This window comes from Homarus americanus, unplaced genomic scaffold, assembly GCF_018991925.1.
Source record: "Homarus americanus isolate GMGI-L3 unplaced genomic scaffold, GMGI_Hamer_2.0 scaffold46583, whole genome shotgun sequence".
NCBI classification, from domain to species: Eukaryota; Metazoa; Arthropoda; class Malacostraca; order Decapoda; family Nephropidae; genus Homarus; species Homarus americanus.
The window spans coordinates 591,406-663,494 of record NW_024731675.1 but is presented as its reverse complement, the minus strand read 5'-3'; the positions used below and the strand labels follow the sequence as shown (position 1 = coordinate 663,494).

The following is a 72,089-nucleotide window of genomic DNA, read 5'->3' as shown; positions in this document are numbered from 1 at the left end:
TAAGCCAAACTGGTCTTTTAGGTTGTTATAAATCAGTATGCAACTCATGTTCGACTGTCATGATGAGAGAGAGAGAGGAACAAGCTGTACAGGGTTGGGTTAAAGTGGCAACTGCGCGTGTGCAAAAGAGCGGCTCTGATTGGTTATAGTGGAGGCGGGACCGAACCTACTGGTGGGGAGGGTGATGGAGGAGCGGCGTGTCTTGAGGGAGGGACCGGCGGGGAGGAGCAGGGGTGGGGGGTGGTGCTCGGGGTGAGAGGTGCGGCCGCTCACTATTCACTGTAACATTTTCAGTTGCTGTCTAGTCGCCTTCGAGAGAGGTTGTGTTAGCAGTTCACCGGTAAATATCTCTCCCTCTCTCTCTCTCTCTATTATATACCATGAATGGGTCTTGACGTGTGCTCTAAGGAAAGATAAGAGTGACAATAGGTGAACTAGTCTTATTTCTAGTTATCTTTTGAGAGAGTTTTGTGTTTGATGATCACCCCCACCCGCCTGGCATCATTATTTTATATATACAACAATATACTTCGTCTTTAAGTATGTTGAGGAAAGAAAGGTTTAATATAGTGAATGGGCGAGTGTGTTGGTTTGGACATGAAGTGTATTAATGTTTAACGAAGGATATTTAACTTTTTTTGAAGTAAGTATAAAAGTGAAGTTGGCTTATGTTCGATTTTTTTTTTAAATGTTCGTCAGAAAGTCATAAACGGGACTGAAATTTGCGTATTTGTATAATTATGTGATTTTAAGGTATTGTCACGTGATAAAACCCTTAACAGACGAATTACATGTTAATTTAAACGGGAGGAATTTATACCCTCTTGTAGACAACTTGTATAGGTGTAGGGAAACGGAAGATGATGAAGTAAAGGTTTGTATTAAATGAACTAGGTAACAGGTGATGGGTGTGGTACCCTCGCCAGAAGTAGGGAGGGAAACAGCGAGTGGAAAGTTACCAAGCGGGGGCCCATGGCGTGACAGCCCGCGCGTGTGTGTGTGTGTGTGTGTCTGGCGCCGGCACGCCCTTAGGCTAGGAATTCAACTCTTAGGCCTAATAACATCGTCTGTTAATATATCTAATGATTTGTCTGTTTTCCCGTCTACAAAATGTCCTTAAATGTCAGTCTCGAGAGGTTTTTCAGAAGCGGTATTTGGTGGTTAGTTAGGGGGGCAGCAGTGAGACAGAATTAGCCTGAAGAAATATCCTGTTAATAATGGTAAAGGCTCGATGGTTGAGGCCCAGGGGTGAGTAATGGCCAGGCGGGGTGATAGGGTGTTATACCCTCAGCGGCAGCCTTGTGTGTGTTTGTTTGTTTGTGTGTAATTGATTCCTTGTAATAAACCAGATTTTATAACTTTAACGAACTAGGAAATGTGTTTTTTGTTTTAACTTATTTTCTGTTTTGTTTTACCTGGGTTAAAGTTACATTCGCGGCCACATAACCTTTTAAAAATGGCAATATATGTTAAAATGTTTACCAATGCAACTGAAAATTCACAGCAGAACGTTTGATATATATTTATTGTATGTAGCTGAATAACGTTGTAACCTAACCTAGATTTAACCAAGTGAGGTTTTGCAATGTTAAACCACTTTCACCACAGCATTGAAGATTAGTTTTATTTTCTTGTGTAAAGGCGATACTAAACATTTATTGAAGCATGTGTTAATCTTGTATGCTTGTACTGTGTGTCACTACGGTATATAAACGTACTTAACATACTAATTGTACACATTATGGCATTTTACGTTAGTTTAATTCTACTTGTATCGATAAAAGACAAACACGTAGTTTAAACGTTAACTAAAAAATTTTTGCTAAAAGTTGAGAAGATAACCGAGTATTCCTTCTTGTTAAATTTGTTAAGTATAAGAAATTAAATTGTTCTTGGTGCGCATTAACACTGATATAATTCGAAATTTGTAAAGAAAATTCAGCCAACAGTCTATATAATCTGTCTTAAGCGGCAGTAGTGGTACACACGTTAATAATGCTTCAGTGTGGTATGTGGGTGACAGAAACCTTACACACACACACCTGTTAGCATTCAAATGTCTAACTCTACGGGATTACGACGCCTTACCCCAGCTCTATTCCATCTCTATTCTTATATTTTGAATTTATAACTTAATTCTACAACTATTAGTATTATATTAAACTATCTAGATGTTATTAAAATATTATCGTATTGACTATATCACTATACTATATTAAGATAAGCTTTTTTCTTCATATATTCTGCGCAATATAGATTACAAACAGCTTAAAAAAATTAACTTGGGGAAATAGAATACCAAGTTACCACATTTTCTTGCGATCGATGATGGAAGGAAGGAGAGAGTGAGGGAGAGTGTGAGAGAGAGAGTGAGAGAGATACCAGCATCGATTATTTGCTCCCAGCTAAAGCTTCTCCCTCCCCCCCCACCCCCACCCCCACCCCCACCCCCACCCCCCAGTCACAAGCTAGGATGGTTCTAGAACATACAACCTCGGTACACGTTCGGAAATGTGTTTGTCATTTTATTTAATTTTTTTTTTAATCGATATCTGGATAATGAAAGCGGATGTTAGGTTTTATTAAGTTTATTATTAACTAGATATTTTTTTTTTCTGGTTTGTTGTGACGGAGAAACTCAGTTGGACTCTCTCTCTCTCTCTCTCTATCTCTATCTCTATCTCTATCTCTATCTCTCTCTCCTTGAACCTGTGATGCGAGAGTTTGTGGTTGTAATCTTATCCCACATAAACCAACGTGGTGTAATGGTTGGTCTGTGTTTGGGAATTGAGATGGCCGTATGCAGTTACCCTCCCATTCCTCTTATCAACTAGGAAATATTAGAACTTATCGTTATGAAAGCCTTTATGAGAGTTGATTTTGGTTTAGTTAAGTAATGCGTATATTAGGCTCTTATGAATATACAATATATTCTTAATGATTCCCACACGAGGTTATTAACGCCTGTAATTGGGTGATTTAAGCAACATTAGTAACATACCGAATTGATAATCTTATTACGTAGTAGTATAATGAGCTGATAACATTATAACGTAGGAACACAACGAACTGATAACCTTAGCAGTAACATAACAAGGTGACACTTCATAACGTGACGTCTGAACACTATTAGGTGATAACATTTGCACATATAAGCTTTCTATATCCGCATTCTAAGCCCCAAAGCTTATGGGGGGTGGGGGGGGGATGTATGATTCTTGTTATTGGTTATATTTAAGTTAATTTTAGTGGCTTTATCATTCCTGTGGTGCTTTCGGGTTTCAAGGTTACTTAATAGCGTTATATTATCATAGTGCGTATTAATTATTATCAACGTCTTGTGTTTTAAGTAATTCAGTTGTCAGGATCTGAAGTTATTAATTGTTTGTGAAGTAAAACAGACCATATACATGACAGTACAGGTCTACAAAAACAGAATCATTATTTAAATTTATGTAGTTAACTATTTTCAAGCCTTGGGGACGTAAATTTATTTTAATGAACATAATCTTCCACTTGCTACTTAACCAAGCTTAACGGGGTGGAAAAATGACTCGGGGGATTTGTGAAGGAGATGAGGGCATTTAAATAGCTTGGTTTAACGGGATAGTTGCACGTTTAGCCTTGAAGACATAAGATTGGTTTATCATTGAGGATGTTAAACCAAATCCTTCCTTAACATAACGGGATTGTAGACACGGTAGGATAAATGATTAGATGTGAATGTCATCCCTAATCCTAGTGCCTAATCCACAAGTCCTACCTAATCTTACCAGCCTAATGGGATTATTTAGAACTGGGAACTTTTTAATATTGGTTTAATTTCTTCATCATAAATTTTTTGGTTGTGAAAGTAAATGGTTGGTTAGACGTAAAGAATAGCAATTATTAGCCAGCCATTGTTGGTTACACGAATTACATGATTTTTCTAATTGATTTTTTTTTTGTAATCGTTTCAATGTTTGGCTTCCATTACACCATTATTTATTTTTATCTATTTTTTATATCATTTTTAGCGGTATTGTTTTAATTCGGTTTTCAATGGTTGTTTTTATTATTGTATTTAATAACCCCCCCCCTCTCCCTCCTGTCAACCACCCAATACCTTAATATATTTCAACCTAATCTAATTCTAATATAAACTAACACAAATCTCAGGTTGCATTAGAGTGTTTAGTCATCAGGTAGAATAAACTAAGCTGGGGTGTCTAATCTTCAGGTGATACGAGTGTGTGTCTGTGTACAGTATGTGTTTAGCCTGAGTTAAAGGTTTAAAACGCCCCCTTAATAACCTGTTTAGTATAATATTGTACAACAACTTAGGTTTTATTTAGGAATTGAAGGTCAGGACATGGCGGGCATTGTATTGTGTGGCATTTGTCATCATATTGGAAATGCCACAGGGTTTCTTAGAATGCCGACTGGTTCCTTTGATGCCAGTTTACATAGCCATACATAGATATACATGGTCTAAATCAGCAAGGGAAGCAGTTTAACCACTATACATAGATATACATGGTCTAAATCAGCAAGGGAAGCAGTTTAACCACTATACATAGATATACATGGTCTAAATCAACATAGGAAGCAGTTTAACCACTACACATAGATATACATGGTCTAAATCAACATGGGAAGCAGTTTAGCCACTATACATAGATATACATGGTCTAAATCAGCAAGGGAAGCAGTTTAACCACTATACATAGATATACATGGTCTAAATCAACATGGGAAGCAGTTTAACCACTACACATAGATATACATGGTCTAAATCAACATGGTGCTTGAAATAGCCACTATATATACATACATGGTCTAAATCAACAAGGGAAGCAGTTTAGACATCACTTGTATACAGATATACATGGTCTAAATCAACATGGGCTACTACTATAGATAGATATACATATCAAAATCAATATGGGAAGCAGTTTAGACACTACACATAGATATTCATGGTCTAAATCAATATGTGGGAAGCAGTTTAAATACTATACAGATATACATGGTCTAAATCAACATGGAAGCAGTTTAACCACTATACATAGATATACATGGTCTAAATCAACAAGGGCAGTTTAGCCACTATACAGATATACATGGTCTAAATCAACAAGGGAAGCAGTTTAATACTATACACAGATATACATGGTCAAAATCAATATGGGAAGCAGTTTAGGCCACTATACATAGATATACATGGTCTAAATCAACAAGGGAAGCAGTTTAACCACTACACATAGATATACATGGTCTAAATCAACATAGCTAGTTTTAGCCACTATACATAGACATGGGCCCAAATCAACATGGGGAAGCAGTTTAGCCACTCACACACATAGATATACATGGTCTAAATCAGCAAGGGAAGCAGTTTAACCACTATACATAGATATACATGGTCTAAATCAACATGGGAAGCAGTTTAACCACTACACATAGATATACATGGTCTAAATCAACATGGGAAGCAGTTTAGCCACTATACATAGATATACATGGTCTAAATCAACATGGGAAGCAGTTTAGCCACTATACATAGATATACATGGTCTAAATCAACATGGGAAGCAGTTTAGCCACTATACATAGATATACATGGTCTAAATCAACAAGGGAAGCAGTTTAGCCACTATACATAGATATACATGGTCTAAATCAACATGGGAAGCAGTTTAGCCACTATACATAGATATACATGGTCTAAATCAACAAGGGAAGCAATGAAGCCACTCACATAGATATACATGTATTCAAATCAACATGGGAAGCAGTTTAACCACTATACATAGATATACATGGTCTAAATCAACATGGGAAGCAGTTTAGCCACTATACATAGATATACATGGTCTAAATCAACAAGGGAAGCAGTTTAGACACTATACATAGATATACATGGTCTAAATCAACATGGGAAGCAGTTTAACCACTATACATAGATAAACATGGTCTAAATCAACAAGGGAAGCAGTTTAACCACTATACATAGATATACATGGTCTAAATCAACATGGGAAGCAGTTTAGCCACTATACATAGATATACATGGTCTAAATCAACAAGGGAAGCAGTTTAACCACTATACATAGATAAACATGGTCTAAATCAACATGGGAAGCAGTTTAGCCACTATACATAGATATTCATGGTCTAAATCAACATGGGAAGCAGTTTAGCCACTATACATAGATATACATGGTCTAAATCAACATGGGAAGCAGTTTAACCACTATACATAGATAAACATGGTCTAAATCAACAAGGGAAGCAGTTTAACCACTATACATAGATATTCATGGTCTAAATCAACAAGGGAAGCAGTTTAACCACTATACATAGATATACATGGTCTAAATCAACAAGGGAAGCAGTTTAGCCACTATACATAGATATAAATGGTCTAAATCAACAAGGGAAGCAGTTTAGACAGTATAATCTAGAATTTGACAATAAAAATTTGACATTTTTATTTAAAGTCTGTTAGATGTATTGATGTTATATTGTAGTACAGTATTGCATTAAGCTATTGTATATAACGTAAAACAAATAAATATGTCATTCTTTTACAAACTTGTTAATAATTTTAGACACCCTAGTTTATTTCACCTGAAGATTAGACACCCTAGCTTATTTCACCTTATATTTGACCACCCTTATGCTGACCTAATCTAACCCCAGGTAGTGCTAGGGTGTCTAATCATCAGGTAAAACAAACTAGGGTGTCTAAACTATAGGTAATCCACTCAAATCAACAGAAAAATACACTTAAACTATACTTGACATAACTAATAGAATATAATGTGTAAATAATATGTATGTAAGGGTATATGGCATTAATAATGAGTCCTCAAATGAAAGGGTGTGTGTGTGTGTGTGAGTGTGTGTGTGTGTGTGTGTGTGTGTGTGTGTGTGTGTGTTCTACCGGTATTGTTAAAGGACGTCTGATAGCCTTCACCTGCAACTTCTGGCTGTCAGGTTTTTTTCCCCATGTTAAAAGGTCAATGTGGTTTGTGGGGACCCTGTAGGTGTTGGAAGGTCGACTGTGGTATTTTTTTTTTTTTAATTTTACTATATAAAACGTTTTGCGTTGTGGGTTTTATATATTTTTTTTATTTGTTGAGAATATATGAAAGTATATACAGATATTAATGTATATAAAGTCATTTGTACTTATTAGAAATATCTTAAATTACTAGATACAAAAATACTTCATGTCAGATCACCTGGAGATTAGACTCCCAAGCTTATTTTACCTAGCACATCTAACAGAAATATAGTAGTCTCTTAAATAAGGTTTCCATATCTATCCTAATCCTCCCATTTCCCTCTCAATAAACTAAACTATTATATTTAATTAATACTAACACTAGTCATCATTTCTTCACCACAGGGTCTAGCGTGTCGAGTCGAGTCCTACCCATCCATCCAGCTGCCTGCATCTAATTATGTCTTGCGGAATGGTCCAAACTGATAACTACTTCACTTCTAGGTACGTGAGCGAGGTGATTGTGTTGTAACGAGACAGGTAATATAGTATTGGAAGTTGTCTATATACATGTTGAACTGTATACCTGCATTGTCTATACACATGCTAAATTAATAATCACTTTTAAGAGGATTTTATTTATGAATTACAATACTGTATATATCTATTGGGTATTTATTATCAAGAGATGTCAACACACACACACATGCAATACAGTATTCTAAAGATGTCCCCCCCACAGTAGTTGGGTGTCTAGGAGCGAAAGTAACGAGTCCTTGTCACGACTTGACCTGATGAATCACGAGTATCCTGCCCAAGTTGCCGAGCCCATGATGACTCTTGAAGACCTGCGCTCTCAGTTCAATTCCTGCTACACGTAAGATTGCTTATTTTTTACCATTATTGACTTGACCTAACCTAATGTAAGCTAGCTGAACCTAACCTAACCTAACCAAACCTAACCTGACCTATTGCTGCTAAAAGTAAGAATTTATGCTGTTATTGATCTGACTTAACCCAGTTTTTGTTTATAAACTGTATTATATCAAGGTTAAGTTAAGTTAGGTTAAGTTTTTATCATAACCTGGTATTGAGTTAGACCATTTCATAAAGGAGGTCATGTGAAGATTAGCCACCCCTGATTAATCGACCTCTTGATTAAATCCCTGATTACATGTACTTACCTAACCTAACCCTCCCTCCCCCCCCTCTCTCCTTCCTTCCCTCTCCTTCCATCCTCCTCCTTCCTTCCTCCCCTCCTTCCCACCCTCTCCTTCCTCCTTCCTTCCTCCTTCCATCCCTCCCCCCCCCTCCCTCCTTTTTCTCCCTCCAGTTCAGCATCAAGGTTTTGGATCCTCAGGTGAAATAAGCTTGGATTCTAAGCTTCTAGTCTTAATAACATACAAAGATAATGATTGTAATAATAAGCTTGACGAATGATTTTGACAATAGCTAATTCTCCTAAAAAATAATAGTAATAAAGTCTTTTGTGATTGATGTTAACAATAGAAATTAATAGATCCCATAATACGAACTTTTTACGAGTGAAGTAACAATAGAATAATTTATTTGTTTACAGTTGCGGAGTTAGTTGGAGCGATAACCACGTTTCTCTTGACTGCCGGGAGTGTGGGGGTTATTCCTTAGAGCGACCTTGTCCTCTCTGTGATGGCAAGTGTCACACGCTCTGGCGAAGGGATATTTCAATGGTGAGTTACCCGGTGCGGTTCTTTGGCACGATGTTTTGTAATGTTTGTTAATTCGGCTGATGTACGTTCGTTCCAAATTGTATCCTTGCGATTTTTTGAGACAATATGACTCGGCAGATGAAGGATTTTGAGTTACCGAGACAACAGGAGTCGAGGTTTTTATTTTGGAATTCATTGGAACTTAATGTAGAGATACTTGTTGGAACGAGTGTACAGGAAGCTCTGTTAAATGTTCATATTATAGGAACTTATAAAACTTAAGTTCAAATTGAGTATTTATTCATCTTTCAGTTAAACTTCATTTAGTATATTAATTTTAGTCTTTATTTAGTATTATAAACATTTTATTATGATTTATTAACACTCTTGTGTATGGAGTCTCTCTGAGCCGAGTAGAATCATCTCACAGCACCAGATAAAACATTAAAAGTGACGTCCCCGTAGTGAAGGGGTTAAATAACTTGTACTGTATGTGGAAGTGAATGTTTCCTGTTAATGTGGTTCATGTTTACTTCCAGTCACATAGTGTGGGCAAAGCACATTGGGAAGGAGAATGTGGACTGTCTAGCGAAGAGCGACCAGCCGTGCCCTCCTTCCTTGCCGAGGATGTTTTGGTACAAGGACTTGAGGATCTCTCCACTTCCTCATGAGTCCTTGGCCACAGAGGTTCCTCCAATAGAATCTCTATAGGGACGACACTACTATAACAGCCCGGCAGGTCAGGTACAATATTACCTGCTGCATTACTTGCCTGTATGTTTAGATACATGATAATGATAATCCTGCCATCTTGTTTCAGTTTTTTGTCAGTGTAATTTATTAATCATTGATCCCTGATGATAACTGAAGTGTTTTGTTCTCAATGTCTGCTGAGTTTTGGTATATTCAGTATGAAGATTGCAGGAAGTCTCGTCAAGTGGAAATTGATCGCTCTATTATCGGTTGCAATAGTAGCTTGTTTTTAAGAGGCGTAAACCAGTTAATTTTGTCATGAGGCGTCACTGTCAGAGCTGATAGGAACATTAATTTGAACTACAACACAAAGGATGTATTAGTATTAGGAGAAGAATATAGCCTCTGTGTGTGTGTAGTGGACTATCATTGTCATGTTTCTAGGGGTTTCCTGTTCCCAGTCGGTGCAATGTTGTGTTGCCAGACCTCGCAAAAGTGTCAGGAGAAACTACCAATGGTGTTGTATGAGTTGCAGCAAAGCTCAAGTGCGTTAAACAGGTGCAGCGGTGTTAGAAATATATTATGAGACCATCTGAATTAACTCAAAACCACAACATGGATTACAAACTTCACACACAAGATGAAGTATTTAAAAACTCTTGAATTTGTGATATATTCTTGTGATATTAGCCAGTACAAAAGTTCAAGAATTTTTTTTTTTAATGAAGTGATATATAATAATGACCAGTCTGTTTGAGGACAGCGGTTGTTGAAGGTGATGTCTCCCTGTTGAGTGGCTGAGGTTGGAAACGAGGCACTGGTCTTGAGTGCCACAGGATGTTAATGCCCTGTTGTATTTTCATTTCTTGGTGGTAAGGATAGTGTCATGCCCTGTACAGTGAGTTACCTCCTTACTGTGTGGTGGTAAGGATAGTGTCATGCCCTGTACAGTGAGTTACCTCCTTACTGTGTGGTGGTAAGGATAGTGTCATGCCCTGTACAGTAAGTTACCTCCTTACTGTGTGGTGGTAAGGATAGTGTCATGCCCTGTACAGTAAGTTACCTCCTTACTGTGTGGTGGTAAGGATAGTGTCATGCCCTGTACAGTAAGTTACCTCCTTACTGTGTGGTGGTAAGGATAGTGTCATGCCCTGTACAGTGAGTTACCTCCTTACTGTGTGGTGGTAAGGATAGTGTCATGCCCTGTACAGTGAGTTACCTCCTTACTGTGTGGTGGTAAGGATAGTGTCATGCCCTGTACAGTGAGTTACCTCCTTACTGTGTGGTGGTAAGGATAGTGCCATGCCATGTACAGTGAGTTACCTCCTTACTGTGTGGTGGTAAGGATAGTGTCATGCCCTGTACAGTCAGTTACCTCCTTACTGTGTGGTGGTGGTAGTAAGGATAGTGTGTACCCTGTGCAGTGAGTTACCTCCTTACTGTACAGTGAGTTACTGCTGTGTGGTGGTAGAATGATGTCATGCCCTGTACAGTGAGTTACCTCCTTACTGTGTGGTGGTAGAGATAGTGTCATGCCTGTGCAGTGAGGTTACTCCTTACTGTAGTGGTAGAGATAGTGTCATGCCTGCTTTGATGGTGCCTCTCACTGCTGTGTGAGGATAGTGTCATGCCCTGTGTGATGAGTTACCTCCTTACTGTGTGTGGTGGTAGGGAATAATTAATGTGCCCTCCTTACTGTGTGGTGGTGGGGCAAAAAATTATTAGCACTTTGATGAGTTACCTCCTTACATGTGGTGGTGGGGATAGTGTCATGCCCTGTACAGTGAGTTACCTCCTGCTGTGTGAGTAGTAGAGACCAGTGTCATGCCTGTACAGTGAGTTTACCTCCTTACTGTGTGGTGGTAAGGATAGTGTCATGCCCTGTACAGTAAGTTACCTCCTTACTGTGTGGTGGTAAGGATAGTGTCATGCCCTGTACAGTAAGTTACCTCCTTACTGTGTGGTGGTAAGGATAGTGTCATGCCCTGTACAGTGAGTTACCTCCTTACTGTGTGGTGGTAAGGATAGTGTCATGCCCTGTACAGTGAGTTACCTCCTTACTGTGTGGTGGTAAGGATAGTGTCATGCCCTGTACAGTGAGTTACCTCCTTACTGTGTGGTGGTAAGGATAGTGTCATGCCCTGTACAGTAAGTTACCTCCTTACTGTGTGGTGGTAAGGATAGTGTCATGCCCTGTACAGTGAGCTACCTCCTTACTGTATGGTGGTATGGTGTGTGATGACAGTAATGATCACGTCAGCATGACATCTAGTAAATACTGTCCAGGATGCAAAAAAAATGCTGCACCTGTTTGATAGGAATTTCTATTATGTATCCAAACCTGACCTGAAGAAGGAACAGTTTCTTTCTAGCCCATAAGACAAAAAACCTGTATTAATTATGAAGTAAATGTAAGAATTGAACACAAAATTGTTTATCTTTTAATTCCATGTGACAACTTTTATGTATGGTTTTTTTTTTTACAAAGAGGTAATCTGCTTTTATTATATGACTTATTAAAACTCTATGGGCTAGTTGGTTAACATAGCAAACCAGTGGCTGTTACATAGTTAGTTAAAACAGACTATTTTAGATGTATATTTTAAATTTGACTTACCAGTAGGTACGTATCTGCTTTCTGGAAAAATTTGTGAACTTTTTGTTTTATATTCACTACAGTGTCTAAACCAGAGACCTCTTTTGATGTTGTCAGTAATTCTCTCTCTCTCTCTCTCTCTCTCTCTCTTTTTTTTTTCTCCTTTACTGTTGCTGTTTTAAATAGATCATTTTAAAATTTCGCTCACGTCTAAAGCTTAAGTCGCGCGTAATACCGTATTAAAAGTTCCGTTCTTAACAATTACCACAAAGATAAATTTACCGCACTAGTTCGCTGTAGGGTAACGTGCACCATTCAGAATCTTAGTCAGATTTTTAGCATAATGTACAGTGCTTTGACTTTTGTAATGGTATTTGGAGCCGTGTTATTTGCAGTTATAAATGTACGGGCCTTAGTAGCTTCTGTCTATATAACGTGGTCGGTAATCTATGCCAAGTGTCCAGCTATCGAGAAAAACTATCTATCACTCTTTAAAGACGTGTTGTTGCCTGCATGTGAGGACGATACATTAACCTCGTCCTCTTCGCATATATTATCGGGATCTTTATCAAACTTAAGTGGATCCATTTACTAAGACCGTAAGTAGATATTTTAACGTGGCAGCCGCTTGACTCTATGCAGAACTACAAAGTATTAACATAACAAAACCACTGTGTGACTTTTCGTAATATTTAGCTTGGTCATAGAACTGAGAGGCTTATGTCCGAGATATAAAATGCCCGGAGAAAATAAAACCACACTTGGCATTCCTATTGTCGTCAAAAACTACTGGTGGAGCCGAATAAGAAATCAATTCCTACGAGCCAAGTATTTTTTTTTTTCGGTTAGGCAATGTTTCAACGCCACAACGAGGAAAATATACAGTACAGACAGACAGGCATGTTATTTCTTCCTTGGCTTTGTAAAATGAGATGAGGTATATGGGGTCTCAAAAGTTTTCATTAACTGCCTTACAGGTTTTCATGGAGAGTGGGTAAATGGTTCTCTTACAAAACCAACATTGATTATTTTTGTGGAGAGACGTAAACGCTCGTACGTACAGGTATAACAACATTGGCTTTGTGCTAAGTCCGAACAATGTTGGTATTGTATTACGAGCATTTACGTGTGTATGGCAGTGTGCGAGTATGTTTTTCCGAGATGCCTTGTGTATGTAAATGAAACATATGTCTGCTCAAGTGTCAAACAGTATTAATTTAAAAATCCTGTATTGTGTTAAATTTATCCGTAATTTATGTAAACATCGGGACATTTGCTTCTGGTGTTTGGGAATATTAACAACGTGTGGGTAAATCTTCAAGAGCTGTTCAGTATTGCCAAAATGGATTCACCAATGTTGTATTAAACATCTGGTATTAATATTTTAAGAGCTTATATATCCATTTTCTGGTTGTAAACATCCTCAACACATCATAAACACACATGACTCGATTTATTGACAGCTAAGATTTAAAAAAAAAAATCCATCTACAGGTAATTGAAAAAAATTCTAAAATACACCACAAAAATAGATTCTAATACTACAATATCTGGGTTGACTCGTACAACAATTATGCAATATAGGAGATAGTGAAGGAATTGTTTTAATACCTCTTATATATTTAAGAGTTTAGGGCATACATAAACATACACTAATACAGTATAAAGTCTGTTTCAAAATACATCTGAATTTGGGGACTGTAATTGGTTTTGTGTTATGCCAGTGTTCTATTTTTTCACCAATATGGCAATGAAAAAAAATCTATTCTTATATATAAAATGAATTGTATTATTTCAGTGTTGTTTAATGTATTCCTGAAGTTTCTTTATACTGTATTTTGAAGTTAGGGTCATTTATTATGAAATTCAGTTGACAGTAAGGTTATGTAAGACTTAATTATATAATCAGATTTATTGTGTAAAACTCTTCTCCCTGTTCTTGTTGGAGATGATAATGTATACTGCATTTATGATGTATTTAAGATAAACTAAACTATTGTATTTTACATTGGATGAAGATTGTTGCATAATGTTGCTCACTAATATTTCACAAGACTTAGAAGAAGTAACTGTTGAAATTTATATATATAAATATATATATATATATACAGTATTGTGTACCTGTAATTACCTGTACCTAACGACATGCAATTATTGTATTTTTTTAATCGGTGGTCAACGTGTGTGTGTGATTTTAATCCGCTGTCATTTTTGTCGAGCATTGTGGGTATCTTCTCTGACCCACGGTGTGAAAATCAACAAGTATCGTCTTCAAAGGCAGTCGAAACGTTCATTATATGTACGTAGTGGCAGTTGCGTGTGTGTGTGTGTTGTTGACAATTTTGACGGAACTATATCATTATTCGGTAAAGCCAACGAAGAAGCTCGTTTTGATAGTTATGGATTCAAGAGTGGGAAACGACCAATAGAATTGTTACCGCCTGGTGCTCCCTAACGATTCATTCGGATTTCCTGCGTTCTAGCCGGCATAATTTCTCGGACTTGGAAATATATTCAGTTGGAGCTTTTACTTTATGGGGCCTTGTGACATTCAGAACTTGTAATTTCAATCACTGTGTAGTAGTACCTTTGTAACTTGTTCACAGTAATGTTTTTATTTTGCTTAATGTACAACTTGCAGTGCTATGTAATTTGCAGATAGACACCTCGTGGTTTATTTTACTAATTAATATAGGATGGGTTTAATTAAATTTGAGCCATCTCGATTCGTCTCGGACAAAGAGGAAATTCTTTACCTGGAGTGAAGGATAATCACCTCTTATAAACGCTACCAAGGAAGTGTTAAAACGTGTTCGTGCAATTGGTTGTTCGGTGTTAACGTTCGCTGCAGATGTAATTATTTAAAAAAAAACCTCAATAGGCCCACCAATTACGTAACGTTTTTCCCGTCGTGTAATTCATAGTGTTGAAGTGTCGCTAAATTTATAAATGACGTAAAATCTTGAATAAATTGGACTTGGCCTTTGGGATCGAGTTTCGTGATGGTGTCATTATTTTTGCTCGAGAACATCAAGTGAATAATATATTTCATAAAGTGTAATAAACAAAAACTAAAATTCCATAGGACATTTTTTTTTAATTTCTCGATAATGTAACCCGACTTTGTTTATTGCACGTTGTAAAATTAATCGCTTAGGGTTCTCTATTAAATAAACTGATCTTGTACAGTACTTGGGGAGACAGCTTCCCGCGTCTCGCCAAGTTGTACATTTATATTTTTATCATGAGAAATTTTAATTGGTAGATGATGTAAATCGCTAAAAATAGCCTCATATCACGTGTTTCATTTTCACTCACAGAATCGGAAGTTTTATCATTAAATCGGATTTTTGCGGATAAGTTTAAAAATTCTGGCCCGTTTACAAATTATCATATCAACTTGTAATCAAAATTTTTTCTTATTAGGTGATTTTTTTTTTCATTTTTTTTTCGTTTTTCAAAATTTTATTCATCACCACATTTGCTAAATACATAAATCATTTGAAATAAAACTATATTTATTTTGTGCTACTCTGTTCTTGGCTGTAAATTATACTTTTGCTGCAGGCTGTGTTAAGAATCTTTTTTGTAATAAAATAATAAAACAAATTAAATAATTCTGGGATTTTTTCTTAACCTTCAAGGAAAATATTTGTTGTTTTATTAAATAGTTTGGATGATGAAAAGTTCCATCTCCCAAAATGATGCTGGATCGACCCAAGTCCTCCACCAGGGTAAGTCAGTATTTTTGAGATGTGTGTGGGTAGGTGTGGTGTCCATGTGGGTAGGTAGTGTGGGTGGTTTGTGTGTGTGGGTTGGTGGTGTGTGGGTAGATGGGTTGGTGGTGTGTGTGTGTGGGTTGGTGGTGTGTGGGTAGATGGGTTGGTGGTGTGTGGGTAGATAGGTAGGCAGTGTGGGTGGGTAAGTATAGTGTATATGGATAGGTCGGTAGTATGTGTGGATAGATTGATTAGAAAATACCTCACAACACCAATGATTATGTTTGTAACGTAGGAAGAATTGATATAGAGTATATATAAGGAAAAATTAGATTGGGATAGGGGTGGTAGAGAGAGAGAATGGAGAAACATAGTGTAGGGTAGGGTCGACATATCTGAACATTAAAAAAAAAAGACATTCACGAAGACGCTATGTAACCTTGATGCAGCCGTGACTGTTTTATGCTCTGGAAAAGTACAACAAATCTTAAGCACTAAGAGACTAAGATCAGACACTGTTACTGCAGGTTAAAGACTGGCTAACCACCTGTCACCATCATAGTTAACACAGGTAAATAATATAGGGAAAATGGCTAGATTATGGTTGAAGATTGATGAAATGTCTTAAATGCAGGACAAGAAAAACAAATGTTAGTGTAAAAAAAGGCCATAAGAAAAAATGGTAGTGTTCCACATGTTGAGATAGACAGGAAATTACATATATTAACAAAAAGTAACGGTAGTATTGCTTTTAATTACCCCACAACTTTTTACGACCTTTTTTAATATACTTATGTAGTTTAGATAATTTTAAAACATTTTTCTTCTGACATTTTCATCGGGAATTTATATTTTTCGAGTATTTTAACTGATAAAATTACCCATAATATTGTTTAATGTGGGCTAATGTTACTATATTCAGATTTTCGGTGTTTAGTTGGTGTTAGTGGTGTGTTTTCGGCGTTTAGTAGATGTTAGTCTTGTTTTCTGTATTTAGTATAGGCTTTTTTTTTTCGGTGTTAGTGTTTTCGGTGTTTAGTAAAGGTTTGGATTGTTTTCGGTTTTTAGGAGATAAATTTTTCGGTGTTTAGTACGTGCTTGTGTTTTCGGTGTTTAGTAGACGATGGAACGCGTTTTCGGTGTTCAGATAAGGAGGGATTACATTAAGTCAGGTTATCAAAGATTTGTTTGGTGTGATTCTATCCACATATTAATTTTGGACGAAAATATCATAGAAGAAAAGTGTTTTATAATTATTTAAACTACATGATAAGTTTATTAAAAAGACGTAAAAAATTACAGTTTGGGAGAAAATTAAGAAAAACATAAAAGTTTGTGGTGGCTCAGGCGGCCAGGCCAGCCAGGGCTCTTTGTCCGATATCATTAATTTTACTTTTTTATTTATAACTAAACAACTCAAAGCTATTTTATTGATATATTATTAAGTAAGTAATAAAATAATCTTATATACAAACTTGATATGTTTAATTTTCTTTAATAGTTTATATAAAATTTTAAACTAAACTTAAGTCATCGTTGGTATAATCGGACAAATGTACCAATAATTTCCCTCTAATTTACACAAAGAAAATAATAATATATAACAATGAATATATTTTACTATTGACTAATTAAATACTATTTATTAATAATTTCATTTTAAATAACACTACATTAAGTTTGTGAGTTAATAAGCAGCCGGTATATAACAATAAAATAAATAATACTGGTTTCTTCCAATATCTAAGTCTTTAGGTTTTTACTTTATATTTATCTTTATTAAATAGATAAATAATTAAGTAATAAGACAATAATATAAGATATAAATAAAAAGAACCAAGACAAAGCTTCTTTCAGTTGGGTGGGGCGGGTGAAGTGAACCTAACTCACCTAACACATAATATCACCCCAAACAATAAATACCTCACAAATAAACAATATAATAAACACAAAAATAAATAAAATTAACCATTACCCTAGAATATTATAGTTAAAACAGGTAAAATATAGAAAATAAAAATATATAAAAATATTTAAACCATCCCGCCAAAAAGAAACAACATGATTGGTGGATAGGTTCTTCAGCTGCTGTGCGTTCATTGGTTAAAAAGTTCAAAGATGAGCGCTCATTGGTCAGTCAGATTTAAATGGACGACGCCACTCTGCCAGGGAATTCAAACAAGACAGCGGTGGACGGGACCATCATGTCATTATTACTCTATTTCCACTAAATTTGACGTTATTTTAATGAAGGTTAGTGTTATTTTGTACTATTAAACTCCCTATTAACCTAATATATCCGTATATACCCTTAAAAAGACTTAAAACACCGGATATACGATAAATTATCCGGATATTTACTCAGAAAATTTGACCCCAAGGTGAAAAAAAAAGTTTGAATTTCTTATTTTTAGGATTTATTTTTATTCTCTATTTCTCTTAGATATAGTAATGATCTTAATTAATGTCTAAACTATCGTAGAGGTAATTAGTCATGTGGTAGTTGAAGGTGATTAAGGTTTTGAGGTGTTTTTAGGTGTGTGGTCGTTAGCGTCTGTTCTTTCATTTATTTCAACTATTAATTATTATTTAATGTGTATGACTGTGTATGGCTGTATGACTGTGTATGGATGTGTGTGTGTGTGACTATTACCGTGTATGACTGTGTATGGATGTATGTGTGTGTGACTATTACCGTGTATGACTGTGTATGGATGTATGTGTGTGTGACTATTACCGTGTATGACTGTGTATGGATGTATGTGTGTGTGACTATTACCGTGTATGACTGTGTATGGATGAATGTGTGTATGACTTTTACCGTGTATGGATGTATGTGTGTGTGACTATTACCGTGTATGACTGTGTATGGATGTATGTGTGTATGACTATTACCGTGTATGACTGTGTATGGATGTATGTGTGTATGGCTATTACCGTGTATGACTGTGTATGGATGAATGTGTGTATGACTTTTACCGTGTATGGATGTATGTGTGTGTGACTATTACCGTGTATGACTGTGTATGGATGTATGTAAATCTTGAAGGAAAGTGTAGTGTAATAGTGAAGTGTAATACAGCTTTAAAATGGTTGTATTATTATAAGTTATTCTGTCTCACAAACATTACACTACAGGTATATATTTCACACTGTGGTTTAGAATTACTTGTTAGTTATAAATTTCAGGTTAATTGATTTGTCAGTTTCAATTTATAAACTTGGTGAGGTAAGTTTTTAAAATAGTCATAAGTCGACAAAATATAGACATGAATATAACAGATTGATTTTCCAGCCTTAGCTTTTTGTAAATAAATCAGTTAGTATACAGTACATGATAAGAACATAAGAAAATAAGGAGTCTGCAATAGGCCGGTTGGCAGCTCCTGTCGAGAGTTACTACCACTCTCTAGGTCCGACTAATTACCCAAATGTAGCCGCAATGAAGTCAAATAATGGTCCTACATGAATATATCAGACTGCTAATCACTTCTCGACTAGTATTTGGTGTCACAAAGTCACAAAAAATTGGAAAACTTACTTTAATCTGAGTTAATAGATCGCTTGCATGTACCGAGGGAGCGACTAATTACCCAAATGTAGCCGCAATGAAGTCAAATAATGGTCCTACATGAATATATCAGACTGCTAATCACTTCTCGACTAGTATTTGGTGTCACAAAGTCACAAAAAATTGGAAAACTTACTTTAATCTGAGTTAATAGATCGCTTGCATGTACCGAGGGAGCGAGTAATTATCCAAATGCAGCCGCAATGATGTCAAATGATGGTCCTACAAGAGTAAATCAGGCTGTGAATCACTTCTCGATTATTATTTGGTGTCATAAAGTCACAAAAAATTGGTAAACTTAATTTAATCGGAGTTGTGTTGTTAGGTTAGATTAAATTAGGTTAGGTTAGGTACATGCACTTGATCTATTATTAACTCAGATTAAATTAAGTTTACCAATTTTTTGTGACTTCGTGACACCAAATACTAGTCGAGGTTAGGTTAGGTTTGGTACATGCACTCGATCTATTAACTCAAATTAAATTACGTTTTCCAATTTTTTTTTTACTTTGTGACACCAAATACTAGTCGAGAAGTGATTAGCAGTCCGATTTATTCATGTAGGACCATTATTTGACTTCATTGCGGCTACATTTGGGTAATTAGTCGGACCCCTCTCTTCATCCATGAATCTATCTAGCCTCCTTTTAAAACTTCCAGCACTTACTACAAAGTTGTAAGCTTGTTCCACTCGTCCACCACCCTATTTGTGAACCAGTTCCTTCCTATCTCCCTCCTAAACCTAAATTTATCCAACTTAAATCCGTTGTTCCGAGTCTATCCTGCTCGGATATTATAAGAACTTTATCTATATCGCCTTTATTGATTCCTTTCACCCACTTAAATACTTCTATCATATCTCCCCGCACTCTTCGTCTTTCTAGGGAATGCAAGTTTAGTTTCTTTAACCTATCTTGATATGGAAGGTTTCTAAGTCCCGGAATCATTTTCGTCATTCTTCGCTGCACCGACTCCAGTGAATTGATATCCATTCTATAATAAGGGCACCAGAACTGAACTGCATAATGGAGGTGCGCCTGACTAGCGCAAGATATAGTTGCAATAAGACCTCTGCACTCTTATTACTTACACTTCTAGATATAAAACCTAATACTCTGTTTGCCTTATTTCGAACATTAACGCACTGTTTTCTAGGCCGTAGGTCCGGGCTTACAAGTACCCCTAGGTCTCTTTCACAAGTCGACTTCTCTAGGTTGATGTTGTTAAGGCTGTATACATTGACAGTATTTGTTCTTCCAATATTAAGTACGCTGCACTTGCTGGTGTTGAATTTCATTTGCCATTTTTCAGACCACTCCTGCAGTTTATTTAAATCCTCCTGTAAGGCATTTGCATCCTGCCCTGAATTAATCTGCCGCCCTATTTTGGTGTCATCTGCAAACTTGCTTATGTCACTGCTCATCCCAGTATCTAGATCGTTTATGTAGATTATGAACAAGAGTGGGCCTAGTACTGACCCCTGGGGAACCCCACTGGTTACACGGCCCCACTCAGATTTAACACCATCTACGCTGACCCTCTGTGTTCTATAGGTGAGCCATGATTTTATCCAATTTAAAACTTTCCCCTCTATACCATGAGCCTTAACTTTTCTCAGAAGCCTCTGATGCGGTACTCTGTCAAATGCTTTGCTAAAGTCTAAGTAAATAACATCGTAATTTTCGTCATTATCTACTACTTCGAAGACTTTCCTAAAAAACGTCAGCAGATTTGTTAGACAAGATTTTCCCTTTGTAAACCCAATTCGGGGCTCCTTTCTGGTACTTTTTCCCGTATAACGAACTTGTTCTAAGGAGTTGCCGACATCGTCGGGAAATTCTTCTTGTGACTCGTCGCCGTCAAGAATGAAGTACAGTAGTAATAAGGATATAAAAGAACTAAGAGTGAGAATATTGGCCAACACATATACAATTAGTTATGTTATTGTATGTTAATGATACTCTGGATAGATCTGTTTAATAAGTCACTGCCACACAGAAACAAGACCAGTATGAGTAAGGTGTCATCAACGTGGGTGTCTGTATGTTAAGTTTGACCTTTTCATTTTTATTATTATGGGTAAATATTCAGTAGCAACCATGCCCAGAACTGTATACAGTATTTGTGTGGTGATGTCCCCATTAGCCGGAATAATTGGTGCACGGTTCTTCTTGGGATGGGAGGTTTCTGGGTAATGAGACGACTCAAATCCAAAAAATCCCACATAAGGAACTGGATTTTTTCTCCATTTACTGGGAAAAGTTTTTTAGTCTAAAATACACATCACTGGAATGCGTCCGGGTTCTGGGAATTTTTTCCGAGTCTAAACTAGGCATCTTGAAATGACAGACACAGAGCTGTATTTATTGATGCAAATGCCGCTGTACACATATAATACCGTATATTGTAAATACTACTGTAAAAAAAAAAGCACAATATAAACAAAGAAAATCAAATCTATAGAGTACTGTACTGTAGTGACCAGGAGATGCTGTTACTTGGAGGTTGTGATACAGGCAGTGCAGATAGTGATAGAGGATGGCCTGCTGTCCTGTACTGTCACTCCTCTTCTCCCTGTAGTGACACATCTTAACACTAGTCCTGGCTGGTTGTCCTGATACACCACTGCACGATGCAATTTAACAAACAAACTAACAGGACCGAGCTAGTGATCAACCTTGTAGAATGGCTGCAGACAATGAACTAGGTGTGTCCTGATGATAGCCTTGGGGGAGGGGGGGGATAATTTAGTAGATCCATCAGTCACATGACAGCAGTAGTCAGTCAAAGGTTGTCTGGGCAGTCTTCCCACCCACACACCATCACTGAGGACCTGGGAGCATAATGCAACCTTTCATTATTCCTAGGAGAACTTAGTCCTCGCCCCAGAGCAGGAAAGTTAGGAGAGACTTTCTCAGAATTTGTCCTGAAATTGGCCGTTTCATCGTTGGAATTTGTTCCTCGACCCAGAACAGAAAAATATGCCTGATTTTGAATTCCCAAAACTCATTCACAGACCCAGAATGGAGGGAGTTTTCTCAGACCGAGCCAATTTCTATTCAGGGTACAGCATTGGGGAGCTTACCTTATTGATTTGTAGTATAGGGAAAAAAAAATTTCATCAGAAATTTGTATTGTTAATTTTGTGTTCAATTTCACTCAAAGAAATATTTTGGTTACAAAGTGGGTGGGGTTATGGGGTAAGAACAGACAAAACCTAACGACTTAAATATGTACAGAGAAACCAAAAGGACCCGATATAACCACCTGGTGTGTAAACCTAACCTAACCCAATTAGAAAAAAAATGAGGAACCTAATGAAATAGAACTTAAAAAAAAAAAAATTGCTCCCAAGCTTAAGTAAGAGTATCCCCACGAGTATCACACGATGTTGACACCTCCACTGATTGGCCGAGTAAGAAGTAAACAATGTATTATATGGCCGTGAACTTGTACTCGCTAAAGCGAAAATACCATTACCCGAAAACTATAAATTTCCGACGAAAACACTAGAGTAATTGGTTGAGAGTATGGTATTGTACATGTGTTGGTACTGTGATGTGCTGTGCTATGCTGTGATGTGTGGTGTAAGAACTTCACTTCCAGATCAGGTAGATAACTTGCCACTTTTTTTTTTTTAATTAATTGGCTTTTTATTTTATTATTTTACAATTATTTTATTTTATGGCTTAATGGTAGAATTAGGTCTGGGGTCAATTGGCCAACCAGGTATTGAATGAGTGTGTTTAATCGGGAGATATAATGGGTAATATATCTCTCTCTTAGTGCTGTTAACCTAGAGTCCCCGTCGAAGGAATGCTGGATAACAAAGTACACATTATATTCATTTACCATCTGTGTAATCGTCATGAAACTGTCCATTATTTTTATTTATTTATGTATTTATTTGTTTATTTATTGGCAGACAAGATGACATTGAACAGAAAAGTGTTGAAAAGGGTCCACTCTCCGATCAAGTCCCCCAAGCGGAACAACACGTCTCTCCGCAAGAAAGCTCTCATCAGGCGGCTCAGCAGTGAGGTGCAGTTTGGGGCGGCGTCAAAGGCTAATCTGAAGGTGGTGGTGAGGGTGAGGCCACAGAACCAGCGGGAGCAGGAGAACAACGCGAGGTTGGTGTTGTGGCTCCTGGGATGTGTAGGATTAGATTAACCTGAGATGTGTAGGATTAGATTAACTTGGGATGTGTAGGATTAGATTAACCTGGGATGTGTAGGATTAGATTAACCTGAGATGTGTAGGATTAGATTTACCTGGGATGTGTAGGATTAGATTAACCTGGGATGTGTAGGATTAGATTAACCTGAGATGTGTAGGATTAGATTTACCTGGGATGTGTAGGATTAGATTAACCTGGGATGTGCAGGATTAGATTAACTTGGGATGTGTAGGATTAGATTAACCTGAGATGTGTAGGATTAGATTAACTCAGGTGATCCATAGAATTAGATTAACTTATAAGATGTGTCGAAATAGATTAATCTCTGTGATGCGTATTGACCCTAAAGCACATCTCCTTGTGGATGTTTCCGTTTCAGATGTGTTGTCAACATTATAGACGATCACATGTTAGTATTCGACCCTAAGGAAGAAGACGATGGATTCTTCTTTAGGGGCGTGCGTCAGCGAACGCGGGACCTCAACAAACGGCAGAACAAGGAACAGAAGTTTGTTTTCGAGAAGATTTTTAACGAAGAGTCGACCAACGAGTATATTTACGAGTCAACGACCAAAGACCTCATTAACACGGTGCTTAGTGGCTACAACTGCTCTGGTAAGATGGTGTAATTTATCTCTCTCTCTCTCTCGATATAAGTCAGTCGGCAAAAAGGAATTAAAAAAAAATTGCCGGTTCATGGAATTTATTAAAAACAAATTTCAACCTTATTTATTATTATATGTAGTGGATAATGTCTAGTCAAGTGGTGTCAATTGTAGGCGTCGTCTTCGTTAAGGAAGAGCAATAACCCCCCTCCCTCCCTGACAGTGTTTGCCTACGGGGCCACAGGTGCCGGCAAGACCTTCACCATGCTGGGGAAGGTGGACGCCCCGGGGATCACCTTCCTCACGCTGATGGAGCTCTACCGCCGCATCGAGGAGATCAAGGAGGAGAAGACCTGCGAAGTGAGGATCTCCTACATAGAGGTCAGTCTTGGGTGTGCTCCTTAACCACCCCCCCCCCCTCTCTCCCCAATCCCCTTTTTCCTGTAGACTGTGCTTAGTTAATTGTGCATCCAATCCTCCTTTGGCCCTGATTCCCTCCCTCCCTCCATCCCCCCCAGTAGACCATGGCTAGTTTATTGTGCACCCCCATCCTCCTCCTCCTCCTCTAAATATCAAGAATAATTAACATCACCGAATAATTGGTTTTAATGTTTTCCCCGAGTTATTAGGTGCGTCTCTGTAGCTGATTGCATGATGTAGGTTTTACTGATGGGTATTATTTTAGTTATGGTCATCAGGTTAGGTTAGGTTAGGTTTGCTTAGGTTAGACATCCAAACTGTTTCTTAATGAATTTGATGCGTTTTTAATTATTTGGACCTTTATATCTGCGAGAAATCACTAATTTTTGGGGGTTATATAAATACAGGAACGACCGAAACAAACATTTTACCTATAGACGAGAAAATTTATAGAAAACACCAAATATAATATATATAGATGATGTTATAAGACTGAGTGGGCCAGGTTGATGGAGGAGGAACTGATATGAATAGATAGAAATAAGACCAAAGACCGTGTGTATGGTAAGTTCTCTTAAAGATAAACGACTACTGTAGGTGTGAAGGGGTAGGCTGGCAATTGGTCTATTTGTTGAGAAGTAAAGTAAAATATTAGTATCTGGTGTGTGGGGAGTAAAATTCACTAGCCGAGGCACCCCTAAGCAGTTCAGTTTAGATGCGTACCTTATATAATTACGCTGGACTTGTCTACCAGTTTGTGTCTAAATTTCGCTTCTTAATTTAACGCGGAGACAATGACTGTTACCCATCAAGGATTTTTACGCACGTTTACCCCGTGATGAAAATTAAGCTCTGATTATATTTCCACAAATATGTCAATCGGGTGAGGGATATAGATGTCTCACTCCCTCCAGGTATATAATGAGATGGTGCGCGACCTCCTACAGCCAGGTAAGCCACTCAACGTGCAGGAGAACGGCCAGCAAGTTCTGATCCCTGGTCTGTCGCTTCACAAGCCCGACAACCCGCAGGAATTGATGCAGCTGTTGGCGAGAGGTAACCAGAACCGAACGCAGCACCCCACCGACGCTAATGCCGAGTCATCCAGGTCCCATGCTGTGTTTCAGGTGAGTGGGTCAGTCTTCGTTGTTTATGTAAGCTGGAACCTCTATAAAATGGACCATGTGGGAGGAAAGTCCATTATATTGAGGGTCCGTTAGATGTGGAACCTCTATTTAGTGGACCATATGGGAGGAAAGTCCATTATATTGAGGGTCCGTTAGATGTGGAACCTCTATTTAGCGGACCATATGGGAGGATTCAGACTAGTGAACCCGAAGCAGTAGACTGATACATTATTCCATCCATAAATGCTTCAGATTCACGGCTTTTAATCTCGGTGTTCACGTTTCAGTAGAAGAGGTGACTGACGTTGTTCATGTTATTAGTTTACTTTGTTGGTTAAGTCATCATCACCAGGGGTTCATGTTAGGAATAGTGTCTAGATTCTTTAGATAATTTACAGAATTATTCCCAAGATGGCGACTAGAGCCAGATGTCAGCAGAAAATGATGCTCAATAACCCATATTTATGTCCTCTTTCATATCTACCGTAAACATTAATTTATACTTACATTCGTCGGAATATTTCTAATCGGTTGATTCCTCCAGGTCTTCGTTCGTCAACACGATCGCATCGCAAACGTTAAGGCCATCGCTAAGTTGTCCATGATCGACCTTGCTGGTTCTGAACGAGGGGCCTCCACGGGGTTCAAGGGAGCCAGGTTTAGAGAAGGTGCCAGCATAAACAAGTCTCTCCTTGCCCTGGGTATGTCATCTGGTCCATCGCTGCCTGTGTATTGGTGCGGTGGTAGTCAACTTCACTTTGGTACTGGGTATGCCGGGGGAAGATACATGTCTAATAGCCGACTCTTCTTCCACTTATTTCCTTTCATATGTTTTTGTATCTCTTGATCCAACCCAAACAAGTATAGAAGAGATAATGAGGGGTCACGTGTGTGTCTGAGATGGTTCACTCGTGGAGACTAACTGGGTCAAGAGGTGCAGGAGTAGGAGAGCCAGGGGCAGGTCAAGAAATTAATATAAAAGAAGAAAAAGATTACAATATTTCAGGGATGCTAAGTGACATGGAGGCGTCTGTCACTTATCTATTTCATTATGTTTGTGTTCCTTGAAGAGGTTTTTATGACTAGGGTTTGATGAGATAATCTTTGCTTCCCCAAGTGTGTAAATTAACAGATGAACACAGAAGAGTTATCCCTTAAAATATCAGGAGATGGTAGATTGAGAGCTGCAGTGACTCTGGGTGTCCAGCCAATCAGCTGCATTCTTACAAATTCAAGTGAATGTTGATCCTGATGGTTAGATAAGATTTAGGACCTTCCACACCATCTGATCTACAAACCTAAAATTATTCCTCCTTCATTGGGTTAAGTTTTGCTTGATTAAACATACAGTAATTAGATTTTTTGGGGGGGAATTTGCTTATTACTTATTAACTTGAACAATTTGAGTTTTTGTTGGGTTGACTTAGAGAGATTTAACGGAATATTTAGTGATATAAGGGCTGTCCTCTGAGCACTGTCTACCTGGTGAAAGATAAACACTTTACCTGTGTCCTCATTTACACAAATTTATGCTCTTAGTAATCTAATAAGACTTGTAATGTGACATTATAATTAAACAAACTGAATTTTTTCAGGAAATTGCATCAACGCACTGGCAGACGGACAGCGGCACATCCCATACCGCGACAGTAAGCTAACACGCCTCTTAAAAGATTCTCTCGGGGGAAACTGTCGAAGTGTTATGATAGCAGCGGTGTCCTCGGCGTCCACCACCTTTGAGGACACCTTCAACACACTGCGCTACGCCAATCGAGCCAAGACGATAAAGACTACGGTAAGGTTCTGTGTTTAAAACCCTTGAATATTGAGTCGTTGATATTTGCAGTCTAGATAAATACGCTTGGGGTAAGATGACCGGAATCAACCAACTTAGACCGAACTGATGCATTAGGGTATAACATAATCTTAAAGTAAACTAAATTTCCTATTGTTTGAGACCGGTTTAGCTCATTTTGTGCCGTGCGTTACGGAGAAAAACAATCTAACGTGAGCCAAACAAAACCTCTTGGAACGTGGCGTTGGTCGATGCGCCCCTCTTGCCCCCTGCAGCCTCAATAGTCTTATGTCTTTATTTCTATTTATTTATTAAGTTATTTCATTTTTTTTTATTATGGATGTGTGTTAAGGCGACCGACTAGGCTGAAAGATCATCTCATTTAAAATCTTCACTTACAGATAAAGAAGAATCTACTCAACGTGGATCAGCATGTGTCGAACTACGTCAAGATTGTCGACGAGCTGAGACAAGAGCTCTGCAGCATGAAGGAGAAGGTGAGATACTGTGGGTGGTCGTACTTTAGGGAGCTAGACGTCTTGCACTGGTAGTAGTAAGCATGGTGGGTTTTCTCTTTATTTCTCCTCTTTTCTTCTCTCTCCTCTCACTCAGCTTAACCTTACTTCCTGGAGCATAAGAAGTGTTGTCTCGTTTACATGATATCATACAGCCAATCCAATAAACAACGACACCCCCAAGACAAATATTAGCCCAGCCGATACCCGAACGTGTCGGGGGTTTACAGCTCTTTTTCCTTGGGGGTCTCGGTGGGTTTTGATTGGCCGTATCTTAATAAACGTTTTGGTAGAGAGGGGTACGGAGACGAGTGTGTATAGATTGGTAACGTTTCCCTGTGTTAGTGTGCCTTCTGTTGCTCTTCACTTGTTTTTTTTTTTTAAATTACAGATTAATAAGTATGAAGAGAGGGGACAAGAGTTGGAGGCCCAGAGCGATACATCGCAGCCCTCAGAGTTAACATCTCACCGACAGAAGGAATATGAGGAGAAAATAGCCAACTTGGAAAAACAGCTTCAGGTAATATAGTAATGGTTTGTTTATTACCTTCATCACTACAAGAGGAACAATGAATAATATATTTTCATGCTTAAATTTGACATTATTTAATATTTTACTCCGATTAATGACGATACCTCTGTCAGTTTTACTCACTGGGAAGGTATTATAGCCAGAACAGAAGGTTGGTTAGTACAGTAGTCGTAATTGAGGACTATTTTCTGCACCAGATATATTCATTAGTAGAGTGGTTATGATGGTGAGTCATAGCTGTTAAGACTCCCAACCTTTGTTCAGTGATCGACCACAAGGTAGAGTCAGATGTGTTACTCGAGTCCAGGAACAATATGGCTTGTGGTCAGATGTACGCTGGGAAAAAAAAAATCTCGATGTTGTATTTTATCCAGCAGGAGAAGTCCAGGGATGCGACAGTGTCGGGAGAAGAATCCCCAACGCCCGCCGTCACAGAAGAAGAAGCAGAGGCTCAGGCGAGACTGCTGGAGGCGTGTAGGGAACGCAAGGCCCTGAGGTGGGAACTACTGCAGCTGGAGAGTTCTCAGCGCGAGACAGAGTTCAAGGTTCACACGTGTACCGCTCATCTTAATAGAATGAAGATAATAGCCTTTGCCTCCAAGAAGTTAGATAAGGTAACAATTATACTGGTGGTGGTTCTGATAAATGGGGATGTGTGTGTGTGTGAGATCCATGTATATGCTGATAACCACACGGGGAAAACACGAAGTTCCCAAGATCTAAAATGCACGAAAGCACTTGGGAACCTTTTGTTTTCATTATGTGGTTATCAGCATTAAGTGTACACCCAGGCAAATGTACATTCATGTGGATAATATAATTTTGGTGTTTTTTCTATACATGTCGATAAAAATGTTTCATAGGAGATTCTGTATGTCCCCAGTGAGTAATCCAATAGCTACAGCATCTTAACACTGCCCTCACCCAACCCACAGAGTATGTCCAAATGCGAACGTACACTCTGCAACCTCAATAATCTCCTGAGTCAGATGAGGAAACTTCAGCAGAGTTTACAGGCGAAACTCTCCGTCAACTCGTCCAAACTGGAGTATTACCAGAGTGAGCTGAACCGCTGGGGCCCTAATTCTTGTGAGCCATCTGCACACTCCCAACAACTGATTGAGAAGAACCAGGCAAATGTGAGTAAAGAAAATGTCCCCCCTCTTCAAAAAATAAATGGATTCAAGCTTTTTTTTGTTTTTAGTCGGGGGAAAAAACCCAAAACCTCATTGACAAACTATCTTTTCTTTAAGTGCTATTGATGTATATAGACAACCAGATGAAGCTATTAGGTTGTAATAAATAAACACGACCGTAGATTACATTAAGAGACACTAGGACCTCATCACCTCTAAAGCCCCTCCTCCCCCCACAGCTCGCGCTCCGGGATTTGCACCAGGTCTCGGAGTATTTGAAGGGGATGGTACAGGAAGGTTTTAACGAGCAGAACGCATCGGAACAACTGATCAACGTTCTTCTGATGGCGGCCAGGCGGTTTTACGTGCAGCTGCGGGCGTATAATAACTGTACGCCCGAGATGGAGGAGGTGTTTAAGGTGTGTGGGTGGGTGGGTGTTTTGTGCTCTTGCCGGGCCAAACTGATGAGTGTTGTCGTGAGGAACCTGAACGAACCCTTTGTTATTGTCATTATCTATTTTTTTTTTCTCTCGGCAAATTTGTCTTCCCCTTTTGTAAATGTATTGGTTAGGTTAGGTTGAGTTTTTGTTAGGTTAGGTTTAGGGTGTGTGTTGGTGTAGGAGAGGAGGAAGTTCTACAGTGTGATTGGTGATTGGAGGAAGAAGAAGTTCTACAGCGTGATTGGTGAGTAGTGCTGTAGTTCATGGTGATTCTAAACATGACTAGAGGACTACTTATCCATTGCGCTCAACACTGGTCTACACGCACCCGGTTGCCACCATTAAGGGTTGGTGATCAAGAATACCTTCCTGTTGGCTTGTGAATTTACTGCGTGGTGAAACTTTTATTTAATGGATTGTATGGAGATGAAAGTCCATTATATTGAGGTTCCATTAGATGTGAAACCTCCATCTAATGAACTATATAGAGATGAAAGTCCATTATGTCGAGGGTCCATTAGATGTGAAACCTCCATCTAATGAACTATATAGAGATGAAAGTCCATTATATCAAGGGTTCATTAGATGTGAAACTTGCCTCTAATGGACTATATGGAGAGAGAAGGCCGTTATGTGTAATAATGGTACAATGGTTATGTTTAGTAATTAAATATTTCGTCTTTATAATCATTTCAGAAATTCAAGCTGACTGACCTAGCCTGACAATATGACCCACAGTAAGGGTCAACAGTAGGTGTCCCTGTCGATGAGTGGAACCCTAGTCCATGTGAAAGTTATAAATCATGACTAGAGATTCACTCATCCACGGCGACGCTCGGGTGCACCGCTCCAACGGGCTCCAACCATCACAATTTAGTCGGCCGAGTCGGTGTTTTGTTCCCTGTCGTAAATTTCACACACTGATAGCTTATGTCCGGAGATTTAGATGAATTTATATAGTAAGAGTTCACTGTGGATGGTGTGTATAGGTGTATTAGAGTGAGATGAGAGATAGTATGTAACAGCAAGAGTACTCCCTATACCCTCGTCAGGCACCTCAAGTGATCGACGGCTGTAAATGTGGAGGTTATGTATAAAGACTAATATATTTAATGATGGTGTTTGGGGTCTTGACCACACACACAGTGGTCTTAGTATCTATAATGTGTGTGTGTGTGTTGTAGCTTAAAAAAATTATTCTGTATTGTGAGAATTAGTTAAACATTTACAGGAATTTATCTTAACCGCCATTGTCGTAAAATAGAGGAGATTCGTGTTTCTATGATTGGATGTTGATTTTGGTCGGCAGGGTTTGGTAGAGAGCATGGATGAAAGCAAGGTAATATGGGCGGACCAGCAGAGTGCCGGTGGTGAACAGGAGGCGACCGACACACCCAACGAAGGTACACAAGCTCCACTAGACGTGTCTTACTTCACTTTTCTACCAACCATTAATACCTTCTTCATATCACCGGCCACCGTACAAGAACCTGCCAAGGTTTTCCGGTAAGTTGTCACCTTGTCTCCCTCTTGTTATCAGTATGGTATTATTACTTTTAGTCCCTTAATATGTGTAGTTACTCAAAAAACTGTACCTGGGGGTGATCGATGAGTCCCAGAATGAACACTGCGACTCCTGTTGTCTCGGAAGGGTTATCAGAATCCTTCGTCCGTGGTCAAATTTTTCTCGGCATTTTATGGATAATTTTTTGGGCGATTGCCTGAGGATAACATGTGCATTTATGGATAAGGTTGGCCGCTGGTGGGGGATATTGTTGGCCACTTGCAGTTGATTCATTGTGGGAACGTCAAGCTCGGACCCTAACTGCCCAGCTGTCTCCTCTGTGGAAGCAAATTGGGTATAGTCATTCTACAGCACTTAATTGTTTGTTTTGCTAACTGGCCAATCACAAGTCAAGATGAGAGATTGAGGGCAGGGCTATGTGTGGTGTTGACTTATTTAGGGGGAAGGACGTGATGTTGTCTTAGGTGTGTTGGAACAGAAGCAGAACACCTCTTGCAACAATGGGAGCAAGTGAAGGTGAAATGTGTGTGGGTTCTGCTGCCGTTTCTAGCCGTGGGAAAAGCCTCGGGAAAGAAATCGGTCCATTCATTTTTTAATACACTGAAAGCCAAGAAAATTACTGTGTTAATGTGTTCATATATACAAAACAAATAAAGTTTAATGTTTTAATTTTTTCTCCCTCAGAAAATCTAGTCTGAAATCCAGCGTCAGTGTTTCCCAGTCGTCAGGCGGATCTATCACGTCGGTAACTCCCCGGAGAGACCTGGAAACAATCAGGAAGGTGTTGCCCGTTGTCCCAGAGACCGAGGACGACGGGGGCTTACCCTCAACGCCAATGCTCGGGTCATTGTCTCGTTCTCCCGTCGACCCAGTGTCCGGCCAAGATAAACGGCCGCTGCCAGTTATCGCCGCCAGTGTCCAGGGGATGTCTAGTGTTATGGGCTCGCTGAAGGAAACCCCATTACCGAGGGAGAAATGCAAGCCGGCTGTACCTAGTGTTGTCATTAAAGGGACTGAAACGTTTGGATTTGTGAGCATGGTTAATGGATGTGGTGTTGTGTCAGCTGTCAACTCCCTGGTTCCTGGTAGTAATATGAACACCACAGAGTTGTTGCAGGATATTCAACCTCTGGAATGTTCAATAAATGCCACTGTTGCCATCACACCGGCGGAGGGATTGAACACAACAGTCGACTTACCCAATAACCCCGTGGCCTTAAATACAACTGTTGACGTTCCTTCCGTTTCTCCTAATTCTTCGACCTCAACAACCACCACCACTGAGGTTCCTACTAAACTGTCAGCCAATAGTACATTTGTTAATGCTCCTCAACTTTCTGCTGATCCAAACACAACCTTTGATAAACCAGTGCCGTCAAAGACTACAGCCAACAAGAAATTGCTGCACTCGGATACCAGAATAAATTTACAGGTGTCAAATGCCCAAGAAACGCTAGAGTCACAAAGTGTAGTAGATTTACCCGTTAACAGTATTGACAAGTCTTTAACCAACTGTCAAGCGAACGTAGACTCCCTGAAAACTGCATCCAGGCAACTCTTCCAGTCATGTACATTAGATTCAACTTTCAGTGTTGAAGAAACGAGAAATAGAGAAAGTTGGCAAAATTTGAAGAACTCTGTGTGTGGGCTTTCACCAGGTACAGTATGTTGAGTTAATGGTTGTGTGTACAGTACAGGGTCGTCCCTCTCCTCAATATAATCCTCTGACCTTAACCAAATATTAACAGTTGCGTCCCTGTAGCAAAAAGAGTTTTAACATGTGGAGCATCACAGATATGTCTCCTGTCATTTGTTAAGAAATTGAGTTATTTACAAAAAGTAAACATTGTCTCATGTCTCGGCTTATGCAGTACTGTTTATACACCAGAAAAACATTAAATTAGATTACAATACTCATCAGATGTTAGAGAAATTCACCAAAGTTTTTAAAGATTAATATCAGTTTTGTTATTGTTGTAAATTTATTCTCAGTCACCACCATATTGCCTCAGGTTACATCATGAGTCACCTTTATTCCCCCTCCAGGATGTTCTGCTCTCGACCTCCAGTCTCCGGATGTGAGCGCAGGCCAGGCGAGACAGACGACCTTTGAAATTCCCGAACGTCGTCCTCTGCTCTCGCTCGAAAACAAAGCCAAGAAGCCACTGTCGCCGCTCCCTACCGTTGTTGTGGAACTTGAGGGATCAACGATGCTTCCAACATCAAAGGTCAGTTTTAAGTGGACGTACAGGCAGTGTTTATAGGCTTCTTGATCGAGGAACGAGTGGTTGCCGTGTTCAATGCCCGTCGCCCTTAGTCCAACCAGCAGTATATAACCAAAGTTGGGGAGGATGAAGGCAGTTGATTAGACTAAGCCACACCACACAGCCTCATCTTTTGGGTAACTGATGGTACACAAGGATATATTTATAGTGGATAAGAAACAACATAGTAAAACACATTTAGAGAAGCAATTGTTTGGATGATATGAATTAGTGAAGCAATCATATGTTGCTCTTATTCCCATCCCCCTTCCTTGCAGCGTAGCCAGATAAATTTTCCATAAGTTGGGGAAATGTTGTGAGGTGTAGATGGAATGGTGTTATGGTAATACTGCTTGATATGTTTCCTCCTTCCCCTGTCTCTTACCATTTGTCTTGTATCTCCTGTTACGGTTATTTCCCATCCTTGCCTCGGCCATTATAACCTGATAGTGTGGTGTCCTACTTCCCACCAGATGCTCACCCGATCACACTGGGACCACCAAGCTCTCTTAAGATAAAATTTCCCACATAAAGTTAAGACACATTTCATTGACACACATCAATATCCCCTCTAATGTTTATTGTGTTTGTTTACCAGGAACATAAGATCAGCCACAAACATCTCTCTGGCCACACACCCCAGAAGACACCGGGTAAGACCATCACTCCGTGGAAAAACTCCTCCATCAAGATCACGCCGGGGAAGATCTCAACCAGTGCTAACAAGCTCAGCATCACCACCACCCCGGGCATGAGAAGATGTGTCAGCACTCCTTCCCTGGCCGCCGCCGCCTCCAACGTTACCGCCAATAAATTAATAAAACCGTCGCCGAACATCAAAAGGAAATTCACGGGTGAGGTCGCTGCTCGGACGTCCGTAGTATGAGGCGGCGAGTGGGTCTTTGTTTTGTCCAGATGTTGTGTTAATGTTACCATCTGAATTTAGTTTTAGTTTGGCTTCAGAACGGGCACAAGAAATACACCTGCTGTTATTGCTGGGCCGTTTAATTTATTTATTTTTACGTCGCTCATTTGATAAGTGACTCGACCAATCCAGTAATTAAGCCAATCACGTGACACATCTCCAGCACCTCTTCTCAAATGTGACAAACTTCATTACCTAGACAATAGTTCCTCCCCCAATAACCACGAGTCATTAAATTAAGTCACTAGAAGGTTGTTGGGGTACCATTTATACCAAGACCTAATAGGTGGTAATTACTGTGCAGTATCTTGGGTATTCCCTTGGAAGCGTACAGTTAGGTGTTCATCGCTACATAAACGAGACTACTGTATTATGCTGTCGGATTAAATGGCAGTTAAGGGCTTATAAAAGGGTAATTTTCTCTCTTCTTGGTTATGGATACAAGTTGAGTCACCAGGTAGAGCTTATCGTCCCCCTCCCATCTTTTCTCTGTAGTAGCCATCTTGGTGTAGTTTTAGTCACCTGAGAGGTATTGAGTGACTTGGATCCTTCTTTCTTTCCTCAGTGTGGCGGTGAAGGGGGAGTGTTGGTGCTGTTGTCCAGGTGTATAGTGAGTGGTAACAGCTGGTGGAGTGTTAGGACAGAGGACATGGTCTATTAACTGAGATTTATAGGTACTGTAATCCCCCTTTTTCTTTAGAGCTATCCAGTAGTTATATCAGGAGAGGTGTTAATTTCTTGGGGTGGGGGGGGATTTAGTGCTTTGGACATCGATAATTTTGACTGGTGAGGTTGTCCGAGGGTTTCAGAATCAGTTTCTCATTTATTTACACCACATACGACATTATTAAACAGATAAGCTATAGTACTTTCTCTTCAGACATTTTATTTGCTATCGAGGGAATCTTTTAATTAATTTATTATTCTTGTATTTCTGTATGGATATAGGATTGGGAGGAGCTCTTCATAGGACAACGAGCTTCCTAAAGGGAAGAACGTCAGCAGGCAACAACCAGGAAAACGTCCCCCCAGGATCACGTAAGGTTCTATCCCGGACAATGTCATCGGTGATACAGAGGGAGACCATCTCCTCGGCGGCAAAGCATTCGTTGATGTTGAATTACAAACAATGAGGGTGGCGGTCATCTTGTCTTAGCCAGAAGGAACAAAGCGGAGCGGTTGTTTCTTCCTCTAAAAATAATCGTCGTGGTGGAGTCGACAGAAGCGTGAATTTGTTAGCGGCTGGAGGCAAGACTCTCGGTACCCAAGATGTGTCTTTCAGGAGCACCGTGTTTGAAAATCAACTGTGTGAAGTACATCTTGATACAGCTGTATATAGTTTTCCCCCTGTGAATAATTGTACAAATTTACTCTATATCAACACTAAGCTTTCTCAAGATAAGTACTCTCAAGCTTCTTTAAATCCTAAGCTTTCTCAAGACATCCATACTCAAACCTTAAATCCTAAGCTTTCTCAAGACATCCATACTCAAACCTTAAATCCTAAGCCTTCTCAAGACATGCATACTCAAACCTCCTTAATTCCTGCTCCTCAAGCTTCCATAAATCCTAAGCTTTCTCAGGACATGCACACTCAAGCCTCTCTAAACCCTAAGCTTTCTGAAGACTCCCTAAATTTCCAACATTCCAAAGACTCTCTCCCCCAAACTCCTCGGCTCTCTCACTACTGCGGCGGAGGCGGTGTTGCCAATGCCACATCAGGGCAACGAAAACTGAGCATTGAGCCATGGAGTATGCACAGAACACCCTGGATTCATGGGTCTCATCTCCTTGGTCCGTTTAACCTACCAAGTGTCATGACTTTGAAGAGGTTCTGATGGTAATAGCACCGGAAACTAGCTTGTGTAGATTCCGTGTTCTTTTTCTTCCGTTTAATAAAGGAAAATCCCACCGTTTTTTTGTCGGTTAATTTTGTATACTGGGGCTGCCAAGTCCATCATGAGGGACGTGGTGGTTGATAGGGTTAGTAAAGAGTATATAAAGATGTATTTGATATTGTCTTTATTTGTCTGCTTGCTTCAGTATCTTGAATTATTACTGTTGTGGGGTAAACTAGGCACATCCTGACACATATGGTCAGTACTTCATAACACAGAGTCATCTTAGCCCATTCTCCCTTTTGTGTTAAGTGGACTGGTAATCTGTAGGTGGCATTAATATGTACTGAAAATATGTTGATGTGAAGCATTCCAAGTACTACTGTATTGTGTTTATAACTTAAAACATGTCAGTGTTTGTCTATTGGATCTCATTACACTAATATGAGTTCTACATCAGTGGTGCCCTTTTTGAAGATCAATTACAGTTCTATACACAGGAAGTTCATGAGTTTGTTTAATGATCTCCAGAGCAGCCAGTGTTGCATGTATTGTACTCTCTCTATGGTAGTTTTGATAGGCTGCTGCTTCACTATACTGTAGGACAAATGAAGGGTTGGTCCTGCCTCATACCTTTACTACAGTGTAATATGATCATTGATTGTGTTAATATATACTGTGTATATATCATTGTTGCATCAGAGCCAAAAGTTGTTGCATATTAAACAAAACTATTTATAATACTTCATTTTATAAAATGAAATGTTTCTTGTAAATATATAATTACATAATCATCTCATCATCATAACCATTACCTTAGGTTTTAGTTGTCAACTAAGGGAAATACTGTACCTTAAAGTAATATGGAACAGTAACAATATATGTAGAGGTGGACACACCAGGGTGGTGGTGGGTCAAGTGCTGCTTGGCACATGACCGGTGGTGTGGGCTCTCTTGTGGTAACCTACTCACTGTAACTTTGTTGTGTTCTTTAATATAAATGAGTTATTTTTCTTAAAGTAATGCCCTTTTATTGTTATCTTCCCCTATGGAGACTTTGGTTACAGTAGTTGGTGACCTCTGCATCATCATAGGCTGTATACAGTAAACTGGCAACAGATGTTTGGTTTTTATTTCTGGTATTGTATAGATGTTTATCAAAGCACCATTTATTTTTATGCCTTGTAATATATCAAATTATTTCAGCATGTAAACAAGATGTGTTCAAATATATTGAGAATGACCCCTAATAAAGCTTTTATTTTAATATTAGAGTGTGTTAACCTTATAGTAATCATCTAATGGCAGCCTTCAGGAAAATTATAATACTGTGCTGTACAAATTTCTGTGTCACCCTCCTATACAAGATATATTATGTTGAACCACTCCTTTGTCTGGTTGGGAGCTATTAAGCAACGGTTCAATTGGATTACTAAACTATGCTTACCACAGTTGCATAAGGACATCAGTATCTTTAATTATACAGGGTGGCCTAAATGTCCCTATTAAATATATGCATAAATCTTTAACCTGTCCACTGTATTTTGAAAGCACATCGGGAGTTATTATTACAACTGTTGCCTCAAGTCTGGTGAAGAATGTGGCGTATCAGGGTCTGTTAATATCCACCTCGTTCAAAGCAGAGATTTGTCTAAAAGGTGATCAATATACTGGCCTGAGAGGTGGTGGAACAGGTAAAAGAGGGTAAACTGACCCTGTTAACTGTAGATTATGTAGAGGGAAAGATGGTGCTTATAGGGACATTTGGACCACCCTTATTATTTTAGGAATCACTGGGTGTAACTAGAGAATGACTCATTGGTGTTCACTCAAATCAGGATAATTTATTCATTGATCTAGGGGGTGGGAGGGGGGTGGTTGAGTTAGTGGGGGACCCTTTTATATCTCCGGGCCCCTGTAATTGCAGTGTAAAAGATAAATAGACAGTTCTGATGAGCTAATAAGTGATGAAGGTGATAAATAGAGTAAATTAAGTAAATACAGTGTAGAAAATTTTGTGAATAAGTAAATATGTCAAACTACGTAAATATGTCAAACTACGTAAATAAATAACTATATTAAAATAAATAACTAAATAACACCAGAAAATAAGTAACTAATACCAGTAAATAAGTAAATTAGGTAGACATTATATGATATAGTGATCCTGTTAAGCACTTGACTGACCTTCCAAGACTCAGCTGATCACAACAACACAGGTAATTAATCTCTTTAAACCTACCTGTTAATTAAAACACCTTTATTAACTGACTTATCTGATAGAATGATGAAGTAATTATAATAGAGTAACTGTAGGTAAATAATAAGAAAGATAAATTATTCGATGATTTTAAGATAAGTTTTTAATTATGGTTTTTTTAAGTTTTGTTAAATTGTTATATTATTAATTTAACTTTAATATTATGTTAACTTTGTGTTTTATGATGATTTTTTTTTTACCTATAGGTTAAGTCTGGATTAGAGAGGCCAGACAGACAGACATCAATAGCCTCTGGTGTAGTGTATAATGGCAGAAGCTAATATTGAAGGTTAGTATAATAGTTAAATATAATAGTAATAGTAGTTAAGTAGTAGTAGTAGTAGTAGTAGTAGTAGTAGTTATGGTCGTATTAAATGGTTATGGTGGTTGTGTGGATAATGGGGTTTAATGTTTCCTTAGGTTAGGGTCTGTGTGTTCTCTTTTCTATTTATTTATTTAAAGTATTACTGTTGGACATAACATTGAGTATTTTGAACCCCATAATAATGACACAGTTGAATTTAATTGATTTTTAAGTAGATTTAAGGTATCAGGTATGTGTGACGTCATCCGGTAGTGACCAATGAGGTATCGATATCATTACGTAGATTTTTTTCGACCAATCACATTGACCAGTTTCACAATAGCCGTGGTTCGTTGTCATTCGTGAGCCTACGATTATTTTAAGTTTATTGCCGAGGTTTACGAGAAAGACGATCATTCTATCCAATTCTTACGTATCCCTGGTCCTTCCACTTATAACTAAGGTATTGTACTTTCAGACATTGTGCATCCCATAAATTTAAATAATGAAACATTTAGTAGTTTAAGCTAGGCCTACCGGGATCTGGGGACGGAGTTAGGTTAGGTTAGATGACTCGTATTTGTTTTCTTCCCCAAAAACCCTTATTTCTCAGGTTCTCCCCCATTATTATTTGGGGGGGAGGGAACTAGCAATGTCCGCCAAAAATGAAGGTCAGATTCGTTTAAAATTCACCAAATTACACTGGAAAATCATATTGGTCAACCCTCATGTCCTAAAGTAAAAATTGGCCCTAATTTATTGTAATTAACATTTCCACTAAGTCATCCAATTCTATCAACTCCTTCTGGTGTTAAGTCTGAAAACCTTAACCTAACCAACACCCGGACAAATATCCACAGCGTTTATTTTTAAAGGTATGGAGCCTTAAACCGTCCCATTCCATACTTGACTCAAGGGTTTTATTTGACGTGATAAATTTTGGTGGAAATTTTTTATGGGAAGATTAAATAAACTATCAAATTTTAGGTTGGGTTAAGTTAGGTTAGGTTAGGTTAGGTTTGGTCAGGTTGAAATTATTTTTGTTTTTTTTCTAACCTCCAAACAGGTGGATGACCTAAACAATAATTTTACCATTTTAATTTTATTTTATGTATCAACTCCCAGATCACTTGTGTCTGTCAGGGTCAGGCAAACTTATTACATAGAGGCCACAGTAAAATAATGTGATGTATGAAAGGCCATACATTCATTATATTGCTTTTAAATTAAAACTTAATGATAAATTTAAATCCAAAACTTAAACACGGCAGGGGGGGGGTGGGTGTATTTCAAAACGTATTTAGCGATGCAGCGACCGCTGGTCACAAACACTCAGTAATACGATTATGAAACAGACATCAATAACGTTTTCTTTAAAACAGAAGGAAGTTTAGAAAAAGGCAAATAAGGACAGTTTGAGACTGTCCTTTTTATTTGAAAGTTAAAGGACAAACAGGTCTCAAATACATGAGTCTTTTACTTTACACTGGACCTAGCAGTATTACCCACTGTGTGACCTTGATGCCAAATCTTACAATAACATTAATATTACACTTTTCAAAACTGATGTTATAAGATAATTATGTTACTTGTGTAATTTATTGTAAGTGCCAGGTATTAACTCTGATGAGGCTTGGGTGTGGGGCTATACTGCCAGACTGGGGGTCATTAATACTAAGGGTAACTACTTAACTCTAATCTTAATTTCTAAGGGTCGTTGCCACCAGACCCCCTCTGGACAGCATGTAGCTCGTTAGGTAGCGGGCAGAGTGGACTAGGCATTAGGTTAGGTTTTTCATTGACCAGATCAATAAGGGGAAAGAAGGGTGAAACCACAACATGTCTTAGTTCTTTCAAATGTTCCTTCTGCTCACTTCAGTTCATTTTTGATACTACCTAATCACAGTTCTTCTTGGTAGCATGTTGATGGTCTAGGCACATGGGTAGTGTAATTCTGATATCAGGGTCACTTGGACGGAAATAAAGGTAACTACTGTGGGGGAAATGAATACTCCTAAAATACTTAAAGAACAAGTTTATTAATATAAAATCAAAGGAGAAAATAGATGTTATTAACATATAACTACCAGGCTCAACTCTTGGGCCTATTGCAGACTCTGTATTTCTTATGTACTTGTTTCCTTATTTTCCAATTTACTCAACAGCAATTACTCAGATATTACACTCTTACGGTGCACCCTCTTACTGGTGTCACATTACATTACATCGCAGGACCAGTTCCTTGTCCTTACTCCCAATACACTAATACTGATACAAACACCGACATGGGTCCACCACCCAACATGGGGTAATTATTAACAAACACATACAACCACACTGTGGACCATAACTCCAAGGCCTGTCCCAGGGTATAGCACTGGCGCCTCTAACAACTGCTGTTGTGGTCGGTTACACTCCGACCCGAGGTGGGTCTGGGGTCCTCGGCCCACGAGGTAGAGTGGAGCTGATAAATCATGCCGAATCAGCACCATCACTCCTATATTGACCACTGCTGGGTATCCACCGGCTCCGAGCGACCGGTGGGTTTCAATTAAGCCCACCCTCGATCTGGGAAGGAAGGTGAAAGATGATATGGGAGGTTTTTTTGGGTAAGCATGGTGGGTCACAAACAAATCTTCAGTCTCGCCACGTCAGATATTTACGTTATATTACTTCTTACACTGGGTGAATGACAATTCCACTGTTAAGCATGAACACTGATGAACACTGATATTCACTACAATAGACTGAATCAAACTGAATGCTTATAAACACAGAACATACCTGGGAACGAAGGTGAAAGATGATACGGGAGGTTTTTTCCTCCCGCCTCGCACTGGTTTATATACCCCCGAGTTGCCAGCGATCGCTACTTACGCAATGACAGAAATTACAAACAATCTAACTGTTACTCATTCAAGGATGACCCTCACTTGACAAAGGTCTGGCGAATTACTAAAGTTGATTTACACAGACTAATTCAAGGTTGCGTTTGCCAGTAGAGAGTGCAATAAACGTAGTGACAACTGTGTTCGAAGGCGGGACTTACTGGGAGTGATCCTGAGGGTAAAACAGGTGGGAAAAACACATCTCTCCTGAGATTCTACAAGCGCGGTGGATTTGAATGTTATGTAGCGTAATATGAATTAAAATGGGTTTTTAGGAATGACAATGATGTGAGCAGTACAGGGCAGGAGGTTCTTGGTAATCTCAGAAGTGGGCCAAATTGAAAGTCTTCGAGGGCCGCATGTAACCCTAGGGTCTAAATGGTGTCGGTGGTGATAACACTCTTCATGTGAGGTCATAACTACTATCACGTCATGTACAGCCTCTCAGCTTGACCTATGACATGTTGGTAACTTAATGTAGAGAGACATATATCTTCCACTGGACACTTACAGTACATCAGCGGCCCTTTGGCTAATCTCCCTGGTTGAACACGTACGGTCGGGTGGGGTTACGTAACACTTGACAAATTCCTGTTTATTTATTTATCTCTCAAACTATTAAGTCAGCCGGTGGGAAGGTGTCGGTCACGCGGGCCTAAATAATTCCACATCTTGTCGGGCACTGGTAATCGTCTCAGCCTGGGGTTAATTTTTTTCCTGGATGATTGTTGTGAAATTATTTTTTATTATTGAGATATAATTCACCACCAGCACCACCATCAATACCACCAGCACCACCAACCAACCAACCAACCAACCAACCAACCAACCAACCAACCAACCAACCAACCAACCAACCAACCAACCAACCAACCAACCAACCAACCACCACCACCACCACCACCTACTGAGTTATCTGCCATGTACAGTACTCCAAATTTAGTACATTAGCCGCTGTACAGTACATGTTGGCTTGACCCTGAACACAACCCCTAGTGTTTAAAATGACCTATAGTGAACCACAACTAATCCCCCCACACTGTTCCTCCTCATTACTACATTTGTTCTGCCCAAAATGTTCATTATAACTTGTTCTTATAAATAAATACAAAGAGATGAAAGTAAATTGTTCCTCTGTCCATATTAAATATTATTGTGGTATTAAAAATAGGAGTTTATATACGTATTACTGTAGCGCTGCTGAAAATAATGTACCTAGCAGCCAATCTCACATTCCTCTACAGTATCACACTTAAATTATATTACACCAGACAAACATGACAGTCACTCGGACAACTATCTCTACTCTGGGTGATCGATGAACTCCTGTCGCCTCGGTAGGGTCGTCAAAATCCTTCGTCCGTTCAGTCGTATTTATTCAACCCAATTTTCGATAGATTGTTTTTGGGTGACTGTACTGTAGTGCCAGTTATGTCGTTAGTGCCAGTTTAACAGTCTGTCTTATACAGTTCACAAGTGTATCGTATCTTGAAACACTTTATGAGTTGTGTTTTAAGGATAAGACAGTTATGGGGTTTATAAAATGAGGCGTGAAGGGGGGTGTGTGTGTGTGTGTGTGCGTGTTTGAGCGTGTGTGTGTGCTTCTGTACACACCTTCTCACTAACTTAGACTGTGGAAAAGTGTTAATTAACCGCTAACTAATATAACCCTTACCATGTATTACTTAAATTCCTATTACCTTCAACCAACTTAGTCAAAGCCTTCATTTGCTAACAGTCTAAATGTATAATGTATTGCATTGTATATGTCTATTGTATTTAGTTTGAGATATATGTTGCTTTTAATACATCACATTGTAGTTTCTGTAGATGGTGAACTGAAGGGTAGCTGTAGCTGTATCACCTGAGAGTTAGAGAGTTTGCTGTAAGTAAGAGTGATTGTTAGAACTGGCTTCATGTCACCAAGAGTAAGATCACGTCCCATCCACAGACGATCGAGAGTCAGACCAGCGGTATCCTTTCTCGCGGTGCAGCTCAACCGGCTCCATCCATACCTTGACTTCCTCAGCCAACAATACAGGTCAGCAACTCTCATCACGTACTCTTAAGATGGATTAGAATCGGTCGAGTGATTGGACGCATCGATTCGGCTCCTGCCACATTTAGAATCGGTCGAGTGATTGGACGCATCGACTCGGCTCCTCCCACTTTTAGAATCGGTTCAGTGATTGGACGCATCGACTCGGCTCCTCCCACTTTTAGAATCGGTCGAGTGATTGGACGCATCGACTCGGCTCCTCCCACTTTTAGAATCGGTTCAGTGATTGGACGCATCGACTCGGCTCCTCCCACTTTTAGAATCGGTTCAGTGATTGGACGCATTGATTCGGCTCCTCCCACATTTAGAATCGGTCGAGTGATTGGACGCATCGACTCGGCTCCTCCCACTCTCATCTCCTGCGGCTATCATTACCGTTCGTCGGAGTCGTTCGATCATTGGCCGGTTTAGGACGTATAACACATCTGTCTCGTTACAGACTGGCCGTAGGTTGACGTGCCCGCCCTTAAAGGTTTAAGTGTGTGGTGACCGTAAGTTGTCAGAGTGGCACCATTCTCTTGTAGTCGTTATTTATTGTACAGTGTTAGAAATTGACAAGTATGGTTTGTTGATGTAGTGTTGTAACTCCGAGAAGACCAACCAATCACCTTCAGGGAATCGTAACCAAAAGTGGGTGGAACTTTTGTTGATGGGTCAAACCTTTTAATTAATTAACCATTTACAATTACTAGACCATTTTTAATACACTTGGTGTCTTCAGTTAACTAGTGAGTCATGTAGAGTAATGGTGAAATATATTTAATGATGAAAACTGTAAGAGACTGACTTACATAATATAACTTATAATTATTATTTATTTAAGACTTACGGATCATTCTGGTCAGTTTGTGTTTCTGACGTCGATTTTTTCTGGGTCTTGTAAATATCTTGTAAATGGCACACGACAAAAGGGAATTAACTTAACCCGCACATTAAATTATTACGCCGTTGTGTGTGACTGTGTGTGTGTGTGTGTTGGTCCTGTTCCCATCGCCATCTAGTACCTAGCGTGAAAACCAAACAAGACTGATGGAAAATCACTCGAGAATTCATACTACTACCAAGTCCATTACGACAAGACTCTCACAAGACCATTCCACATTTTTGTCCCCTGCTTGTGTGTGTTTGTACGTTGCTCTGTGCTTACTAGATATTACTTAATTTACTAGTTATTAATGTTCTTTCTGCTGGTATAGTAGTCACACCACACTAACCAATGATATTTTAGTAGAGTTTTTTTGTATATGTAGGTGGTGAAGGCAAAGGTAATGTGGGCTTTCTTTACCTCATTGGACTTCAACAAGTAAGGTCTTTAAACATGGAACAAGTTCATTTAATTACTCTTGTTTCATCAGTAAATAGAAATAATATAACTTTCTCTTGATGTGATAAATTTGTTGATGGCATTATGGCTGCTGCTGGTTTGTCTTATTCATCCTCTCACCATTGACCATCTTACTAGTTATTAAGGTCTGGTCTTGTCCTTTGTTGTCCAGTGATAGTACAGGAGGAAAGTGGAGTACTGTATAATGTACCTAGACAGTGCAGGTATACAATGTACCTAGACAGTGCAGGTATACAATGGACCTAGACAGTGCAGGTATACAATGGACCTAGACAGTGCAGGTATACAATGGACCTAGACAGTGCAGGTATACAATGGACCTAGACAGTGCAGGTATACAATGTACCTAGACAGTGCAGGTATACAATGTACCAAGACAGTGCAGGTACAGTATAGAACATCGCACAGTAACAACCATTGACCTAACATAATATACGTCAGTTCATTAGATAGGGTCATGTTATCTAATAGATCTTGTGTTTGGTCTCATTAACAACATCATATGTGGTGTTGTTCATAGTCTTGTTCATTATGTTGTTCAAGACCTGGACTACACTGCAGGGTCATATAACAATATGTGTCAGTAGTTGGGAAATGTTCTGATTTATATAAAGTGTCTTTTCCTTGACTTTACCTTGGATCACCTGAGGATTAGACACCCAACTTATTTCACCTGATTATTAAACATCCTAATGCTAACCTAACCAAGTCTTAACTAACTTAAACTAACCTAACCAAATCTAATCTAACCTTACCTAACCATACCTAACCATACCTTACCTAAACTACCCCCTCCACAGGTATATGATAAAGGTATTTAATCATCAGGTTAAATAAAGCTCGCGGTGGTAAATCTTGAAGCGATCCTCTTTCTATAATAACAACAACAACAACAATCACCGTCGTCCAATTTATAAACCTCGCAGATGTAACAGATGACGAGGACAGCGACCGCGGTAACCAGATGAGCTACAAGGAACGGCGCAGGGAGGCCCACACCCAGGCCGAGCAGAAACGTCGCAACGCCATCAACAAGGGCTACGACTCCCTCCAAGACCTGGTGCCCACGTGTCAGAATACAGAACAGGGGCAAGGTTACAAGATGTCCAAAGCTACAGTCCTGCAGAAGAGTATTGATTACATACAGGTAATGACTGTACTGTGGTGAGTGGTTTAGGGTCATGTAAGGTGGTTAGATAATAATAATAATGATAATACAATAATAGTGATAAAAATAGTAATAACAATAATAATCACAGTAATGATGATGTTTATTCAGTAAAATCATTCTTGAGGGGTTACGTCATCATACTCAAGGGGTTAAGTCATCACACTCAAGGGGTTACGTCATCATACTCAAGGGGTTACGTCATCATACTCAAGGGGTAAAGTCATCATACTCAAGGGGTTAAGTCATCACACTCAAAGGGTAAGTCGTCATACTCTAGGGGTTAAGTCATCATACTCCAGGGGTTAAGTCATCATACTACAGGGATTAAGTCATCATACTCAAGGGATTAACAAATAGCTCCAATACATACCTCACAATATTCAACCATCTAAACTTAGGCTGGGAAATACAAAGAAATATTGAGTTTTTCTCCGATTCGATAAAAATAACATCGTCCTTTATCCTGTTGACAGTTTCTGAAGAAGGAGAAGAGCAAGCAGGAGGAGGAGGTGGCAGCTCTGCAAAAGGAAGTGGTCGCTCTCACCATTATGAAGCTGAACTACGAGCAGATCGTGTCGGCCCATCAGAGTCAGCCCGGCCAGATGAGCAAGCAGATTTCCGACGATGTGAAATTCCAAGTGGTATGTATGCACCAAATCTAGGCTGAGTTAGTAAATGACCGAACTGTTTTTTTCACCTTAAGCCAGTAAATCCTCTTCTGTTTTCTCACAATAAACTTTCACTCGATAAGTTATTTTTATCGCTGCTACCCCGAAAAAATTTCTCTAGGGTGTTGGGCATTAAAGTCGGGCGCGTTGTGTTGCAGTTCCGTGCTGTTATGGACTCCCTGAACCAGTCGTTTGAGCGCTGCGTGGCCACCAATAATTTTGCCGAGATTTCAGGATCGGTCATATCGTGGGTCGAGGAGCACTGTAAGCCCCAGGTAAGATCGTGGTACAGTACTGTGTGTGTTTGTGATGCTGGTGTGGTGTGATATAATTAATTGAACTGACGCCACAGATTACAGTCACAAAAATACACACATATACACAAAATACACTTACATACATAGACAAACACACACACACACACAATATTTAATCTCTTGTGGGGGTTAATATAAATATTTCCGCGACTTGTGTCATCATTTACAGATCTTGCGGGAGATCATGTGTGGAGTTCTCCAGCAGCTGGGGAGACAGGACATGTCTTACCTCTCTTAACACACGTCTTCCTGCTGCTGCCGCCGTCATCATCAGGACGCCGAGGAATTTACCACAAATATACAGGGTCATTTATTATCTGCGAACCTTAATTTATTACTATATTTCAAGACGTGCAATTAACAGGAACCTAAATACTATACAGAGGTGCTCCCTGACTTATGACGGGGTTAGGGACCCAAATCCAGGTCGAAGTCAGACTGGTCGTAAGTCTGACTTAGATAAAAAAAAAAAATCAAATTAAAAAAAATGAAGTAAATAAAAAATCTACAAATAAATAAATAATGAGGAATGGATACAGTGTGACTGAGCACTTACCTTTAATGTAGTCAGCTGAATGCACACGGGGCCCTCATAATTTTCTATATACAGGATACATGGAGACTATATTAATTGGATGAAGCAGAGGAGGAGACAGGGCTGGGTGGGTCATCAATGTCGCTTTCTTCAGACAGGTTTATGTACTGTGGAAACTTGCTGGTTGAAGGTATTGGATCATCTTGAGGGAGTGAAGAGGCAGCACTGGTGGGGCGTGAGGAGCCAGTACTGGGGGACTTCTTAAAATAGATGTCCAATTTAGACTGCACAGTTTGCTTTTTCTTTTCATTATAAATTTCTCTGTAGCAAGCAAGTGCATCTTGGATCATTCTGTCAACTTTGGCATAATGCTCATAATTTTGATCCATGCAATCAAACATTTGCATTACTTTATTAATTGTAGCAAATGCCTCAGCCTTTTGTTTCACTGAAAACTTTTTGGGGGGTGCAGGTTCTTCTTCTACATTTTGTCTCTCTTCTTCCTCTGCAATTTTCTGTGCATCTAGTTCAATGAGATCCTCGTTACTTAGCTCTTCTGCTACACTTTCAACCAACTGTCCAACATCTTCATTATCAATTTCTAACTCCAGCTGTTTACCCAACTCCACTATCTTGTTACTAATATCCAAAATAACTTCATTTTCATTAAATCCTTTGAAACTGTTCACATATCTTTTCAGGATGTCCTTCCATATTCCATTCATGCAATGTTGTGTAACCTGATCCCATGCTGCACTAATGTTCTTTATACATGACAAAACGTTGTACTCCTTCCAAAACTCTCTGAGCGTTTTCTCACCTTCAGTAGCAGCAACAGCCTGAGCGAAGGTCGTGCGTAAATAATACGCTTTAAAGGCAGCAATAGCACCTTGATGATAGAGGTAGTGTTAGGTGGAATATACACTACCTTAACATCAGGTGTGGTGGGTGTCCCGGAGCATTATCCAAAATCAGCAAAATCTTGAATGGAATCCGTTGTTGCAGACAATACTCCTTGGCTCGTAGAATGAAACAAGTCATGAACCAATCCTCAAACAGTGCTAAGGTCATCCAGGCTTTCTTATTACTGCGATAAAACACTGGCAGTGTGTGCTTGCTGACATGTTTAAAAGCCCTGGGGTTCTCTGAATGATAGATCATGAAGGGCTTTAGCTTGAAACCAGCAACATTCCCCCCCAACTGACGTGTAATTCTGTCCTTGAATGCCTTGAATCCGGGCATTGTTTTTGCCTCTTTGTGGATGTATGTCCGCTCAGGCATGCGCTTCCACAATAATCCAGTCTCATCCACATTGAATATTTGCTCAGGCAAATAATTCCCGTCCACAGTCACATCATCTAACTCCTCCTTAAAAGCTTCGGCAGCACCAACATCGGCACTAGCTGCCTCTCCACTCACCTTAACATTGTGTAGACTGTAGCGTTTTTTAAATCTATCAAACCACCCATGACTTCCTGTAAAGGTTTGATCACATTCATCTCCTGCCTGCTCCTTCAGGCTTTGGAACAGGCTTCTTGCTTTTGCCTGTATGGTTAGAAGGCTTAAGGGTACACGCTTCTGTATCTGGTCTTCTATCCATATCACCAATAATTTTTCCATATCGTGAATAGGACCTTGTCTTTTCTTAGAAATTATAGTTCCCTTTATTTGTGTTGTTCCTTTCACTACTTCACGAATACGTTCCTTGTCCTTCAGAATAGTGGATATGGTCGAGTGTAAGAAACCTAGGTCACGTGAGATTGTTGCTACAGTTTTTCCATTCTCATGCTGTGTTATTATCTTCATTTTCATCTCAAAAGTAATTGCCTGTCTCCTTTTCTTCTGAACACCACCAGCACTCTCACTTGTACACTTTCCAGTCATTATAAAGTCAATTAAATATGATAATAACGAAAGTTCACGGCGTGATCAGTAGGATACGATAGCCAAACACCAACTAAGCACTCCACTGAGTGGAAGCTGTACCCACGCGGTGACCCGGGCCAAGCCAGCCACGCTCTCGCCCGGGACAGAAACGTTTCGGTATAGAAAATGTGCGCGTCATTTGAAAATATTTTTGGTCACGACTGCCGCGGTCGTATGTCCCGACGGTCGTAAGGTCAGAGCAGGTCGTAAGTACTGATGGACGTAAATCCAAGCAGTTGTAAGTAGGGGAGCACCGTATTCTTTGCAATGATCAGATGTCCTGTAATATAGTGATTAATTAATGTTCCTGGATGATTTAACCCTATATGCCTATATTTTATAAGTATGTAAATGCATAGCTATAGTTCTGTACAGTAGAGATTATTGGACAGTGAGAGTCCAAACTTATTTCCAATTTTGAATAAGATCTTTTAAAAAAATTTACCAACTTAAAAACAAAATATTAGCTTGTTTTTTGTTTAAGAATATGATAGTTAAATTAATTAGTATAAGAGTTAAATTACAGTGTAGTCTACTGTACCTGTATTTTGTATTATAGAGGTTGTAGAGGTAAGAACATGTATTTTGGCCAATAACTGTATACTTTACCTCTCAGTACAGGAGTGTCGGTACAGTTGCCAGGGCAGATCTCTTGCGTCATCATGGCAAGCCCAAAGTAGCCAAATGCATGGTATGGTATACACAGGACGATGTAAAACATAAAGTATTCATTTGTTAAAGTTTATTTATAGATACTGTACATAAATTTTTGTTCATTACATTTGAAACATCAATCTTTGTTAATTAAATTTGAAACAAGAGAAAACTATGATACCGTATTTTCATTAAAATATCACATCACAAGTATATTTTACCTTAACTGTGACTGAATGAATATATTCTCAGAAATAAATATGGAAATGTAATATTTTTGCTGAAATGACGTACATATTACAGTGGAAAGTGGGATAAAATCATTACGAAAACAATGACTTTCGCTTTCTTTCGTTGTTCAAAAGATTTTACCATAATTGCTTTTCGAATGGTTTTCAATTAAAAAACTGTTGTACTGTACTGTACTACAATAATATTCTATCCTATCATTAGCCTCATAATCCCACAACTGAAAACCATTCAAAAAGCGATTACGGTAACATCTTTTGAACGAACGAAAGCGAAAGTCAATGCTTTCGTCACAATTTTATCCCACTTTCCACTGTAATACGTACGTCATTTCAGCAAAAATATTACATTTCCATATTCTCAGAAATAAATAATAGTTTTGTTGAAACGTAATGTACAGTATTTAATATTAAAATGCAAAAAGAGCTATAAAAACAATTAATACTGTACACCCATAATGTACTGGCTGGCATCTCCACTCGTCCCTGCTCCCGCCTCCAGTGTCACCACTCCTCCCCGCTCTATCCCTCCGCCTCCTCCACATTGTCACTACTGCCGACAACAAACACAAATGTTTTGTGAATAACTGCACCTCCACTTCCTATGTACAGTACTTGTACTGAACTGTACTGTGCTGTGCATTTTTACAAACAATAAACATGGCAAGAAAAGCTATTAAAAAAAAAGAGATAAAAATTTCACTTTACTGTACAGTATCTATCCTCGGCGACAGGACGGGGGTCATCGGACTCATCGTCACTCAATTCCATAACGGGTGGTGAAGTGGGGGCGACGGTGGATTCAGCTGCTTCCTCACTGCCGCCAGTGATTGATGGTGTTGTATCTCTCCTTCGGCGATCAAAGAACATGGTGATGGGGAGTTGTCGTCTCTTTCTTTTCATTTCTTCCATGATGTTTTTGTATGGAGCAACTCCACCTTCTCCTGCAGAGTCGTCACTTTCTTCTGGCGCTTAGGGGTGACTCCAGCTGGTGTCTTTGATGCTCTTTTAGGGGCCTTGGTAAATGTGGGTAGCAAGGGTAGCAACTACAGTTCTGATGTTAACACAAGCGTGGTTACAGCGAGACTGACTGAGTGAGGGAGCGCGGGGTGGCGTGACGCGCTATGCGTGTGTGTGTGTGTGGGGTAGCGGGCGGTGTGCAGTGTTTGGTGCCGCGTGCGATTTGAATGTACTTCAATCACTTCAATGTACAGAATATTCCTCCAGCGGCAATCCGCGTATTTGCAAATCCGTGTATGCTAAACCCCCGTATGTTAAGGGCCGACTGTATTGGCAGCCCTGTCCGGTTGCATTGCCCGAAGCTCGTTCTTGGATGGCCTCGCCCCAACACAAGTGGCCGGGCATGACGACAGAGAATGTGGCCCTATAGATGACGGCCACTCGTGTATGATGTTGTTTCAGCCATCCAGTCGGTAAATAGATACGCAAGTGTTTTTCATGTGAATCGGTAAAGTGAACCAATGAACTAAGGAATGGAAGCAGGTCAGTCGGACACTCATGAAAGAGCCGGTAATGGCGGTGACAACATATGGTGATGGTTACGTCCGTGTTGTAAGTCCCTGGATGACCCGGTGTTTGTGGCGCCGTAAGGTCTTCGAGGACTCTCTACGTTGTGGTTAGTGTGAGATTGTGAGATGGAGTACCATCGTACGATATGTTTTCCCATGTGTGCAGGCGGGAGTTTGTCTGTGACAGTGCCGGGTTGCCAGTCACCATCTGACGCTGCAAGAGTAAAGTCTGCAAAGAACCTGTCTGTTATACAAACCTCTCACAGTTAGTATTAGTTGAGTGAAGGTGTGTTGGTGGCTTGTGTTGTGGCTCACACAGTTATTATGTTACCGTGTAGATATATATAACGGTTCATTGTTGTTTACTGAACACATACATACATCAGGTAGATCCACAATGGAAACGTGGACAAGAAAATCTCTATAAAACCACACGGGAGGAGGTGGTAACATTGCAGTAAACAGCGGCCATATCATTCCGGAAATTCACTACACTGCTAGTAAGTACATGTAATAGAAACAAACTAGGACACTCCTAGTTCAGTAAGGTGACTGTTCAAAGGTTTAGTCTTCACAATAGGATGAGCTACCACACGATCTCTACTTACTGCTATATCAATACCCAACAAAATCCCTTTAACAGGTAAGGAATCATCCACCCCTACAGTCACTGGTTGGAACATCAGACCTGTCTTCTTACAAGTGTCCGAACAGAACCATCAATAGCTGACAAAACCTTTTACCACAATACGCCTACACCTCAAGATACTCACAGGTGCATTACTTTATCCTTTGCCATTTGAGCAGTCGGTCACGCTTTTGTTATGCTGTTGGCAATTACCGAGCATGTACACAGTCCAAATTGTATGAGAATCTGTACCACTGTTGATCACATCTTTAATTCACACTTGCTGTCATAACACTGGCAGGTTTTTCAGTTCACAAATCTCATACCAAAAAAGTTTCCCCTGACCTTTATTTGAACGTGTGACTTCTTGGGCCCGAGGTTTTAAATAATTTTTTCACCCTCCATTTTCCTTCCACGTCAAAGCCCTGTCCATTTTGAGCAAGTAATTAGGTTTGGTATATTCTCTTTTAATATCCGTTTAAAATACAGATCCCAAAACTTAAATTCCTAAAATTCACTACGTGTCCGGAAAGATAATTTTACCATAATTTTGACTGAACATTTGGTATTATTAAATTGAAAGACTTGTGGTCAATATTTAGTACTGTTGTAGCCTGCTAACATTAAATATTTTTATTTATAGGTTAGGTTTTCAAATTGATTGGCAATTAGTATTTTACCACCTCTAGGGGTATTGAGGGTCTCTGACAATGATTAAACCAGCTAAAGGTCACACTCATCGTTTTTCGCCCACTCTTGCCAAGAAAATTGTGTGTATTTTGACGATTAGACGAGTAAATTTTATTTTTAATAGTTTGAAAAGTAAAAACCTGCACACAATTCCATTATTTGTCCATTGACAGTTGTGGAAAGGTCTTCATTATCATATTTTCCAAGATAATTTGTTCTTTTACTTTTTACTTTTATCCTCTTCACCACTGATCGGCTCGTTAGCTGCTTCGGCGATCGGTCATGTCTCTGTTACACACAGTTGGCAAGTACTGGGCATGTACTGGCTCCTGAATGTACCTGAACCTGCTCCAGTGTTGGTCAAGTCTGGTCTTGAAACAGCTCTCACTCGGTGCCGTCACAACATTCTCTGGCAGGTTGTTCCAACAGTTCACAACTCTCGCTTCGAAAAAGTTTGCCCTCACAGTTTTCTGTGGGGCGAGCGTCCGCCAGCTTCAAGTAAGGACACTCGACTGAGTAGTGCCCCTTGAGATGCTTATACTGTACACCTCTATTAGGTCACCCCTTGCCTGTCTGTCGCATAAACTAAGCAAGTTCAGGCACTCCAGTCTCTCAGGGTAGCTGAGGCAGGCACCATTTTCAACCAACTGACAGTCCCTAGCATACCTCAGGGGACCAGACGGGGTGACAGTATTCCAGATGGGGAAGCACTTCACTCTTGAAGATCGTTACAAGGGACGGAACGTCTAGATATCTGAACGACCTTCTTATAAAACCCAATAGTTTAGTTACCTGATTCACCTTCTTCTCACAATGGCCCGAGAACTTCAGCTCATTGTCAACATACACACCTAGGTCCTTCTCACATTGTCTCAAATAGTGCAGTTTCTTCCTCCTGTTGGGACATATGATACGCCTCCTTACCGTTGGTACGCCCCAGGTGCATCCTCTTACACGTTGTGACATTGAATCTCAGCAGCCATTTCCTCGACCATTCTTGGAGCCTGGGGCAGAATCCTACCTAATTTTCGGTGGAATCCTACCCTATTCTGGGGTGGAATCCTACCGTATTCTGGGGCGGAATCCTACCATCTTCTGGGCCAGAATCCTACCCTATTCTGGGACGGATTTCAATTGTCTTCTGGGGCAGAATCCTACCGTATTTTGAGGCGGAATCCTACCGTATTCTGAGGAGGAATCCTACCGTCTCCTGGGCCAGAATCCTACGGTATTTTAGGCGGAATCCTACCCTATTCTGGGGCGGCATCCTACCGTACTCTGGGGCGGAATCCTACAGTCTTTTGGGGCAGAATCCTACCCTATTCTGGGACAGAATACTACCGTCCTCTGGGGCAGAATACTACCGTCTTCTGGGGCAGACTCCTACCGTATTCTGAGGCGGAATCCTACCCTATTGTGGGACGGAATCCTACCGTCTTCTGGGGCGGAATCCTACCGTATTCTGAGGTGGAATCCTACCAAATTCTGAGACAGAATCCTACCGTCTCCTGGAGCGGAATCCTACAGTATTCTGAGGTGGAATCCTACCATCTCCTGGGTCAGAATCCTACCATATTTTAGGTGGAATCCTACCCTATTCTGGGGCAGAATCCTACTGTATTCTGAGGCGTAATCCTTCCGTATTCTGAGGGGGAATCCTACCGTCTTCTGGGGCAGAATCCTACCGTCTCCTGGAGCAGAATCCTACTGTATTCTGAGGTGGAATCCTATCATCTCCTAGGGCAGAATCCTATAGTATTTTAGGCGGAATCCTACCCTATTCTGGGGCAGAATCCTACCGTATTCTGGGGCGGAATCCTACCGTATTCTGAGGCGGAATCCTACTGTCTCCTGGAGTGGAATCCTACCGTATTCTGAGGCGGAATCCAACCGTCTCCTGGGGTAGAATACTACCGTATTTTAGCCGAAATCCTACCCTGTTCTGGGGCGGAATCTTACCGTATTCTGGGGCGGAATCCTTCCGTCTTCTGGTGCAGAATCCTACCGTATTCTGAGGCAGAATCCTACCGTATTCTGAGGCAGAATCCTACCGTATTCTGAGGCGGAATCCTACCGTCTCCTGGAGCAGAATCCTACCGTATTCTGAGGATCCTACTCTACACCATACTACAAGGCGAAATCCTACCGTCTTCTGGGGCAGAATCCCACCCTATTCTGGGACGGAATCCTACCGTCTTCTGAGGCGGAATCCTACCGTCTTCTGGAGCGGAATCCTACCGTATTCTGAGGCGGAATCCTTCCATCTCCCGGGGCAAAATCCTACTGTATTCTGGGGCGGAATCCTACCGTCTTCTGGGGTAGAATCCTGCCCTATTCTCGGACGGAATCCTACCGTCTTCTAGGGCGGAATGCTACCGTATTCTCAGGCGGAATCCTACCGTATACTCAGGCGGAATCCTACCGTATTCTGAGGCGGGGTAAGCCGTCTCCTGGAGCAGAATCCTACCGTATTTTTAGGCGGAATCCTACCTACTTTGGGGGCGGGAATCCTACCCTATTCTGGGGCAGAGATCGTACCGTCTTCTGAGGCGGAATCCCTGCCATCTTCTGGGGCGAAATCTATCTTCTGGGGTGGAATCCTAATGTGTTACAGGGGCGAAATCCTGCATTCTCAGGCGGAATCCTACTGTCATCTGAGGGAAAATCCTACTGTTCCTGGGTGGGATACCACTGCATCTAGGGAGGAATCTGCATTCTCGGAAGATCCCTACCATGTTCGCCGACGCGTCTACTGTATTCGAGGCAGAATCACCGCATTCTGAGGCGGAATCCTACAGTCATACGGGCAGAATCCTACCAGATTCTCAGAAGGAGATACCGTCTCTAGAATCCTACCGTTTTTAGGCGTATCCTACTCTGTTATGAGGCGGGAATCCTACCCTATTCTGGGGCGGAATTCTACCGTCTTCTGGGGCAGAATCCTACCGTTTTCTGGAACGGAATCCTACCGTGTTCTGAGGCGGAATCCTACCGTTTTCTGGGGCGGTATCCTAACGGCTATTTCTGGGAAGGAATCTGCTTATTCTGAGGCGGAATCCCACCGCATTCTCAGGCAGAATCCTGCAAGATGCTCCTGTAACGGAATCCTACCATTACCAGGACGGAGATCCTCCCATCTTCTGGGGCGGAATCCTATCGTATTCTGGGGTGGAATCCTATCGCATTCTGTGGAGGAATCCTACCGCATTCTGAGGCGGAATCCTACCGTCTCCTGGAGCGGAATCCTACCGTATTCTGAGGCGGAATCTTACCGTCTCCTGGGGCAGAATGCTACCGTATTTTAGGCGTAATCCTACTCTGTTATGGGGCGGAATCCTACCGTATTCTGAGGAGGAATCCTCCCGTCTCCTGGAAACAGAATCCTACCCTATTCTGGGAGGGAATCCTACCGTCTTCTGGGGCAGAATCCTACCCTATTCTGGGACGGAAGATCTACTGTCTTTCTGTGAGGCGGAATCCTACCGTATTCTGGGGCGGAATCCTACCGTATTCTGGGGCAGAATCCTACCGTCTTCTGGGGCAGAATCCTGCCTATTCTCGGACGGAATCCTACCGTCTTCTAGGGCGGAATGCTACAGTATTCTCAGGCGGAATCACCACCGTATTCTGAGGCGGAATCTACCGTATTCTGAGGAGGGAATCCTCCCGTCTCCTGGGCAGAATCACCGTATTCTGAGGCGGGGCATCCTACAGTCTTCTGGAGCGGAATCTACACCCTACTTTGGGGCGGGTCTACCTATACTCAGGCAGAATCTACCTTTGGGACGGAATCCTACCGTCTTCTGGGGGCCGAATCCTACCGTCTTCGGGGGGCCGAATCCTACCCTATTCTGGGAGGGAATCCTACCGTATTCTGGTGCGGAATCCTACCGGTTCCTGGGGGAGAATCTCACCGTATTCTGAGCGGAGTCCTACCGTCTCTTAGGGCAGAATCCTACTGTATTTTTGGCCGAATTCTACCCTATTGTTGGGCGGAACCCTGCCTATTCTGGGGCGGGGTCAGGCCTAATCTGGGGAGGAGTCCTGCCGTCTTCTGGGCAAGAATCCTGCCTATTCTGGGACGGAATCCTACCGTCTTCTCAGGTAGAATCCTAACCGTCTTCTGGGGTGGAATCCTTCCGTATTCTGTGGCGGACTCTTACCGTCTCCTGGGTCAGAATCCTACCCTAATCTGGCATGGAAACCTACCGTCTTCTGAGGCGGAATCCTACCGTCTTCTACGGCAAAATCCTACCGTCTCCTGGGGCAGGCTCCTCCCGTATTTTACTCGGAATCCTACCATATTCAGGGGCGGAATCCTACCGTATTCTGGGGCGGAATCCTAACGTCTTCTGGGGCAGAATCTTACCCTTTTCTCAGACGGAATCCTACCGTCTTCTGGGGCGGAATCCTACCGTATTCTCAGGCGGAATCCTGCCGTCTCCTGGGGCAGAATCCTACCGTATTTTGGGGCGGAATCCTACCGTATTCTGGTGCGTAATCCTACCGTCTATTGGTGCGTAATCCTACCGTCTTCTGGGGTAGAATCCTACCCTATTCTCGGACGGAATCCTACGTCTTCTAGGGCAGAATGCTATCACGTATTCTCGAGCCACCGTATGCTCAGGCAGAATCCTACCGGCCATTTTGAGGCGGAATCCTACCGTATTCTGTGAAGCTGGAATCATACCGTCTCCTGGAGCTGACCTACCGTATTTTTAGGCGGAATCCTACCCTATTATGGGGCGGAATCCTACCTATTCTGGGGCGGAATCCTGCAGAATGCTGGGCAGAATCCTACCCTATTCTGGGACGGAATCCTACCACCGTCTTCACAGGCGAAATCCTACCGTCCTCTGGGGCAGAATCCTACCCTATTCTGGGACGGAATCTACCGTCTTCTAGGCGGAATCCTACCATCTTCTGGGCGGAGATCCTGCATTACGAGGGCGGAATCCTACCATATTCTGAGGGGCAGAATCCTACCGTATTGCCAGGCGGAATCCCTACCGTCTCCTGGGGCATAATCCTACCGTATTTTAGGCGGAATCCTCCCTAATATGGGGCGGAATCCTACTGCGGTGAAATCCTACCGTCTTCTGGGCAGGGAATCTACCGTCTTCTTGGGCGAATCCTACCTATTCTGGGACGGAATCCTACCGTCTTCTGGGGCAGAATCCTACCGTCTTCTGGGGCAGAATCCTGCCGTATTTTAGGCGGAATCCTACCCTAGTCTGGGGCGGAATCTACCGATTCTGAGGCGGAATCTACCGTATTCTGAGGCGGAATCTACCGTATTCTGGGGTGGCGGAATCCTACCGTCTTCTGGGGCAGAATCCTACCTATTCTGGGACCGGAAGGAATCCTACCGTCTTCTGAGGCGAAGGAATCCTACCGCCATCTTGGGCGGAATCCTATCGTATTCTGGGGGTGGAATCTACCGTATTCTGAGGCGGGAATCCTACCGCATTCTCCGGGCGGAATCCTGCCGTCTTTGGGCGGAATCAACCATGATATTACTCAGGCGGGAATCTACCGTATTCTCGGCGGAATCTACCGTATTCCGAGGCGGAATCCTACCATATTCTGAGGCGGAATCCTGCGTCTCTGGAGCAGAGAATCCTACCGTATCCTGAGGCGGGATCCTACCGTTTCCTGGGGGCAGAATCACCGTATTTTGGGCAGAATCCTACACTCATTGAGGGGCGGAATCACCACCATATTCTGGGGCAGAATCCTACCGTCTTCTGGGACGGAATCCTACCGTCTTCTGGGGGCGGAATCCTACCCTATTCTGGGACGGAATCTACCGTATTCTGTTGCGGAATCCTACAATGTGTCTCTGGGGCAGAGAATCTCACCGTATTCTGAGCGGAATCCAACCGTCTCCTGGGACAGAGTCCTACCATATTTTAGGCGGAATCACACCACCATACGGCCAGGGCAGATCTACCTATTCTGGGGGAATCTACCTATGCTGGGGCGGAATCCTACCGTCTTCTGGGTCAGAATCCTTCCCTATTCTGGGACGGAATCCGACAGTCTTCTGAGGCGGTGTCCTACCGTATTCTGGGGCGGAATCCTATCGTATTCTGGGGTGGAATCCTACAGTATTCTGAGGCGGAATCCTACCGCATTATGAGGCGGAATCATACCGTCTCCTGGAGCGGAATCCTACCCTATTCTGAGACGGAATCCTACCGTCTTCTGAGGCGGTCTACCGTCTTCTGGGGCGGAATCTGTCCGTATTCTGGGGTGGAATCCAGCCGTATTCTGAGGCGGAGTCCTACCGCATTCTGAGGCGGAGATCCTACCGTCTTCTGGGCGGATTCCTACCGTATTTTTAGGCGGAATCCTGCCTATTATGGAGCGGAATCCTACCCTATTCTGGGGCGGAATCCTACCATCTTCTGGGGCAGAATCCTACCCTATTCTGGGACGGAATCCAACCGTCTTCTGGAGCAGAATTCTACCGTATTCTGAGGCGGAATCCTTCCGTCTCCTGGGTCAGAAATTCTACCGTATTTTAAGCGGAATCTACCGTATTCTGGGGGCGGAATCCTACCGTCTTCTGGGGCAGAATCCTACCTATTCTCGGGCGGGATCCTACCGTCCTCTTGGAGCCAGGGGCTCTTACCGTATTCTCAGGCGGGATCCTACCATATTCTCCGGCGGAATCTACCGTATTCTGTGGCAGAATCCTACCGTATTCTGAGGCAGAGTCTACCGTATTCTGACAGAATCCTACCGCCGTCTCCTGGGGCGGAATCACCACCGTATTCTGAGCGGAATCCTACCCCTACTTTGAGGGCGGAATCCTGCCTCTATTCGGGCAGAATCCTACCGTCTTCTGTGAGAATCCTACCGTCTTCTGGGGCGGAATCCTACCCTGTTCTGGGGCGGAATCCTACCGTATTCTGAGGCGGAATCTACCATCTCCTGGGGCAGAATCTCACCGTATTCTTAGCGGAATCCTACCGTCTCCTGGGCAGAATCCTGCCATGTGCAGGCGGAATCCTACCTATTCTGGGGCGGGAATCCCTGCAGAATGCTGCAGGCAGAGAATCTACCCTATTCTGGGACGGAATCCTACCGTCTTCTGGGGCGGAATCCTGCAAATCTTCTGGGGCGGAATCCTACCGTATTCTGGGGGCGGGATCTACCGTCTCCTGGGCGAATTCTACCGTATTTTTGGTCGGAATCCTACCGTATTCTGGGGCGGAATCGTACCGCATTGTCGTGCAGGAATCCTGCGTCTTCTGGGGCAGAATCCCTATACTTTTGCGTCTTCTGGGGCGGAGATCTATCGTATTCTGTGAGGCGGAATCCTACCTTCTCCTGGGGAGTAATCCTACCGTCTTCTGGGGCAGAATCCTACCTATTCTGGGACGGAATCCTACCGTCTTCTGGGCTGGAATCCTTCCGTATTCTGAGGCGGAATCTTACCGTCTCCTGGGGCAGATTGCTACACCCCTAATCTGGGACGGAAACCTAGCAAATCTTCTGAGGTGGCATCCTACCGTTTTCTGGGACGGAATCCTACCGTCTTCTGGGGGCGGAATCCTACCCTATTCTGGGACGGAATCCTGCCGTATTCTGATGCCGAAGCCTACCGTCTCCTGGGGCAGAATCTCTCCGTATTCTGAGCGGAATCCTACCGTATTTTTGGAGGAATTCTACCCTCTTGTTGGGCGGAACCCTACCCTATTTTGGGGTGGAATCCTACCGTCTTCTGGGGCGGAATCCTACCGACTTCTGGGGCGGAATCGTACCGTATTCTGTGGCGGAATCCTACACTCTCCTGGGGCAGAATTCTACCCTAATCTGGGACGGAAACCTACCGTCTTCTGAGGCGGAATCCTACCGTCTTCTACAGCGGAATCCTACCGTCTCCTGGAGCAGACTCCTTCCGTATTTTAGTCGGAATCCTACCGTATTCTGGGGCGGAATCCTACCGTATTCTGGGGAGGAATCCTAACGTCTTCTGGGGCAGAATCCTACCCTATTCTCAGACGGAATCCTACCGTCTTCTTGAGCGGAATCTTACCGTATTCTGAGGCGGAATCCTTCCGTCTCCTGGGGCAGAATCCTACCGTATTCTGGTGCGTAATCCTACCGTCTTCTGGGATAGAATCCTACCCTATTCTCGGACGGAATGCTACCGTCTTCTAGGCCGGAATGCTACCGTATTCTCAGGCAGAATCCTACCGTATACTCAGGCAGAATCCTGCCGTCTTCTGAGGCAGAATCCTACCGTCTTCTGGGGCGGAATCCTACCGTCTTCTGGGGTGGAATCCTACCGTATTCTGAGGCGGAATCCTTCCGTCTCCTGGAGCGGAATCCTACCGCATTCTGAGGAGGAATCCTACCATCTCCTGGGGCAGAATCTTACCGTATTTTAGTCGGATTCCTACACTATTATGGGGCGGAATCCTACCCTATTCTGTGGCGGAATCCTACCGTCTTCTGGGGCAGAATCCTACCCTATTCTGGGACGGAATCCTACCGTCTCCCGGGGCAGAATCCTACCGTATTATGGGGCGGAAACCTACAGTATTCTGGGTCGGAATCTACCTTATTCTGGGGCGTAATCCTACCGTCTTCTAGGGCAGAATCTACCCTATTCTCCAGACGGGAGATCACTACCGTCTTCTTGGGCGGAATCACCATATTCTGAGGCGGAATCCTACCGTATTCTGTGAGGCGGAATCCTACCGTATACCGTATACTGGGGCGTAATCCTAACGTATTCTGGGGCTGAATACTACCGTATTCTGGTGCATAATCCTCCGTCTTCTGGGATAGAATCCTACCTATTCTCGGACGGAATCCTACCTTCTGAGGCGGAATGCTACCGTATTCTCAGGCAGAATCCTACCGTATACTCAGGCAGAATCTCCCGTATTCTGAGGCAGAATCCTACCGTATTCTGAGGCCGAATCCTACCGTCTCCTGGGCGGAATCCTACCGTATTTTTCCCGAATCCTACCCTACTTTGGGAGGGAATCCTACCCTATTCCTGGGGCAGAATCCTACCGTCTTCTGGGACGGAATACCAAGTCTTCTGGGGCGGAATCCTACCCTATTCCAGGACGGAATTCTACCGCATTCTGATGCGGAATCCTTCTTCCGTCTCCTGGGGCAGCATCTTACCGTATTCTGAGGCAGAATCCTACACCTTCTCCTGGGGCAGAATCCTACCGTATTTTGGTGAAACCTACCGTATTGTGGGGCGGAATGCTCCCTATACTGCGGCGGAATCCTACCGTCTTTTGGGGCAGAATCTAACCCTATTCTGGGACGAATCCTACCGTTTTCAGAGATTGAATCCTACCGTATTCTGAGGCGGAATCTCTCCTGGAGCGGAACCTACCGTATTCTGAGGCGAAATCCTAAATTCTCCTGGAGCAGAATCCTCGTATTTTAGGCGGAATCCTACCTAGTCTGGGGCGGAACCCTCCATATTCTGGGGCGAATCCTACCGTATTCTAGGGCAGAATCCTACCCTATTCTGGGACGGAATCCTACCGTTTTCAGAGATTGAATCTACCGTATTCTGAGGCGGAATCCTCGCGTCCTGTAGCGGAACCTACTGTCTTCTGAGCCGGAATCCTACCGTCTTCTGGGGCGGAATCCTACCGTCTTCTAGGGTTGGAATCCTACCGTATTCTGAGGCGGAATCCTTCCGTCTCCTGGGCAGAATCTACCGTATTCTGAGGCGAAATCCTACCGTCTCCTGGGGCAGAATCCTACCGTATTTTAGGCGGAATCCTACACTATTATGGGGCGGAATCTACACCTATTCTGAGGCGAAATCCTACCGTCTTCTGGGGGCAGAAGAGGGCGGAATCCTACCGTATTCTGGGGAGGAATCTACCGTATTCTGGGGAGGAATCCTAACGTCTTCTGGGGCAGAATCTACCTATTCTCAGACGGAATCCTACCGTCTTCTGGAGCGGAATCTTACCGTATTCTGAGGCGGAATCTTCCGTCTCTAGCGGGGCAGAATCCTACCGTATTCTGGGGCGGAATCCTACAGTATTCTGGGTCGGAATCTACCGTATTCTGGGGCAGAATCCTACCGTATTCTGGGGCGGAATCCTACCGTATTCTGGGGCGTAATCCTACCGTCTTCTGGGGTAGAATCCTACCCTATTCTCGGACAGAATCCTACCGTCTTCTAGGCCGGAATGCTACCGTATTCTCAGGCAGAATCCTACCGTATACTCAGGCAGAATCCTCCCGTATTCTGAGGCAGAATCCTACCGTATTCTGAGGCGGAATCCTACCGTCTCCTGGAGCGGAATCCTACCGTATTTTTGCCGGAATCCTACCCTACTTTGGGGAGGAATCCTACCCTATTCTGAGGGCAGGAACACCGTCTTCTGGGACGGAATCTACAAATCTTCTGGGGGTGGAATCTACATTCTGGGACGGAATCCTTCTGGAATGCTTCTGTCTCCTGGGGCAGAATCTTACCGTATTCTGAGGCGGTAATCCTACCTTCTCCTGGGGCAGAGAATCTACCGTATTTTGAGCGGAAACCTACACTATTATGGGGCGGCATCCTACCCTATTCTGGGGCGGACTCCTACCGTCTTCTGGGACGGAATCCTACCGTCTTCTAGGGGCGGAATCCTACTATTCTGGGATGGAATCCTGCCGTATTTTGAGCGGAATCCTACCGTCTCCTGGGGCAGAATCCTACCGTATTTTAGGCGGAATCCTACACTATTGTGGGGCGGCATCTACCCTATTCTGGGGCGGACTCTACCGTCTTCTGGGACGGAATCCTATTGTCTTCTGGGGGCAGAATCCTACCGTATACTCAGGCGGAATCCTACCGTATTCTGAGGCGGAATCCTACCGTCTCCTGTAGCAGAATCCTACCGTATTTTTAGGCGGAATCCTACCCTACTTTGGGGCGGAATCCCACCCTTTTCTGGGGCAGAATCCTACCGTCTTCTGGGACGGAATCCTACAATCTTCTGGGGGCGGAATCCTACACTATTCTGGGATGGAATTCTTCCGTATTCTGAGGCGGAATGCTTCTGTGTCCTGGGGCAGAATCTTACCGTATTCTGAGGCGGAATCCTACCGTCTCCTGGAGCAGAATCTACCGTATTCTGAGGCGGAATCCTACCTAGTCTCTGGGGCAGAATCCTACCGTATGCTCAGCTTTTAGGCGGAATCCTACCCTAATCTGGGAGGCAGAACCCCGTATTCTGAGGCCAATCCTACCGTATTCTGGGGCCGGAATCCTACTGCAAATGTTCTGGGGCAGAATCCTGCCCTCTTCTCTAGCAGAATCACTACCGTCTTCTGGGAGAATCCTACAGTTTTCAAGGCGGAATCCTTCCGTCTCCTGGGAGGGCAAATGTTACATATTTGGGCAGGAATCTCACCCTAGTCTTGAGGCGGAACTGCATGTTCTGGGGAGACTGGAATCCTACCGTATTCTGGGGCGGTATCCTACCCCGTCTTCTGGGGCGAATCACCCTATTCTAACGGAATCCTACCGTCTTCTGGGACGGAATCACTACAATCTCAGAGCGGAATCCTTCCATCATAAAAGTCTTACACCGTATTGTGAGCGGAGAATCCTACCGTCTCACGGAAAATGCATATTTAGGCGGAATCCTACCTATTATTGGGGCTGAATCTAGCCTATTCTGAGGCAATTCCAACCGTCTTCTGGGGCAAGAATCCCTACCCTATTCTGGGACGGAATCCTACCGTCTTCAGAGATGGAGAATCTACCGTATTCTGAGCGGAATCACCACCGTAATTTGGGGCGGAATCCTACTACTAGCTACAAGGGCAGAATCCTACGTCTTCTGGGACGGGAATCACCACCATCTTTAGGGCGGAAACCTACCTATTCTGGGACGGAATCCTACCTTATTCTGAGGCCGGAATCTACTGCATCTGCAGAATCACCACCGTCTTCTGGGATGGAATCTACCAAATCTTCTGGGGCGGTCTCCCCTATTCTGGGATTGGAATCCTTCCATGTTCTGAGGTAGAATGCTTTATGAGGCAGAATCTTGCCGTGATACTGAGGCGGAATCGTACTTCTCCTGAAGAATCTCCACACGTATTTCCAGGCGAAACCTGCACTGTATGGGGCGGCATCCTGCCTACTGGGGCTCCTGTGTCATGGGAATCCTGCATCTTCTGGGGGCGGGAATCCTGCACCATACTCAGGCGGAATCCTACCGTATTCTGAGGCAGATCCTACCGTCTCCTGTAGCAGAATCCTACCCTATGTGCGTGGAATCCTACTCTTGGGTGGAATCACCACCTCATTCCTGGGGCAAGAATCCTGCGTCTTCTGGGACGGACTTCTACGTCTTCTGGGGGCGGAATCCTTATTCTGGGATGGAGATCTATTTACCATGTTCAAAGGCTGGAATCCTACCGTCTCCTGGGAGCTGAAATCCTGCACGTATTTTAGGCGGAATCCTACACTATTGTGGGGCGGCATCCTACCTATTCTGGGGCGGACTCCTGCAAATGTTCTGGTACGGCATCCTACCGTCTTCTGGGGCAGAATCCTGCCTATTCTGGGACGGGAATCACCGTTTTCTGGCGGAGAATCTACCGTCTGGGGCAGGAATCCCTGTAAATTTGAGGATACTTTAGTCTCCACTAGAATCTACCGTATTTTAAGCGAATCACCCATGTGTTAGGGCAGAAGATCCTGCACCGCATATTGGGGCGGAATCCTACCGTATTCTAGGGCAGAATCACCTAAAATGTTGGGGCGCAGAGATCCTATCCTATTCTTGGGTTTGGGAATCCTACTGTATTTAGGGCGGAGACCATACAGTATTCTGAGGCGGAATCCTACCATATTCTGAGGCAGAATCCTGCCGAATTCTGAGGCGGAATCCTGCCCGTATTCTGAGGAGAATCTACCCATCCTCCTGGAGCTGGATTCTACCGTATTCTGAGGGGCAAAGAATCCTGCAAATCTGGAGCAGAGAATCTAAAGAGTATTTTTGGGCAGATCTACCCTACTTTGGGGAGAATCCTCCTATCCTGGGTCAGGAATCCTACCACATTTTCAGATGAATCCTGCCGTCTTCTGGGGCGGAATCTACCTAATCTGGGGCGGGAACCCTACCGTATTCTGGGCGAAAATCTGCATGTTGATCCTGCAAATGTACCAGGCAGAATCTGCCTGAAACCCTTCTCTAACAGAATCCTGATGTTCTGGACCCGGGAATCCTGCAAATGTCTGAGGCGGAATCATCTCTGGGAGACAGGAAATGTTACCCTATTTTTAGGCGAGATCTCCCTAGTCTGGAACCCTACCGTATTACCAGGCTGAATCCTACCGTATTCTGGGGCGAAGATGTCTCTGTCTTCTGAGGGCAGAATCTACCCCTGGGCCTCTCCTAACAGAATCCTACACAAAAATCTTCTGGGACGGGAATCACTTTATTATTCTGAGGCAGAATCCTTCCGTCTCTTGGGAGCAGAATCTTGCCATTCTGAGGCAGGTCTACCGTCTCCTGAGGCTACCCATGTTTAAGGCAGGAATCACACCTACCCTATTGTGGGAAACAGAATCCCTAGCCTGTTGGTGAATTTCGCCGTGCTGGGGCAGAATCACTGCCTATTCTGGGACGGAATCCTGCAAGTCTTCTGAGATGGGAATCCTGCAATGCAGGCGGAATCCTACATGCCCAGGGCAGGAATCCTGCAATTCTGAGGCAGAATCTACAATATACCTGGGACGGGAATCTACCCATCTTCTGAGGCAGGAATCTACCCTACTAGGACTGGAATCCCTCCTTATTCAAGGCGGGAATCCACCACCGTCTCCTGGGGCAAGAATCCTACCGTCTTCTGGGACGGAATCCTACCTACAAATCTTCTGGGGAGGCGGAATCCTACCCTTCTGGGATGGAATCCCTTCCGTATTCTGAGGTGGAATGCTTTGTGTCTCCTGGGGCAGAATCTTACCGTATTCTGAGAGCGGGAATCATGCTTTCACTGCAGGGGCAGAATCCTACCGTATTTTAGGCGGAAACCTACTTCATGTGGGGCGGCATCTACCCCTATTGGGGCGGATACCGTCTTCTGGGACGGAGATCCTGCAAATGTCTGGGGCAGGAATCTACCATGTCTCAGGCGGAATCCTACCGTGTTCTGAGGCGGAATCCTTCCGTCTCCTGTAGCAAGTGCCCTGCCATGTTTGGCAGGAATCTCTACCTACTTTGGGGCGGAATCCTCCTATTCTGGGAGAATCACATCCTTCTGGACGGAATCCTACCGTCTTCTGGGGCGGAATCTACCTATTACTGGGATGGGGAATCAACATTCTGAGGCGGAATCCTACCACACATCTAAGGCAGAAATCCTCCTACGTATTTTGGGCGGAGTCCTCGCCTATTAGCGGGGCATCCTACCACCCTATTCTGGGGCGGGCTCTACCGTCTTCGGACGTAATCCTACCGTCTTCTGGGGCAGAATCCTACCCTATTCTGGGACGGAATCCTACCGTCTTCTGGGACGGAATCCCTGCAAATATTCTGGAGCGGAATCCTACCGTATTCTGAGGTGTAATCCTTCCGTCTCCTGGGGCACCAATCACTACCGTATTTTAAGCGGAATCTACCCAGCTATTCTGAGGCGGAATCCTACCGCATTTGGGCGAATCTACCGTCTTCTGGGGCAGAATCCTCCACCTATTCTTTCGGACAGGAATCTCGTCTTCTGGGGCGGAGAATCTGCAGAAATGGCTGGGGTGGAGATCCTACCATAGAGGCAGGAATCCTGCACCCATATTCTGAGGCAGGAATCCTGCTTCCTTCCTGAGGAAGGGAATCCTACCGTCTCTCGTGGATTCACACAATATTCTAAAGGCGGAATCCACACTGTCTCTGGGGCAGAATCTCAAGTATTTTAGGCGGAATCACCACTTTGGGAGGGAATCACCTACCTATTCTGGGTCAGAATCCTACCGTTTCTGGGACGGAATCCTACCGTCTTCTGGGGGGCGGAGATCCTACCCTATTCTGGGACGGAATCCTGCCGTATTCTGATGCCAAGCCTACCACCGTCTCCTGGGCAAAATCTCTCCGTATTCTGGCGGAATCCTACCATATTTTGGAGAATTCTACCCTCTTATTTGGGCAGAACCTACCTATTTTTGAGGGTGGAATCCTACCGTCTTCTGAGGCGGGAGTCCTACCACTTCTAGGGCGGAATCAGTACCGTATTCTGTGGCGGAATCCTACACTCTCCTGGGGCAGAATTCTACCCCTATCTGGGACCGGAAACCTACCGTCTTCTGAGGCGGAATCCTACCGTCTTCTACAGCGGAATCCTACCGTCTCCTGGAGCAGACTCCTTCCGTATTTTAGTCGGAATCCTACCGTATTCTGGGGCGGAATCCTACCGTATTCTGGGGAGTAATCCTAACGTCTTCTGGGGCAGAATCTACCTATTCTCAGACGGAATCACAACGTTCCTTGAGCAGAATCTTACCGTATTCTGAGGCGGAATCCTTCCGTCTCCTGGGGCAGAATCCTACCGTATTCTGGTGCGTAATCCTACCGTCTTCTGGGATAGAATCCTACCCTATTCTCGGACGGAATGCTACCGTCTTCTAGGCCGGAATGCTACCGTATTCTCAGGCAGAATCCTACTGTATACTCAGGCGGAATCCTCCGTATTCTGAGGCAGAATCCTACCGTCTTCTGGGGCGGAATCCTACCGTCTTCTGGGGTGGAATCTACCGTATTCTGAGGCGGAATCCTTCCGTCTCCTGGGCGGAATCCTACCGCATTCTGAGGAGGAATCCTACCATCTCCTGGGGCAGAATCTTACCGTATTTTAGTCAGTTCCTACACTATTATGGGGCGGAATCACCTATTCTTGTGGCGGAATCCTACCGTCTTCTGGGGCAGAATCTACCCTATTCTGGGACGGAATCCTACCGTCTCGGGGCAGAATCCTCCGTATTATGGGGCGGAAACCTACAGTATTCTGGGTCGGAATCCTACCGTATTCTGGGGCGGAATCCTACCGTATTCTGGGGCGGAATCCTACCCTATTCTGGGGCGTAATCCTGCCGTCTTCGGGGTAGAATCCTACCCTATTCTCGGACGGAATCTACCTTTCCTGGGGCAGAATCCTACCGTATTTTAGGCGGAAACCTACCCTATTGTGAGGCGGAATCTACCTATTCTGGGGTCGGAATCCTACCGTCTTGAGAGATGGAATCCTACAGTATTCTGAGGCGGAATCCTACCGTCTCCTGGAGCGGAATCTACCGTATTCTGAGGCGGAATCCTAGTCTCCTGGAGCAGAATCCTACCGTATTTGAGGCGGAATCCTACCTACATTGGGGCGGAATCCTACCTATTCTGGGGAAAAATCCACCGTCTTCTGGGACGGAATCCTACCGTCTTCTGGGGGCGGAATCTACCCTATTCTGGGATGGAATCCTTCCGTATTCTGAGGCGGAATCCCTACCGTCTCCTGGGGCAGAATCCTACCGTATTTTAGGCGGAATCCTACACTATTGTGGGGCGGCATCCTACCCTATTCTGGGGCGGTCTTCTACCGTCTTCTGGGACGGAATCCTACCGTCCTCTGGGGGCGGAATCCTACCGTATACTCAGGCGGAATCTTACCGTATTCTGAGGCGGAATCACGTCTCCTGTGAGAATCCTACCGTATTTTAGGCGGAATCCTACCCTACTTTGGGGCGGAATCCTACCCTATTCTGGGAAGAATCCTACCGTCTTCTGGGACGGAATCCTACCGTCTTCTGGGGGCGGAATCCTACCTTATTCTGGGATGGAATCCTTCCGTATTCTGAGGCGGAATGCTTCTGTCTCCTGGGGCAGAATCTTACCGTATTCTGAGGCGGAATCCTACCGTCTCCTGGAGCGGAATCCTACCGTATTCTGAGACGGAATCCTATAGTCTCCTGGGGCAGAATCCTACCGTATTTTGAGCGGAATCCTACCTAATCTGGGGCGGAACCCTACCGTATTCTGGGGCGAAATCCTACCGTATTCTGGAGCGGAATCCTACCGTCTTCTCGGCAGAATCCTACTATTCTCTAACGATCCTACCGTCTTCTGGGACGGAATCCTACAGTATTCTGAGGCGGAATCCTTCCGTCTCCTGGGGCAGAATCTTACCGTATTTTAGGCGGAATCCTAACCTAGTCTGAGGCGGAACCCTACCGTATTCTGGGGCGGAATCTTACCGTATTCTGGGGCGGTATCCTACCGTCTTCTGGGGCGAATCCCTACCCTATTCTCTATTGGAATCCTACCGTCTTCTGGGACGGAATCACACAGTATTCTGAGGCGGAATCCTTCCGTCTCCTGGGGCCGAATCTTACCGTATTCTGAGGCGGAATCCTCCGTCTCCTAGGGAGAATCCTACCGTATTTTAGGCGTAATCCTACCCTATTGTGGGGCTGAATCTAGCCTATTCTGGGGCGGATTCACAACTCTTCTGGGGCAGAATCCTACCTATTCTGGGACGGAATCCTACCGTCTTCAGAGATGGAATCCTACCGTATTCTGAGGCGGAATCCTACCGTACTTTGGGGCGGAATCCTACCTATTCTGGGGCGAATCTACCGTCTTCTGGGACGGAATCCCACCATCTTCTGGGGACGGAATCCTACCTAGTCTGGGACGGAATCCTACCTTATTCTGAGGCAGGAATCCTTGTCTCCTCAGGCAGAATCCCACCGTATTCTGAGGCGGAATCCTACCTTCCTCTTGGGCAGAATCCTACGTATTTTAGGCGGAATCCTCACACTATTGTGGGGCGACATCCTACCCTATTCTGGGGCGGACTCTACCGTCTTCTGGGACGGAATCCTACCGTCTTCTGGGGGCGGAATCCCACCGTCTCAGGCGAAATCCTACCGTATTCTGAGGCGGAATCCTACCGTCTCCTGTAGCAGAATCCTACCGTATTTTAGGCGGAATCCTACCCTACTTTGGGGCGGAATACCTATTCTGGGGCAGAATCACCGTCTTCTGGGACGGAATCCTACCGTCTTCTGGGGCGAATTCTACCTGGTCTTCTGGGGCGGAATCCTACCCTTTTGGGATGGAATCCTTCCGTATTCTGAGGCGGAATGCTTCTGTCTCCTGGGGCAGAATCTTACCGTATTCTGAGGCGGAATCCTACGTCTCCTGGAGCGGAATCTACCGTATTCTGAGGCAGAATCCTAAGTCTCCTGGGGCAGAATCCTACCGTATTTGGCGGAATCCTACCTAATCTGGGGCGGGAACCTACCGTATTCTGGGAGGAAATCACT

The 72,089-nt window shown here is 42.5% G+C and overlaps 3 protein-coding genes across 13 annotated transcripts in view; all 3 read left to right on the top strand.

The window, feature by feature from the left end:
• The window catches only part of LOC121867702, a 74,094-nt gene extending 63,801 nt beyond the window's left edge, over positions 1-10,293 (top strand). Inside the window, exons 1-5 of one of the 4 annotated variants that reach the window (XM_042367730.1) lie at positions 229-340; positions 7,397-7,495; positions 7,737-7,868; positions 8,571-8,700; positions 9,219-10,293. In XM_042367730.1, the coding sequence (XP_042223664.1) occupies positions 7,452-7,495; positions 7,737-7,868; positions 8,571-8,700; positions 9,219-9,350 (438 nt within the window). In that variant the 5' untranslated portion in view covers positions 229-340; positions 7,397-7,451 and the 3' untranslated portion in view covers positions 9,351-10,293. Of the gene's footprint in view, positions 1-228; positions 341-7,396; positions 7,496-7,733; positions 7,869-8,570; positions 8,701-9,218 lie in introns of those variants that run through there. The other 3 variants (XM_042367728.1, XM_042367731.1, XM_042367729.1) reach the window with 3 other exon arrangements.
• A 7,541-nt stretch (positions 10,294-17,834) lies between these two features.
• LOC121867701 (kinesin-like protein KIF18A) lies at positions 17,835-37,824 on the top strand. Of its 2 annotated transcripts, none has more exons than XM_042367727.1 (17): positions 17,835-17,940; positions 23,184-23,388; positions 23,815-24,050; positions 24,264-24,421; positions 25,375-25,587; positions 26,132-26,288; positions 27,183-27,382; positions 27,784-27,879; positions 28,289-28,417; positions 28,807-29,043; positions 29,365-29,568; positions 29,805-29,984; positions 31,315-31,511; positions 32,215-33,188; positions 33,577-33,758; positions 34,393-34,648; positions 35,668-37,824. In XM_042367727.1, exons 2-17 carry the CDS (start codon positions 23,189-23,191, stop codon positions 35,850-35,852), a joined length of 3,804 nt encoding a protein of 1,267 aa, XP_042223661.1. In that variant the 5' UTR covers positions 17,835-17,940; positions 23,184-23,188; the 3' UTR covers positions 35,853-37,824. The 2 variants fall into 2 exon arrangements, with proteins under 2 accessions (XP_042223661.1, XP_042223660.1); XM_042367726.1 differs by having other exon boundaries at positions 28,804-29,043.
• Positions 37,825-38,641: 817 nt separating this feature from the next.
• On the top strand, positions 38,642-48,073 carry LOC121867699 (max-like protein X). Of its 7 annotated transcripts, none has more exons than XM_042367720.1 (7): positions 38,642-38,776; positions 39,024-39,106; positions 43,961-44,050; positions 46,349-46,560; positions 47,058-47,225; positions 47,411-47,527; positions 47,739-48,073. In XM_042367720.1, exons 2-7 carry the CDS (start codon positions 39,085-39,087, stop codon positions 47,805-47,807), a joined length of 678 nt encoding a protein of 225 aa, XP_042223654.1. In that variant the 5' UTR covers positions 38,642-38,776; positions 39,024-39,084; the 3' UTR covers positions 47,808-48,073. The 7 variants fall into 7 exon arrangements, with proteins under 7 accessions (XP_042223654.1, XP_042223652.1, XP_042223657.1 ...); XM_042367718.1 differs by having other exon boundaries at positions 46,340-46,560; XM_042367719.1 differs by having other exon boundaries at positions 38,745-38,772; positions 39,022-39,106; positions 46,340-46,560.
• The last annotated feature ends 24,016 nt before the right edge of the window (positions 48,074-72,089 follow it).

Coding starts and splice junctions, on each gene's coding strand:
- LOC121867699 (XM_042367718.1), top strand. CDS start 39,085: ATGGCAGAAGCTAATATTGAAG. Junction 44,051..46,339: donor TTCCTCAGCCAACAATACAG/GTCAGCAACTCT, acceptor TAAACCTCGCAG/ATGTAACAGATGACGAGGAC. Junction 47,226..47,410: donor ACGATGTGAAATTCCAAGTG/GTATGTATGCAC, acceptor GTTGTGTTGCAG/TTCCGTGCTGTTATGGACTC.
- LOC121867701 (XM_042367726.1), top strand. CDS start 23,189: ATGACATTGAACAGAAAAGTGTTGAAAAGGGTCCACTCTCCGATCAAG. Junction 25,588..26,131: donor GGTCCCATGCTGTGTTTCAG/GTGAGTGGGTCA, acceptor TGATTCCTCCAG/GTCTTCGTTCGTCAACACGA. Junction 31,512..32,214: donor GAACCTGCCAAGGTTTTCCG/GTAAGTTGTCAC, acceptor TTTCTCCCTCAG/AAAATCTAGTCTGAAATCCA.